This window comes from Ammospiza nelsoni, unplaced genomic scaffold, assembly GCF_027579445.1.
Source record: "Ammospiza nelsoni isolate bAmmNel1 unplaced genomic scaffold, bAmmNel1.pri scaffold_55, whole genome shotgun sequence".
Lineage (NCBI taxonomy): Eukaryota > Metazoa > Chordata > Aves > Passeriformes > Passerellidae > Ammospiza > Ammospiza nelsoni.
In genome coordinates this window covers 216,267-287,814 of record NW_026683193.1, presented here as the reverse complement: position 1 = coordinate 287,814, position 71,548 = coordinate 216,267, and the positions used below count along the sequence as shown (strand labels likewise).

The following is a 71,548-nucleotide window of genomic DNA, read 5'->3' as shown; positions in this document are numbered from 1 at the left end:
CAGGGAAGTTCACTACACAGACTCTGTTCCTGATTCCCATGAAATTTTGATGCATGCAACATGCAGGAATGCTTTTCCTGCAATTTCCCTGGCTCCAAGAGGGACCACGGGAGTGGCACGAAAAAGTGCGGAGGCCTTTTCATCCTAAACATCGGCAATTGCAGTTTTGATTCAAATTTTAATTAAAGGCTGAAGTGTTGCTGATACTGCGATAGAGTCAGGGTCTTTCTCTACATTGTTGTCATCAAGCCAATTCCCAGGAGACACTCGAGGGGCGCTTGGAGGCCAGCTGGGGGATCATTAAAGGGTCTGGAGGGGCGCTTAAGGGGCGGGGAGGCAGGTGCAGAGCACTTGGGGGTCCGAGGGGACACACAGGCAGCATTTGGGGGCAAGTAGGGGTCGGTGGAACTTCGGGACCCTGAGGGGCACTTGGGGGTTAGGAGAGGGAAACTGGGGGTACTTACGGGGTCCCGGGGCGCACTCACAGTTCAGGGGAGCACTCGGGGAGCAGCTGGGACGGTGCTTAGGGGACAGTCCCGGCCCTGACGGGCCTCCCGCGGGCCGCGGGGCATGACGGGAACCGCAGTCCCGGCTCTATCGGCGTCCTACGGGGCCCCGCGGTCTTTTGGGAGTTGTAGTCCAGGAAGTGAGTAAACTGGCGCGGAACCAGAGGCAAGTGGGAGGCGAGGGGGGGCACGAGGGATTTTTGGGGGCTCAGGGGGAGCTTCTGACCCCCCCCCCCCCTTCCCCCCCAGCGCCCTCAGGGGCGGAGAGCCACCAGAATCCCCCGGCGCCACGTCAGCCGTGTGAAGGTGAAGAAGACAGGTGAGCTCCACTCCCATGGGTTTGGGGGCTCCCTGCTCCGAAATGCCCAACGAAGCCCCAGGCACCCCTATAGACTTGCTGGTCCCCATAGACCTCCCAACGCCGTCCTGGGCCCCCCAAAACATCCCACAGACCCCCGGACCGTCAAAGATCTCCCAAAGCCCTACCTGGACCCCCAATTCCTTTCACAGATTTTCCTCAGCACTCCTAGAGTCTCCCCCAGAAATTCCACAGACCTCTTCTAGATGCCCTATAGATACCCAGTGTGCCCCTAACCACTCCCGATTTCCTGCACTCCCCATACATTTCCCCCAAATCCCTTCTGAAATAAATAACGCAGGAGATCTTTCTCCTTTTTAACGCCTTTATTAAAAATCAGCTTGGGTGGTGTGAGAGTCTGTCCGAAATATCCCTCATCTGCCTCACGATTGTCATTGGGGGACCACTGAAGAGAAGACCCCACTGTCTAGGATCTTTGGCTCTGAAGGAGAAAGTCTCATGTCAAAGGCCCTGAGACCTGAAAGCACAGTATTAGTTGTTTTCACAGGAGTGTTTGCTGTATTCTAAGAAGGGGGCACCCTGCCCCGTTTGCAACAATAGCAGCTTTGGAATCTGTCCCACCTCTCGGCCTGGCTGGACTTCTCCTGAGTTTCAGGTGGGCTCCCACAAAAGACCCTCACCTGTTTTACAACCACCGTGACAGACAGACTGGGATGTAAGAAGCCTCTCCATCAAGGACTGAGACATGAAACTCCTATGTGAAAATGCCCCTCTGCTCCTTCCAAGGACTGGGATTGAAACCCCCAGCCCGGGGGAGGTGTGTGGGGGAAGCAAGCTGACCAAAGCGAGATGTTTGCCTGCAGGTTGTGACCACTGGACCAAGAAAACAATGGCTCTCATTTACTGCTGAGAACATAGACTACCTGCTACATCTATTCCCTATTGTATCTGTTTCCCCACCCCTCACAATTTTCAATAATAAAAACCTCTGAGTTAGCTAGAGATTTTGAGATCTCCCCGGACATGGCCTGGTGAGCTTTCGATGGCTGGACCTTCGAAGGACAAAAGCAGCATCACGTTTCGGTAGTTATATCCATCTCCCCTCTTCTCCTCCTTTTCCTTATCTTCTCCTTTTTTCCCCAGTTCCCCCTTACCAACGCATTTCTGTTGTGGTTATTTTAATAAAACTGCATTTGTTGATTCTGTTACTGTAAATCCCCTGTGCCTTTGTTGGTTCTTTTTGCACCTTAAAATCATCGCATCACCCGTTCACTGGAACGGATCGCGACATAATTGGCGTCATGGACAGGATTCTGGTAGCCAAAGAGATTTGCAGGTTCTGTGTAGTCTGTAACAGGGGAGAGAGAGTCTACTCCAAAAGGGTGTGATTTGAATCTCTCGCAAACTGCACATGCCTAAAAGGCAAATCTCATGCTCAACTGAGCGCTCAGGCTCCGGAATTGGCACAAAAGATTTTTCGGTGCAAAACGGGGATAACTGTTACTGTTGTATTTGTGTGTATTTGGACTGTGTAGGAAGGAAGGGACAAACTTGAAGCAGCCACACAGAGCCTCCTAGACAGATTTTGTCCCTTCACCTACACAGGGGAGTGAGGGGCGACACAGCAAAGGCTGAGTGACTTTCCCCCTGATGTAGGTCCTGGTGCCCTCACAAAGGAATCATGTGTGTGCGTGTGTGCATGTGTATACACTGTCTGGGAAGGAAGAGACAAACTTGATGTAACCACACAGAGGCTCCCAGCAGATTCTGTCTCTTCAACTACCCAGGGAAACAAGCGGACACTAGTAAGGCTGTGTGATTTGTGTAACTTGAGTTTACAATTAACTCCCTGGTGTAGTTTTGGTCCCCTCACAAAATGACTAAAAACTTCAGTGCTAAAGCAAAAGCTGACTTTTACTCATTGCTTGCTAAACACAATGCAAAACCATCACCTGGTGGAGAAACTTGGGCAGAGAACAATTGGTTTAATTTGGAAAATGTCATTGATAGAATATGTTCTCTGCAACACGAATCAAAATTCAAACTGGGCACAAATAATAAAACAATCCTCTGCTCAGTTTTGGGAGCCTGCCTCACAGCAGCCATAGAAACTTGCTTTAAGCGGAAAAGTGAGGAAAATGCTATCATAGACTCCCTCCAAAACCTAGTTGAAGTTTTGCAAAAACAATTAGATGAAGAAAGAAATGTAAATAACTTGTTACAGGCTGCCCTGAGAGAGGAACATGTTAAAAATTCACATAATGGAGATTCCTCAAAGGAAACGGAGGAGAAAGAAACTCCTCACATTAATCAAAATTGCTCTCAAATAGAATGCAACCATATCTATAATGAAGATCTTGACCCGCACATAACCACTAAAGAAATTTCGGTACACTGCTACTGAATTAACAAAACTTGCAAAGCAGTATGGGCTTCTCCCTCAAAAATCTGAAACAGAACACATTTGTCAAGTGTCTCTCACTGGGGGAGATCAGATTCTTTTGTCAGAACAAGAAGTCGGTGGGTGCTGGGGACATGGGGTGTTCTTAACAACAGCAGACAGACACATCCCATGGTCCCTAAATCAGCACACAGCTCATTGGGCAGGGGGGCTTAACCCCCTAGAAAGGAGAGACCCTTTGGTTGGTACCCCCGACCAACTCCAGGAAAACATTCACAAAGCCACAAATGCCTGCAATTGATCCATGAAAAGAAATTAATTCCTGGTTTTGAGTCACCAATGAAATCACCTGTAAAGCCTGAAATTATGACCTCTTTAACTCAAGGGCTTCCAGGAACACTTAAGCCTACAGCAATTCTCCTTCAGAAAACCATAGTAGCTCTGTCTCCTATAGAAAGACCAGATAAACTTCTTAGTAACCAAAATGACCTTTTTGTTCCCTTTTATGACTTGCTGAGAAAAAGAACAAAATGTGATTTGACTTCTTCTCAGGAAGAAACATTGCAATTACTGATTTTTGAAGTGACAGCGCACCAAGCAGTCGACCCTATGCATGCTACAGATCCCTTTCAGGTGGAGTGGGGATTTGCCTCCTCACAGCTTTCAGTACACATTTGGCAGTGGGGTCCTGAGGGTCTGACAAGCCTGTTGGTTTTTATTCCTGTGGTTTCAAAGATGCTGAGAAAAGGCACACTACCTGGGAAGGAGGGTGTTTGTGGTTGGCTTGGCTCCCAGGGAGGTGGAGGAGAACTGGGCGATCCAAGAAACTGGGAGCTTGGGTAGCAGACCTCTGAAATTTGGGGGTGGGGATGTCTTACGAGAGGCTTCCCCTTACAGCCCAGCGGTGGCATCACAGCATCCAGAGGAGGAGGTCCCCAAGAGGGCCTGGGGGGGCTGCATGTCACGGGAGGTGGCAGTCTCACTAGGGACTTCCTGAGCTAGAAGTGTCTCCCCAACCCACAAATGCCCCCTCAGCCCCTCAAGTGGCTGCTGACCCACAACTGCCCAACTGCCCCCCCCCCCCCCCCGCCCTACAAGTGACCATCCCAGCCCACAAATCACCACCTGGCCCATTGGTGACCCCTCTGACCCACAAATGCCCCCCAGCCCCACAAAGGTGCCTCATGACCCTGAGTAGCCCCCAGCCTTTGAGTGACAACCTTGTGACGGTGTTCATAGGGGTCTCAGGTTGAGGAAGGGACAAGAATTTGACTCTATATATTCAGAAGGCTTGATTTATTATTTTATTATATATATTACATTAAAAGTATACTAAAAGAATAGAAGAAATGATTAAAGGATTTTCTCAGAAGGCTAGCTAAGAATAGAAAAAGAATGATAACAAAGATTTGTGTCTCAGACTCTCTGTACGAGCCAGCTAGGCTGTGATTGGCCATTAATCAGAAACAACAAACATGGGCAAATCAAAAATCTATCTGCTGCATTCCACAGCAGCAGACAATGAATGTTTACATTTTGTTCCTGAGTCCTCTCAGCTTCTCAGGAAGAAAAATCCTAAAGAAAGGATGTTATGAATAAGAAGCATGACTAGGCCAATATTCAAGCAGCAATCAATTTATTATTTAATATGGTAAAGTATGAGGAATACAGCGCTGGGTACAGTGGGGGAAGTTTTCCCTCCAACTGCACACTGATCGTTGAGGCTTACAGATATTTATAGGCGTACTCACAAGCTTTCTCAGCAGTTTCTATTCCAAATTTTTACTCATCAGCAATTTCTATTCCAAATGCTTATGTCACAATTCTATACACTATTGTGATTTAATTTTTCTCGGGATGTATCTCAAAAGGAGTATCCCCAGATGGTGATGGTCCAGTTTCCGAAAGAAGAAAGATGAATCCCATCTGGTGGAGTCCAGCTCCCCAGATGTGTGTCCACCTTTTAACTGCAGAGACTATTAATCTCATAACAGTGATGTCCAGCTTCCCTTTGGTCGAAACCATAAATCCTTGAGGTGACGTTCATCTTCCTTTCTCAAGCTGTTTTTGTCTGCTTCAATAAGGCGTGAGATAAGCATATTTCCTTTATATATATTCCAAAGCTATAGTTTCGAGAATACAAGTAATATTCTAAAATTATACTTCAAAAGGTTATTATTGCAGAGCTTTTTATGGATTAAATGCAAGCAAAAAGCAACATCCTTAACACCTTAATTCCAATGCTCCTAAATTAACCAGGGTTAATTGCAAACAAAAGATAGGTTCAAAGGCCTTTTTCCATGCTTTATTTTCCTCAGTTATTATTAGAATTCCCAACTGTTCCATTGTCGGTGTCCACACATTTCGCATTCACAAATACGCACGTCGCCTGTTTGTACCTGACACGAAACACAGCTTTGCATCTCACACCAGCACCTCCCATGCCCGCTTTTGTGAAATACAAAGCTGTGTTTTGTGTCAGGTACATACAGGCAGCATGTGTATTTGTGATTGTGATATCTGTGGAAACCGACCACGGGACAGTTATAAAGACGAATTCTAATAAATAACTGAGGAAGTAAAGCATGGAAGAAGGCCTTTGAACCTATCCTTTGATCGCAATTAACCATTATAAGTCTTAAGTTGATTTAGGAGCATTTGAATTCAAGCTTTAAGGATGTTGCTTTTTGACAGGAACTTTCTGCTTGTAGCTAAGCCCAAAAGAGTTTTGCAATAATAATCTTTTGTCCTGGGGTGATGTTATGATGCTTGTATCCCCATTCATCTGTTCTGTGCCTTTAAAACCAGCTCTGAAGAGTGAAAGTTTTGTTTGGGTTTCTCTTATCAGGGACACAGAGATGGGCAGTACATAGGGCTGTTTTCGCTTCTTGCTTTCGGCTTGCTGCTTTGCTTGCTCTCTTTCTGCTCTCGCTTCTGCTTCTGCTTATTAGCTAGCTCTAGCTAAACAGTCCAAATTCCTCCCTGGACTGTTTCTCCTCCCCTGTTTCTGTGACCATCTCGAACCTGCTCTGGACTGGGACCTGGGAACACCGAGGGTTTGCACCGTTTGGCTGCAGCAGCTGCCCCAGTGCCGGAGGGACTGAGAACAGAGCAACCACCCCCGAAAGAGACTTTCTGATTTTGCCATCTTTCTCAGAGCAGTGTCATCTGGTATTGTTCATTTTGTGTGCTGGAGGTGCTGTGTCTGTCAAATAAACAGGTTCTTTCCACCTCTCTCCCTCTCTCCAAGGAATTCTTCCCAAACCAGTTGGGGGGGGGGGGGGGGGGGCGTGTGCGTTTGCTTTTCTGAAGGGACCCTCCTTTGCAGATTCTTTAACAAATTTGCCCTAAACCAGCACAAAATATTGGCGCCCATCCTGGGGGCTCGAGAGAGTGGAAAAACCCTGTTTTGACTGCATTTTTGTTGCTATTACTCTGTGTTCATTTAAATCAGCTAATAGACATGCTTTTTGGATTCATAATGTCTATTGGGGTGAAGGTTTGCATACATTTCTGGTCCCTAGAGTTTTTTGAGATTTTAATACCTCTCTGGTCCCTAGGTTTATTTTCTTATCCAGAAATAGCTTTAGTATTGTCCCTAATATGTAGTTTTTACACCAGAGGGGCAGTGACCAGAATAGCTATCCTGCTGGGCTTGGTGGCAATGATGTGCAAGAAGTTTATAAACATGCTAGGGTCTGCTCCAGGTATGAAAGGTTCATGGCTATGGTTATGCATCCAGTTTGTTGGAGGAGGAGCAGGAGAGAATGAGGTTTTTCAGCCTCTGCTTTCCTTATTCTCCTGTGAATCAGTTGCATCACTAGTGAAGGATGTTCAGTTTCCCCTCAATGTTAAAGAAACCATCTTTCTGGTATTCAATCTGGTAACCTTCCTCTATACAGCCTGCTGCTTCTCTAGAATGAGGGCTGAGATTTCTAGACAGGCTGATGAGACCCCTGACTCAGGAGTAAACCCCGGTGTGGAAAATCCTAAGTGGTGTGGAAAATGGGAGGATATGGGCCAAATCCTGAAGGAATTCTCTGACCCTATAGTCTGGGATTTTCCCCATGAACAAATTCAGAACCCAGCTTGAGGTGGGCAAATATCTGAAAGAGAAGTACCAGGACGAGCCTAATGAGAGGAAGGTCATTGCAGTGAGCGGGGCCCTGGCATATGCTTATCGCACACGGCTAGATACTGTTGGGCAGCAGACAGAGGCAGGGGGGCAGGGAGATAAATCAGCAACTATCCCCGTGACTCAGGCTGCAGCTAACACTCTAGGCTCAAAGCCAGCAGCCAAACCAGATAGTGAACCTAAGCCAGCAGCTAAACACACATGGCTGTTGCTACCAGCACTAGAAGTGGGAAATGCATGGACAAGACCAATCAACCAGTGGATAATGATGCTGATGATGATGATGATGAAGGAGAAGGAACCTCAATGCCTCCTCACACAAAATCAGGAGTCAAAGCAGCAGGTGCAAGATCAGAAGCAAATATTGAGTCTTATTCCCTGAAGGACCTTCGTGGCTTACGGAAGGATTACGCACGATGACCCAATGAATCCATAATTAGTTGGCTGGTCCGTCTCTGGGATGCTGCAGGCGAGGCTACAATTCTGTATGGCACTGAAGCCAGGCATTTGGGATCCCTGTCACAGGACCCTGTCATCGACCAAGAAATGATGAGGGGGGCTAATCCACACAGCCTCTGGGCACGGGTCTTGGACAGTGTTGCACAAAGATACCTGTGTGCAGATAATCTCTATATGCAACAAACTCAGTGGAAGACCATAGAGCAAGGGATCCAATGCCTGAGAGAAATGGCAGTGGCAGATATTATCTTCTCAGATGATGTAACAACTAGGAACCCAGACTTAGGGCCATGCACGTCTGTGATGTGGCGAAAACTTGTACAGCTTGGGCCACATGAATATCCTTCTGCCTTAGCCATAATGAAGAGGGATGAGAGGGATGAGACTGTGCTTGACATGGCAAGGAAGCTCCGAGCATATGCAGATGCTGTGCAGGGCCAAACACATGCCAGAATCGCAGCGGTAGGAACACGTCTGCAGAATTTAGAGGATAAGATAGAGGAGAACCATAAGAAGCTTAGAGAGGAGATTAAAGAAGACCTTCTCCAAATTTCAGCAGTACAGATCCAAGGTTCTGGTATCCAAGGCAGACGTTTCCCAGATGGTGAGAGAAGGTACACCCCACGAGCTGAGCTGTGGTTTTACCTGCGTGATTGTGGGGAGAACATGAGAAGGTGGGATAGGAAACCTACTGCTGTTCTGGCACGACAGGTGCGTGAACTGAAGGAAGCCACCAGGAGGAAAGCAGCTCCAGATGCCCGTAGCCAAACTGCTAGGTATGATGATGATGACATGTCTAATCCCCTTGAAGGAACATCCAAAACATATGCCCAGGGAAAGAAGGATAACCAGGCTTACAGGGACCCTGCCTCTAGCCAGGTCTGTGTGGATTCATTGGCCTGGCACAACGGAACCACAAGAGTACAAAGCTTTGGTTGATACTGGTGCGCAATGCACATTAATCCCATCAAGACATGTGGGGACAGAGTCTGTTTCTATTGCTGGTGTGACAGGGGGATCCCAGGATTTCACTTTGGTGGAAGCTGATGTGAGCCTAACGGGAAATGAGTGGAAGAAGCATTCTATTGTGACTGGCCCAGAGGCCCCATGTATTTTGGGCATAGACTACCTTCGAAGTGGGTACCCCAAAAGGACTCAGAGAGGCATTTGGAATAGCTGCTGTAGAGACAGAGGGCATCCAGCAATTGAACACCTTGCCTGGGTTGTCTGAGAATCCATCTGCAGTAGGATGCCTGACGGGAGAAGAGCAACGAGTGCCAATTGCCACTTCCAGAGTGCATCGACAACAGTATAGAACCACTGGAGATGCTGTGATCCCCATCCATAAGATGATCCGAGAGCTGGAGAGCCAAGGGGTGGTCAGCAAGACCCACTCACCCTTCAACAGCCCCATTTGGCCTGCAAAAATCTGAAGGAGAATGGAGATTGACTGTGGACTACCGTGCATTGAATGAAGTGACTCCACCACTGAGTGCTGCCGTGCCAGACATATTAGAGCTCCAGTATGAGCTTGGGTCCAAGGCAGCAAAGTGGTACGCCACTATAGACATTGCCAATGCATTTTTCTCCATTCCTCTGGCAGCAGAATGCAGGCCTCAGTTTGCTTTCATATGGAGGGGCGTGCAGTACACCTGGAACCGACTGCCCCAGGGGTGGAAGCACAGCCCCACCATCTGCCATGGACTGATCCAGACTGCACTAGAAAGGGGTGAGGCTCCAGAACATCTGCATTACATGCATGACATCATTATGTGAGGGAACACAACTGCGGAAGTGTTTGAAGAAAGGGAAGGAAATCATCCAGATCCTCCTGGGAGCTGGTTTCGCCATTAAAAAGAGCAAAGTAAAGGGACCAGCTCATGAGATTCAATTCCTAGGAGTGAAGTGGCAAGATGGACGGCGTCAGATTCCTACAGATGTCATCAACAAGATCACAGCAATGTCTCCACCCACCAATAAGAAAGAGGCACAAGCTTTCTTGGGTGCCATAGGTTTTTGGAGGATGCATATTCCTGAGTACAGTCAGATCGTGAGCCCTCTTTACCTGGTCACCCGCAAGAAGAACAATTTCCAGTGGGGCCCTGAGCGGCAACAAGCCTTTGCACAGATCAAGCAGGAGATTGCTCATGCAGTAGACCTTGGCCCTGTCAGGACAGGACCAGAGGTAAAGAACATGCTCTACTCTGCAGCTGGATACAATGGCTTGTCCTGGAGCCTTTGGCAGAAGGTGCCTGGGGAGACTCAGGGTCGACCACTGGGATTTTGGAGTCGAAGCTACAGAGGGTCTGAAGCCAACTACACTCCAACAGAGAAGGAAATCTTGGCTGCCTATGAAGGAGTCCAGGCTGCCTCGGAGGTAATAGGCATTGAAGCACAACTCCTGGCACCCCGACTACCACTGCTGGGGTGGATGTTCAAAGGCAAGGTTCCTTCCACTCACCATGCCACCAGTGCTACATGGAGCAAGTGGATTGCTCTCATCACTCAGTGCGCCCGTATAGGTAAACTGAATCGCCCTGGGATTTTGGAGGTCATTACAAATTGGCCCAAAGGTGAGAATTTTGGTGTCACAAATGAAGAGGAACAAGAACCTGTGACACGGGCTGAAGAGGCTCCTCCCTGTAACCAACTGCCACCAGAGGAAACACGCTACATTCTTTTCACTGACGGTTCCTGTCGCATCGTAGGGATGAACCGGAAGTGGAAAGCAGCCGTATGGAGCCCCACATGACAGGTTGCACAAGCTACCGAAGGAGAAGGTGGATCAAGCCAACTTGCTGAACTCAAAGCTGTTCAACTGGCCCTAGACATTGCTGAGAAAGAGAAGTGGCCAAAGCTCTATCTCTACACTGATTCATGGATGGTAGCCAATGCTCTGTGGGGATGGCTGGAGAGGTGGAAAAAGGCTAACTGGCAACGTAGAGGGAAACCAATTTGGGCTGCTGATGAGTGGAAAGACATTGCTACCAGGGTAGGGAGGCTACTTGTGAAAGTCCACCATGTAGATGCCCATGTACCCAAGAGTAGGGCCAATGAGGAGCACCAAAACAATGAGCAGGTAGACCAAGCTGCAAAGATAGGGGTGTCCAAGATAGACTTAGATTGGGAACACAAGGGAGAGTTATTCCTTGCTCGATGTGCCATGATTCCTCAGGCCATCAGGGCAGAGGTGCCACCTCTAAGTGGGCACAAGACCAAGGGGTGGATCTAACCATGGACAGTATTTCTCAGGTTATCCATGACTGTGAGATGTGTGCTGCCATCAAGCAGGCCAAGCGAGTGAACCCCTCTGGTACGGTGGGCGGTGGTCCAAGTACAAGTATGGGGAGGCCTGGCAGATTGACTCCATCACACTGCCCCAGACACGCCAGGGCAAGTGCTACGTGCTGACCATGGTGGAAGCCACCACTGGATGGTTGGAAACCCACCCTGTGCCTCATGCTACAGCCCAGAACACCATCCTGGGCCTTGAAAAGCAAGTCCTGTGAAGACATGGTACCCCTGAGAGGATCGAGTCAGACAATGGGACTCATTTCAAGAACAGCCTTATCAACACCTGGGCTAGGGAACATGGCATTGAGTGGGTGTACAATATCCCCTACCATGCACCAGCTGCAGGAAAAGTGGAGAGGTACAATGGACTACTAAAAACCCAGTTGAAAGCTTTGGGTGGGGGATCTTTCAAAAATTGGGAGCAGCATTTAGCAAAGGCCACCTGGTTAGTTAACACCCGAGGTTCCACCAACCGAGCAGGTCCTGCCCAGTCTGAGTCCCTGAATGTAATAGGAGACAAAGTCCCAGTGGTACATATCAGAGGTTTGTTAGGGAAGACTGTGTAGATCAATTCTGCCTCGAGTACAGACAAACCCATTCATGGGGTTGTCTTTGCTCAGGGACCAGGTTGCACATGGTGGATAATGCAAAGAGATGGAACAGCATTATTACCGCATCTGAGTGGGCGCAGCTGGTGAGAGAGAGACGGTGAATCTTGTATCTTGATCAGAAGGCTTGATTTATTAATATATGATATATAATACATTATTACTATACTAAATAGAATATAGAGAGAGGTTTGCAGAGCTGCTAGCTAAGCTAAGAATAGATAGAAAAGAATCTACAACAAAGTTGTGTCCAGGGACTCAGTCCCCTAGCTTGCACTGATGATTGGCCCTTAATTATAAACATAGAAAATGAGCCAATCAAGGTGAATCCTATTGCATTCCACAGCAGCTGATAACAATTGTTTACCTTCCCTTCTGAGGCCTCTGCCTTCCAGAAGACACAGAAATCTGAAAGAAAGGATTTCTGTGGAGAAATGTCTGCGACATCTCACCTTTCTAAATTGTATAAAAATAAAAGAAAAATGCTGATGTGGAATGAACAGGAAATTCCTTCACCTATAAAATATAGAATACTAACAATTCACTAAAACAATCCTACAATATAAGAAAATTGCCAAAAACAATGCAAAGGAAATTGAAATCCATGCAGCTGAGTTTCAGGAACAGTCCAAGAGCCGAAGTTGTTTCCCTTGGAATATCTGAGAGTCCTTTTGGTCCTGAAACAGACTTCTGCAAAAGAGTTCCATCAATAGTTATCAAAAACCATTGACAGTCTTAATACAATTTTAAACAATTTAAAACAATTTGTACAATTTTGAAATGTCCTTTCTGGCCTTTCAGTGCTTCAGCGCTTCAGAGCTGCTGCCCAGTATTTTCAATCTTTTTTATTTAATTTTTAAATTTTTTTTTTTTTTTTGATTGAAAAGCAAAAGAAGCAGCCGCCGAGCAGAGCAGTGCCAGAGAAGGAAAGGCCCTGGGGGCCCTGGCCTATGCTGGACCAGGAACCCCAAAACTGGCTCACAAAGGGGGACCCGGACCGGTAGGACAAACCAGAATCCCCAAAAACATAAGGAGGCCAAGTGATGGCCCTGGCCCAGGAACCTCCTGAGCCAAACGGCCCAGGCCAAACCCATAAGGAAGGCTCTGCATTTCCGCAGGCCTGAACCCTGCTGCCAGCACAATGGCAGCACGGGTAGTGAGACGCTTCCTTTCCCCTAAACCACTGAGGCCTGCCAGCAGCAGGGAAATAGAAGCCTTCCCCAGCAATCCCATCTGGGGTCTGGAGATGTTTGTTTCCCACAGCAAACCAGCTATGGTCTCCTCCAACTGTGCTCTCTCCCTCTGCAATGCATCGGGTTTGTTTCTCAGCCGCCCCATGGCATCATCCCCATCCCCTCCGGGCTGGGGATCAGAGGCAGAACTCTCTGGATGCACCTGCCCCCCCATGCCACTAGGACGCAGGAGAGGCGGCGGCCTCCATGGGACAATCCCCGAAAAACCACCCCCCAAACCGCTGAGAATGCTGATCTTAAAAACAGGCAGCTGGACTGCCACAACAGTCAGCTGGCGGGCAGCCCCCGCTACACGGAAGGAGAGACCCCCCTCCAGGGCGGCTGCTGGGATGTCCGGTGGAAGCAGCGGGGGGGAAGCCGGAACTGGGGAGGGAACCGCGCTGAGAGTGGGATCCGCCGCGGGCTGCTCCGAGGGTCCCGCAGGTTCAGCGGCGTTTTCAGCCCCATCCTGAACAGGAACTGTCTCGGCTGGAGGAGGCGGGGACGCGCGGGAACACGCTGTTGCTGCGTCCCTTGGCTCTGAAAGTGGCGGCAGGCACGGCAGCAGCGGAGCTTGGAGAAGCGGCGGAGCGTCGCTGTTGCTTAGCAACAGGTCAATCGACGGAAGCGCTGTCTCTTCTGCCGTCTCCGACACAGGCTCTTGCGGGGGCAGGGAGGCCGGTGAAACTGCGGGCGGGACCTCCTGGAGAGGCGGAGACGGGATCTCCTGGAGTGACAGCTCTAGCAGGGGCGTGGAGGAAACCTCAAAGACCGGTGCCTCCCCCATGTCTGAAGGCGGAGTCTGAGAGGCCGGCGCTGGCTTGAGCGGCCACTCCCATCCCCCCAAAGAGAGAGAAGGGGGGGAAGGAGAAGGCTCCATCTGAGCATGCTCCGGAGCAAGAGTAAAAAAAACTTCTTCGCGACGCGAAGTTTCGCCCCCCCCCGCCGTGAAGCAGGGGGGGGAAAAAAACCCAAAGTCATCACCCACCGGCTCTTCTGCCAAGGGCGGTGGAAATGGAGCTTGGCCATAACAGTTAGAGATCCATGGAAAAAGAGCTGCTCTGCGTTTCAGAACTGGGAAAAGCTTTATAAATGCTGGGTAGATAGAAGGCAGGACACGTCCCTGGCTCCAGACGAACTGGGGAATGGAGTCCATGCACTCCCAGACAAAAGCATCTAAAGCATACAGAATATCAGCAAAGAACCCAAAAAGCTTTGCCCATCGAAAGAATTCATAGATATCTGTTTCTGACAAAAGGAAACCGTCTTCCCTGCACCAATATTTCCAGAGGGCTATTTTTTTCTCCTCTGAAGGGGAGAATTGAATCTCTTCTGGCAAGGCATGTGTCTGCCATACGAAAAGCCACAAGCTACGAAGGGCTGGTTCATCAGGGATAGAAAAGCCCACAGTACCTTTTGAAAGAGTCCAGCTTGCTCTGGCCAGCTCCACAGGTCTGCTGTTCTTTTCCATCATCTTTCCTGATCGTTTTCCAGAAGAAAGTTCTCTTTGTGGTCAGCCTTGGCTGTGAACTCTGTCCAAATCAGGATCTTCAGTTCTTCAGCTCCTGGCTTGAATCCACTTTTGTGGTCACTTCGAAGCAACCATCAAATGCTACACATACAGGATTTTTACCCAGTGCAGCAATTTTGCTCCTCTGGTCTTATCAGATTAATTTTTGCTCTTACACGAGGGGTCACCAGATATTACCGCATCTGAGTGGGCGCAGCTGGTGAGAGACGGTGAATCTTGTATCTTGATCAGAAGGCTTGATTTATTAATATATGATATATAATACATTATTACTATACTAAATAGAATATAGAGAGAGGTTTTGCAGAGCTGCTAGCTAAGCTAAGAATAGATAGAAAAGAATCTACAACAAAGTTGTGTTCAGGGACTCAGTCCCCTAGCTTGCACTGATGATTGGTCCTTAATTATAAACATAGAAAATGAGCCAATCAAGGTGAATCCTACTGCATTCCACAGCAGCTGATAACAATTGTTTACCTTCCCTTCTGAGGCCTCTGCCTTCCAGAAGACACAGAAATCTGAAAGAAAGGATTTCTGTGGAGAAATGTCTGCGACACAGCATGATGTGTACCTCAGGGAGATCTGATTGTGGAGTAAGAATGATATGCAATATCGCTGCTCATTGGATGTTACTCCCATTGTCTGTACATTAAACCATACAGACATGAGATAGAAGGAAATGTGTAAGTGTCGAAGGTCTGAGCAAGTGATAGATGGAGCTTTAAGTGAGTAAAGTAAAAGGGGGGAATCCTGCAGCTCTGTAATATAGGGCCTGGATTCAGTGGTCCAGTGTGGGGATGTGATGAAGGCATGATGGGTATTGCTTGTAAATTTTGGGGGAACAGATGGAAATTTTGTATGAATAATGCATGATGTGTTGTAGTATGTTGATGATATGGTGATAAGGGGTGGAATGTCCTGGGGTGACGTTATGATGCTTGTATCCCCATTCATCTGTTCTGTGCCTTTAAAACCGGCTCTGAAGAGTGAAAGTTTTGTTTGGGTTTCTCTTATCAGGGACACAGAGATGGGCAGTACATAGGGCTGTTTTTCGCTTCTTGCTTTCAGCTTGCTGCTTTGCTTGCTCTCTTTCTGCTCTCGCTTCTGCTCTGCTTTGGCCTCTGCTTATTAGCCAGCTCTAGCTAAACAGTCCAAATTCCTCCCTGGACTGTTTCTCCTCTCCTTTTCTTCGACCATCTTGAACCTGCTCCAGACTGGGACCTGGGAACACCGAGGATTTGCACCGTTTGGCTGCAGCAGCTGCCCCAGTGCCAGAGGGACTGAGAACAGAGCAACCACCCCCGAAAGAGACTTTCTGATTTTGCCATCTTTCTCAGAGCGGTGTCAGCTGGTATTGTTCATTTTGTGTGCTGGGGGGTGCTCTGCCTTAAATAGACAGGTTCTTTCCACTTCTCTCCGAGGAATTCTTCCCGAACCAGTTGGGGAGAGGGGCCGTGTGGGTTTGCTTTCTGGAGGGGCCCTCCTTTGCAGAATCTTTAACAAATTTGCCCTAATCCAGGACATATTATTTTATATAATTTTATATAAATTTTATATAAATATAAATTATATAATTTTAGAATATTGCTTATAGTAAGGATGTTTGAAACTATAGCTTTAGAATATATAAAAAGGAAACATGCTTATCTCACGCCTTAACAAAACAGTGAAAAGCAGCTTGAAAAAGGAAGATGAACATCAACTCAATGATTAATAGTGTCGATCAAGGGAAGCTGCACATCACTGTTATGAGATTTATCGTCCTTGCAGTTAAAAGGTGGACACACATCTGGAAACTGGAACCCCATCAGCTGGGATATTTTTTTCTTCTTTCAGAAGCCGGACCACCATTATCTGGGGATACTCCTTTTTAGGATACATCCTGAGAAAAACTAAATCACAACAGTGTATAGAATTGGGACATAAAAATTGGAAGTAGAAACTGCCGATGAGTAAAAATTGGAAATAGAAACTGCTGATGAGTAAAAATTGGGAATAGAAACTGCTGAGAAAGCTTATGAGTACCCCTATAAATAGCTGTAAGCCTCAACTATCAGTGTGCAGTTGGAGGGAAAACTTCCCCCACTGTACCCAGCACTGTATTGCTCATACTTTACCATATATATTAATAAATTGATTGTTGCTTGAATATTGACCTAGTTAAGCTTCTCATTTATAACACTTTGTACTAAAATGAGGTCATTAGTCCTTCAGGAGTGCACATTTCTTCTCTTGAATTGGGTTGGTGGTCCTGAATTGGGTCAGTGGTCCCAGGGAAGAAGACAGGAAGGTCTTGGTCAGGTCTCTGTGACCCTCTGGCACGATCCAAGGCCCCCTGCTTCCTGATGGATTGACACAGAGTCCAGGTGCTGGGCATTGTTCTACTGGTTTCAATATGTTCCTATAATGGTTCACTTGCTCCACTTCCTTCAACAAATGAGCTCATAATATAACAATTAGCTTTAGCTTAAGCATCTAATAATCATTAACATATTGTTGGTTTATCTAACTTCAATATGAACTGGTTCTAACTCTCACCTAAAATCCTAAATTTTTAAATCATGATTCACGGGTGCTGATGTTTGGCCCGGGCTCTCTCACTGCTCCTGGCTCCCGCAGGATCCCAGTGTGAGCGGGCCCCAAGCGCCCGGCGCCGCAGGGCCCCGAGCCCCAGCTCAGCCCAGGGTCAGTGTCCATGGCCAGCCCCTGCCATGGGCTCCAGCCACTGCCCGCCCCGGCACCACCTGCATCTCCCAGGGCAGCTGGCTCCAGCCACCACTGGAGGTTCTGCAACGAGGCGGAACATTCATCTCATGGAATCTTTGTTATCTCTGCTTGCAAATGCAAAACCAGCTGCTGCTGAGACAATGCTAGCTCTGAGTGAAGGCTTTCCACCTGTTAGAGATGCATATTATAATAATGGCTTTTGCCAATAAAAAACGGATTTTGTATGTGTAATGTTAAACTAACTTTGTTATACGGTTTTTCTTTCTGTTGTTAATTAAGCTTAGACATAGAAGTGAAATAGCCATGCTTGTGTTAAAATGCCTGCGTGGATGGGATAACATCCAATGAACATAGGATGAGGACACCTGCTACAGGTATGTCAAATATCAGCACTCACCGTATGAAGACAGTGTGGACCAAGACCCAAAAACTGGAGGTGATAAAAAAGGACTAAATCCACAACCAAGGAATCTGCATGCTCTAAAAAGGTGAACCCAAGGAGGAGCCATGCTAAATAACTCTTGGAACATGTAAACTAGTTTGGGGGAAAAGTTTACTATGCATAAGGATTTATGAATATGCAACAGGCTGATGTAATGGAAAAGGTATTTAAGGGGTATCCCCAAAGGTAACAGGGTGGTCTTGCCTGAGTGCCAAGGTGCACCCGGCCGTAATACCCTTTGCTCTATGGTCCCTGTCTCCTATTGTCCTTTATTACACTTTTTAAATTTTCACAGGAGAGTGAACTTGTTTTTCACACCACCCAAAATGCTGCATTCAGTTCTGACACACCATTAAGAAATCCCAGAGCAAACTGAAAGCTGACTACAGAATTTTGCAAAATCACATCCAAGAACATTTTGTCATAAAATCACAAATATTAACAGATACTGGGAAAGTCAACAACATTACAAAACAAGGTTCCAACAGCTGGGACTAGAAGAGTTCAGGCAATGCATTTGATTGGAATGAGCCCTCTCTTTCTGACATGTGAACAATGCCATTGAATTTCCCAAACCAGGGAAATGGGGAGCCCTGGCAGCAGCAGCTTCACACACAGCAATGACACAGAACAGGGCAGGGCAAGAGGCTGAAAAAAGGATAACTTCTACTTGCAATTAAGAACTCTTGTTTCAAGTTCTACTAAAGACACTCTTAATAGAGTCAAAAAGACTAAAAAATACAAGTAGTAACTGTAATATTAAGAGCAAAAGTATCCAAAATAGCAATAATAAGAATGAATAATGGTAATAAAACCCGACCATACTTATACTAGGATTGCATGGCCATGTTTTGGTAAGAGGGGGCTCTAGGAGCACCTTCTGTGAGAGGATGATGGAAGCAGCTGCTCCTCCATGTCCCACAGAGGAAATTCCAGGCAGCTCCAGGACAGACCAGCCGCTGGCCAAGGTTGGGCGCGTTAGAAATGGTGGTAACACCTTTGGGATAAGAGATTTATGAAAATAGGTTATCATGTAGTTGTAGCTGTGACCAGGGTGAGAACATGTGAGAGAGGAACAACTCTGCACACCCCAGGGCAGGGCAGGACAATGGGCAGGAGCTGCTCCAGGGGCTGGAGCTGATTGCCCTGAGATTCCCTGGGGCAGCCCCTGGGGAGGCAGCTGGGCCCCTGCAGCCCATGGAGGGCACAGAGAACAGAGATGCACCTGCAGCACCTGGAGGGGCCCGTGCTGGAGCAGGGGGTGCCTGAGCAGGGGCTGTGAACCCATGAGAAGCCTGTGCTGGAGCAGGGACCAGGCAGGGGCCTGCAAACCCATGGAGAGAGGAGCCCACGCTGGAGCAGGGTCCTTCCACGTGAGCCCATGGGAGAGTGAGGCATGCTGCAGCAGTTTGTGAAGAGCTGCTGTCCCTGAGATGAACTCACCTTGGAGAAGTTCATGGAGAAGTGTCTCCAGGAGGGACCCCATGGTGCAGCAGGGGAACGACTCCTCTCCTTGAGCAGCAGGAGAAACAACAGGAATGAACTGAGCAGAACCCCCATTGCCTGTCTGCCTGCACCACTGAGGGAGGAGGCAGAGCAGGGAGGGAGGGAGGGAGGGAGGGATGGGCAGAAGGTGTTTTTAAAGCTTTATTTTACTTCTCACTATCCTGCTCTGATTGATAGTAATAAATTCAATTAATGTCTCTAATTTTGATCTGTTTTGCCCATGATGGTATTTGCTGAGTGATCTGTCCCAGTCCTTAACTCAACCCATGAAGACTTCATTCTATTTTCTCTCTCCTCTCCATCTCTGGAGGGGAGTGAGAGAGCAGCTTTGGTGGGTGCCTGACATCCATCTCCACTCCTTGTGATGTCACAGGCCCATGAGTGTCCCAAGTGTGGGAAGAGCTTCTGCCAGAGCTCAGCCTTGACCCAACACCAATGGAGGCACCACTAAGGGCAGCCCTGTGAGTGCCCTGAGTGCGGGAAGAGCTCCATGCACTGCTCCAGCTCCATCCCCCATGGGACAGTCCACACTGGATGATCCCCAGTGACCCGAGGTGGGCAGAGCCCCAGTGATCCTTGGTGCTGGTGATCCATTTTGGGAAGACACCTGCCTGGGGGGCTCCAATTCATCCTGGCTCCCTGTACCCTTGATTGTCTTTTAATTTCTCTTTGTCCTTTCAAAAAACCCAAAAACTGGGTAAAAATAAAGATGTTGAACTAAGGCAAGGATGGGGACATGGGGGAATCTTGCAGGGGATGTGGGGGATGCTGGATTAGAGGGAGGTGAGGTTTCCTGGGAGGGACTTGGGGGTTGCTCGGGCCTTTGGACACCCCAGGCCCAGCAGCTCCAGCTGCACTGGGAGACCCCGGTGGAGGTTCTGGGCCAGCTGATCAAGGAGCCCCTGGCCCAGGACTGTCCCCATGTCCCCCTGTCTCAGTTTCCGGTGTCCCCTGTGCAGGATCCCTCTCTTCCTGTTTTCACCCCCCTCTCTCCCTCCCGTTCCCATGTCACCCTGTTCTGGGACACGTTGTGCACCCATCCCAGCGTGAATCCCACTCCTGGTCTCAATTCCTGTTACTGTCCCACATTCCCTGTCCTGTTCCTATTCCTGGTCCCAATGCTCCTCTGAGATTTCCATTCCCGTATTCCCTGTCCTGTTCCCATATTCCCATTCCTGGTCCCATTCCAGGTCCCTCTCCCATATTCCTGGTTCCTGTCCCCATTCATGTCCTTATCCCCAGTCCCATATTTCCTGTCCCTGTATCCATTCCCGATCCCAGTATTGGTCCCAGTCCCGTACTCCCGGTCCCATTCCTAAGGGCCGCCTCTCCCATGGGGCCCTGAGGGCTGCAGAGCTCGGGCTGGCTGTGCCACACGAACCGTTCAGCCCGGCTGCTGTCCTTGGCCAGCTGCAGAGAGCACAAGGCTTTGGGCATTTCTCAGAGGCCCCCAGCTGGCCGGAGCAGCCCCTCCTGCCAGCAGCCGCTGTGCCTCAGAGCCCTCCCTCACACTGGGGCCATGCAGGGGCCATGGGCCTGGAGGAGACTCCTGTTCTTGAGACAGGAGCGAGGCTGCAGCTCCCGCCTTTGGGCCCTGGGCCGCGGCAGCGCAGGGGAGGCCCAGCTGCAGAGCTCACAGCCCCTGCTGGGATTCACTGGGACACTTTGGAGCACCAATCCCCAGCCCATATTCTCTCTGTGGTTGCTCTTTCCATGTTCCCTGTCCCGTTCCCATATTCCCATCTCAGGTCCTATTCACAGTCCCTGTCCCCATCCCCGGTCCCTGTCCCCATTCCCATTCCCATCCCCGGTCCCTGTCCCCATTCCCGGTCCCTATCTCCATTCCCTGTCCCCATCAGCGGTCCCTGTCCCCATTCTCATTCCCCAGCCCCATTCCCGCTCCCTGTCCCCGTTCCCGCTCCCTGTCCCCTCGCACCGGACGCCGCCGCCATCGCTCCGGCTCCCCCGGCCCTCACATAACCGAGCAAACCGCGCGCTGCTCCCGCCCACCAATCCCAGCGCGCGATCGCTCCCGTATTTCCATAACCACTCCCTGCGGTTTGGCCCCGCCCACCGCCGGCTGCAGCCGCCTTCAGGCGCTGTTTGCTCCCAGTTCCCTCCCAGTGCTCCCAGTAAGAGCGGCCCTGGCAGGGAAAGCGCTCCCAATTCCTTCCCGCTGATCTCAGGATCGCTCTCGGTGCTCCCAGGATTGCTCCCAGTGCCGCGCGGGACGGGCCCGCTGTGAAACCCGCCCAGGGCAGAGCGCGGCTGCTTTTGGGGGTCTGCATTGCCCGGGCCGGGCTGGGAGCGGAGGAGGAGTAGGAGGAAGAGGAGGGACAGAGGAGGAGGAGGAGGAAGAGCAGCACCAACAGCCCGCGGTTTCCCCGCTCAGCCCGCCGCTCCCCCGGATCCGCCAGCATCGCCATCTCCGCCGGAAGCCGCAGGTGAGCGGGCTGGGGGAGCTCGCCCCCAATCCATCGGAGGGGTCTCCGGAATGTTTTTTTTGCGAGGCAGGGTATGTTTGGATCTTGCGGGACGCCAAACCTGGGCCGGAAATGCCCCTGCAGGGATCTTTGGGGGGGGTCCCACGTGGCGATCGCCCGGTACCGGCGGGCACAGCCGCAATCACGGATTTTGGGGATACGCGGGAGAGCCGGGGGGAACGCGGGAGCCCCGGAGCGGGGAGAGCGCAGAGGGGCGATCCCGGAGCCGGGGGACAAACCGGCTGCCTGGAGGGGTACGGGAGGCTGGGGATGAGCGGGCTCCGGACTCCCCGAGGCTGAAAGGGGCGCTGACTTCTCCAGCTGCACTTAGGCAGCGGGACCATCAAAGCCAATTCAGTAAGCCTTGTTTTTCCCCCCACACCAGGATTCGTTATTCCCAAACCTTGGCAGGACGAAAAAAGAGGAGGCCGTGAGGAAGAAGAAGATGGCCCGGGAGCCCCAGGCAGGTGAGGAGGAAGTCAGTGCCCCTTTCCCCCTCTCTCCTGCTCCATCTCCCAGCCCAGCACAGCCCCCGGCTGCAGGACAACCCTGCTGCCAAAGCTGTCCTGCTGGGGACGCACTGGGGGGATCTCCTTGTCCTTCCCTGTGGCACGGAGGCAAATCCCATCTTCTCCTTGTCCTTCCTCCCCCAGAGAAGGAGCTGAGGATGGAGAGCAGGAGGGACAAATCCCCACAGCAGAACCTCGTGGAAGAGGCTGTTTTGAGCAGCTCCAGAGCACAGGAATCCAATGGGGAGGAAAAGCCCCGGAGATCCCTCCTGAGGAGGGGCTGCAAACGCAGATCATGGGGATCCGAGGAGGAAAGACCCATCCTGGACCGGGGAGGTGGCTGGAGCTCGGAGCTGGGGGTCCATGAGCAGCTTCAGGATGGGGAGAAGCCCCAGAAGTGCCCAGAATGTCGGAAGAGCTTCAGCAAGAGATCCTACCTGATCTGCCACATGAAAATCCACACAGGGGAATAGCCCTACAAGTGTGATAAATGCAGGAAGATGTTTCAGACGAGTTCCTGTCTCCTCAGGCATCAGCGGAGTCACACAGATGGGAGGCCCCTCTGCTGCCCCCATTGTGCAAAGGGCTTCAAGGACAAGTTTGTCCTCGTCACCCACCTGCGCATCCACAGCGGGCAGAGGCTCTACGAGTGTCCTGAGTGTGGAAAGAGCTTTGCCCAGCACTCCACCCTGACTGCCCACCTGAGGACCCACACGGGGGAACGGCCCTACGAGTGTGCAGAGTGTGGGAAGAGCTTCAGGACGAGCTCTGAACTGACCGTCCACCAGAGAAGCCACACTGGGGAACGGCCTTGAGTGTGGGGAATGTGGGAACAGCTACCAGAGGAGGTGCCACCTGACCTGCCACATGGAAGTCCACACAGGGCTGGAACGGCCATACAAGTGTGGGCAGTGTGGGAAGAGCTTGAGGTGGAAGTCTGAACTGATTGTCCACCAGCAGCGCCACACCGGGGAACGGCCCTTCGAGTGTGATAAATGCAAGAAGAGATTTCAGAGCAGCTCCTCTCTCCTCCAGCACTATTGGTTTCATAGAGAGGAGAGGCCCTTCCAATGCCCTGACTGCGGGAAGGGCTTCACCCGCAACTGCGATCTCATCACCCACCGGCACATCCACACCGGGGAGAGGCCCTATGAGTGTTCTGAATGTGGGAAGAGCTTCAGTGTGAGCTCCAGCCTAATGGTGCACCAGAGGAGCCACACTGGGGAGAGGCCCTACGAGTGTGATAAATGCAAGAAGAGGTTTCAGACCAGCTCCCTTCTCGTTGTGCACCAGCACATTCACTCAGACAAGAAACCCTTCCACTGCCCTGACTGCGGGAAGGGCTTCAAGCACAATTCTGCTCTCATCAGCCACAGGCACATCTACACTGGGGAGAGACCCTACAAGTGTGGGCAGTGTGGGAAGAGCTTCTCCCATAGCTCTCAGTTGACCAGACACCAACGGAGCCAGCACTAAGGGCAGCCCCGTGAGTGCCCTGAGTGCAGGAAGAGCTTCCTGCACTGCTCCAGCTCCATCCCCCAAGGGAGGATCCGTGCTGAATGATCCCCAGTGAGCCATGGTGGGCAGAGCCCTGGTGATCCGTGGTGCCGGTGATCCATTTTGGGAAGACACTTGCCTGGGGGGCTCCACATGATCCTGGCTCCCTGTGGCCTGAAGTTTCTTTTCATTTCTCTTTGTCCTTTCCAAACACACAAAACCAGGGTAAAAAGAAAGACGTTGAACTAAGACAAGGTTGGAGATATTGGGGGAATCTTCTGGGGATGTGAGGGATGCTGGTTTCAAGGGAGTTGAGCGTTCTTGGGAGGGATTTGGGGGTTGTTCAGGGCTTTGGGCACCCCAGGGCTGGTGGCTATGGCTGCGCTGGGAGACCCTGGCGGAGGTCCAAGGCAGCTGATCAAGGACCCCCTGCCCTTGAACTGTCCCCATGTCCCCCTGTCCTGGTTCCTGGTGTCCCCTGTTCTGGATCCCCCTCTCCCTGCTGTGACTTCCCTTGCCCTGCACTGGTTCCCATTTGTGTTTGCTATGATTGACATTTAGTGAGGAAGAAAGAAGTCACCCATAGAAATTATCTTTTCTGAAAAGAGCTGATGAGAGCTTCTCTTTGCCTAGCAAAACCAATTGCTGCCTAGCTTTGAGAACAGGCATGTTTATAAGCCAATTAAAGCTGGATTCCCTTCTGTGACATTCACACAGTGGGCCATTGCTGAGCCCTACCTGCAGTTGCTGGGCTGTGCTGGCTCCGCCGCTGGATTTTTGGCAGCTTGGCGAAGATTCTGCCACTGTTGAACTTCGTCCTCACCCACCAGGCAGGGGAGTGAAAGCCATCGGTCCCTGGTGTGCTGCTGCTGTGTTCCAGCCTGGCTCCCCTGATCCCAGCCTCCCCTGCAGGCTGGCCCACGTCTCAGCTGAATTTCACCAGAAACTGCCGAGCAGAGGGAGGGGAAGCCATCAGCCCCTGGCATGCTGCTGTTCCAGCCCAGGCCCTCCTGAGATCCTGACACAGCCCCCTCAGGGCAGCCTGAAATAATGCACTGCGACTGCTCCAACCACTGCCTGGCAGGAATCACAGAACCAACAGCAAGAATGGTGCAATGCCTGGGTAACATCAACTCCTTCACTGCACAAATGAAACTTACAGACCTTCAATCCTCTCTCAAGTAAGAGAAAAAGATAGATGGACATATAGAAGACAACATAAAGACACCAAAGTCAGTAAAAAAGGATTCAAGTCCCAGATAGAGAAAAAATGAAGAAATGCATTAGTCTTAGGCTGAAATCCTCCTGTAAGGCTATAGAGAAGAATGCAATTGGTACATCAGATTCTTTTTCCCTATAACTCATTAAAATGCTTTAGAAGGATATAGGGTTTCAAGGGCCATCATGAACAGAGGCACCAATGCTAAAGTGAACAGCTGTTGAAGCAGCTGCAGTCCTGATGAGAAGCTTGAACAGAGAGAGACAAAAGTAATGAAGCCCCTTTGCTCCCAGGAAAGAAGAAGAAAACCTCTGGTCTAAGAGATGAAGATTATTTCAGATACAGAAAAAGAACCTTTGTTTTTTAACAGTTCAGCCTTAAAATTAGCTCCCTAGTAAGTTAACATAGCCCAAAAACACAGCTGTGGGAAGGCTGTGAAAGATGAGAAGGACTTCACGAATGCAAATTCCCAAGAGGCTGCTATTCATGTAGATTGAAGCCACAAGAACACTGTTTCTTGTAGAGAAATCTCCATAGCCAAGGCAAGAAAGACTCCTCTCCCTAAGAAAACTGATGAAAGATTATTTTAGGAGAAGTAAACTGACTGAGAATACCAAATTTGTCTCTGGACATTGTCAGTGGGAAAGATAAAATGTTGTGGGGAGAGGAGAAGTTTTCTAAAAGTTTTATGCTCGTTCTTACTAGTTTTTCTTTTAGTCCTGTTACTAAAGTTTTCATTATACCCTGTTAAAGTTTTCATTAAAACCTACTTTACCTTTCTTCTAATCCTGTCTCGCAACAAGAAATAAGTAAATAATTCTAGAGAGTACATGAGCATTTAGCCAACGCTGAATCCACAACACCGTGTCACCCCACTGTTGGTCCTGTCCCGGATCCCACTCCCTGTCTCATTCCCAGTCCCTGTCCCATATTCTCTGTCTGGTTGCTGTTCCCATATTCCCAGTCCTATATTTCCTGTCCTGTTTCTGTTCCCATATTTCCAGTCCCACTGCTATTTCCTGCATTTTTTATTTCTATGTTCCCTATCCTGTTCCCATATTCCCATTCCCAGTCCTGTTCTCATATTCTTATTTCCCATCCTGATCCCATCTTCCTAATTCCCATCTCATATTCTCTGTTTGCTATTTCCATATTCCCTGTCCTGTTCCCATATTCTGAATTATGATCCTCTTCCCGGTCTCTCTCCTGTGTTCCTGGTCCCTGTCGCCGTTCCCGGTCCTGTCCTGGTCCCATTCCTGAGGGCTGCAGAGCTCGGGCTGGCTGTGCCACACGAACCGTTCAGCCCGGCTGCTGTCCTTGGCCAGCTGCAGAGAGCACAAGGCTTTGGGCATTTCTCAGAGGCCCCCAGCTGGCCGGAGCAGCCCCTCCTGCCAGCAGCCGCTGTGCCTCAGAGCCCTCCCTCACACTGGGGCCATGCAGGGGCCATGGGCCTGGAGGAGACTCCTGTTCTTGAGACAGGAGCGAGGCTGCAGCTCCCGCCTTTGGGCCCTGGGCCGCAGCAGCACAGGGGAGGCCCAGCTGCAGAGCTCACAGCCCCTGCTGGGATTCACTGGGACACTTTGGAGCACCAATCCCCAGCCCATATTCTCCCTGCGGTTGCTGTTTCCATGTTCCCCCTCCCGTTCCCATATTCTCCCCCTTGGTCCTTGTCTCCGTTTGTGGACTCCGTCTCCATCTCTGGTCCCATTCCTGGTCCCTATCCCCTTCCCCGGTCCCGCTCCCTGTCCCCATTCCTGCTCCCTGTCCGCATTTCCAGTCCCATTCACGCTCCCTGTTCCCATTTCCATTCCCGCTCCCCATTCCCGCTCCCTGTCCCCATTCCCGCTCCCTGTCCCCTCTCACCGCACGCCGCCGCCATCGCTCCGGCCCCTCCCGGCCCTCACATAACCGAGCAAACCGCGCGCTGCTCCCGCCCACCAATCCCAGCGCGCGATCGCTCCTCTATTTGCATAACCACGCCTTCTATCGTGATTCCGCCCACCGCCGGCTGCAGCCGCCTTCAGGCGCTGTTTGCTCCCAGTTCCCTCTCAGTGCTCCCAGTAAGAGCAGGACTGGCAGGGAAAGGGCTCCCAATTCCTTCCCGCAGCTCTCAGGATCGCTCCCAGTGCCGCGCCTGGGGCGGTTGTTTCGGAACCCACCCAGGGCAGAGCGCGGCTGCTTCTGGGGGTCTGCATTGTCACAGCCTGGCACCACACTGCCAGTGCAATGGCAGAACAAGTGACCAAACGCTTCCTTCCCCCAAAATCACCAATGCATGCTGGCAGTGGGGGGACAGAAGCTGTCCCGAGAATCTCCATCTCGGGTGTGGGAATGTTTGTTCCCCACAGAAAACAAGAGATGATGGTTTTTCGCCATTCCCTCTGCCTCTGCAATGCAAATGCAAAAGGTGTTCCTCCCATCTGCCTCCCAGTACCACCCCCACCCCCTCTGGGATGGGGACTAAAGGCAGAACTTTCAGGACCCACCTCCCCCTTGCAGCTGGGGTGCACGAGGGACGGCAGGGAGATTCGCACCCTGCAAGGGGAAACAACCAACCAAACACCCCCCAACCCACCAAGAATGCTGAGCTTGAAAGAAGGCGGCCGGGACGCACCCGCACTCAGCTGTTGAGCCATGCCTCCTCCACGGAAGGAGAGGCCGGCCGCTGAATCTGCTGTTGCAAGGGCAAACGGCATGGGACGGTCTGAGCTCAATATGCCTCCAGTTCCAGGGCAGCCTCTGACGCAGACATGGAGGACGGAGTCCCCGAAGGAGGCAGAACTGCTGGGGTGGCTGGTGGGGGTGGCGAGGCCAGAGAGAGTGCAGTCACAGCAGGCGGGGGGGGATGACGGAGGCAGCACTGGGTCGCTGGTCTCAACTGCAACCTCCGGCATCGGGGTGAAAGCAGGGCCACCGCGAGCGGGGCTACGGGGACCCACATGGGGTCGGCTCTTGGTGCATCCACAGGCGGCGCAGCCTCGGAGACATGCTGGCGTCGACCGCCATTGTCACTGAGTGCATCGCCTAGCAACACTGGCGCAGCTGCGGTAAGCGGTGGAAGCAGTCCCTGATCGCTGTTGCCTTGCAACACCGGTGAAGCCGCGGGAAGCGGTGTTTCTGAGCTCGCAAGCCCAGGCGGGGCCGCTGCACTCAAAGGCTCTACAGGAGGGATGGCCGTGGGAGAGGCCACGTGGGGAAGTGCCCGCACCCGTGGGGAGGGTTGGGGAAGCCCCACAAACTCGGGAGGCGGGACCTCGGGCACCGATTCCACCCCCAGGTCTGAGCGATGCGGGGTCCAAGAGGCCGGACGGGGCGATGCCTGCAGAGCTTCCAGGGGCAGCTCAGCCCACTCAAACCCCCTCTGAGAGCAACGGAGGAGGGAAAAAGTAGCTCCATCTGAGCATGCTCCGAAAATGCAGGGGAAAATCTTCTTTGGCTGCGGGGAAGACTTCACCCCTCTGCTGCGAGCCAGGCAGGCTGGGAAGCAGCAGATCATCTCCCCCAAAAGGAACTTCTCCCGTGGGAATTCGGGGGAATAGGGCTTGCCTCCTGCAGTTAGCAATCCAGGGAAAGGCAGCCACTCTCTCTTTCAAAACCGGAAAGAGTGCCCTGAACATTGGATAAATGCGGGGGTACCCGAATCCAAGGTTCAAAATGGCTTGGAAAATGGGTTCCATGCATTCCCATACGAACATATCAAGGGCAAAGAGCACATTCGTGAAAAACCCAAAGAACTTTGCCCATCGAAAAAACTCATAGAAATGTCTCTCCAATGTCAGGGTCTGTCCTAGTAGACAGATGACCTGATGGTTCGTAGGAATGATCTCAGAGTGCAAAAACCAACACGGTACAAGAGGGCTTGCAGTGATAATCAAATCAAATGCAGTTTTATTGAAACAACCACAGCAAAAATGTGATAGAGGGATTAAGGGAGAGAAAAAGATAGAGAAAGAGGAGAGAGAGAGAGAGAGGGGATATAGCCACCAACGCAGAGACAAAGTCCTTTGGTGCAGTCCAGCCGAGGATCCGCCTGCTATGCTGGGGAGATCTCAAAGGCTCTAGCTAACTCAGAGGATTTTATTACTGAAAATTGTGAGGGGGGGGGGGGGGGAACAGATACAATAGGGAACAGATGTAACAGATAGTCCATGTTCTCAGCAGTAAGCAAGAGCCATTGTGTTCTCGGTCCAGTGGTCACAATCTGCAGGCAAACATCTTGCTTCAGTCAGCTTGCCTCCCCCACACACCTCCCCCGGGCTGGGGGTTTCAGTCCCAGTCCTTGGAAGGAGCAGAGGGGCCTTTGAGGAGTTTCATGTCTCAGTCCTTGGTGGAGAATCTTCTTACATCTCCGTCTGTCTGTCACGGTGGTTGTAAAACAGGTGAGGGTCTTCGGTGGGAGACAACCTGAAACTCAGGAGAAGTCCAGCCAGGCCGAGAGGTGGGACAGCTTCCAAGGCTGCTATTGTTGCAAACGGGGCACGGTGCCCTCTTCTTAGCATACAGCAAACACACCTGGGAAAACAATAGCTTAACACTGAACTTTCAGGTCTCAGGGCCCATGGTGTGTGACTTTTTTCCTTTAGAGCCAGATTCTAAAAAGGGGGGTCTTCTCTTCAGTGGTCTCCCAAGGACGATCGTGAGGCAGATGAGGGAAAATTTGGACAGACACTCACATGACCCCATGACTCACAATTGTCTTGAAGGGATCTTCATCAGCAGGGTGATCAGAGTATTGCTGATCAGTCTTGCCGTACGTTGGTAGAATATCCGGAAAAGCAGAGGCAGTATGTCAGAGAGACAGAAAAGAGAAAAGGAGGAAGAGAAAGGATAGGAAAAAGAAGGGGAAAAAAGGGAGACAATAAACAAACATAATTAATATTGATTATCATAACATTTTTTAGAAGTGTTTGATTAATAAAAACTAATTAATTTTCTTGTTATAACAATTTCAAAAACAATTAATTAATTAACAATATTATTTTTATAACAATTTCAAGAGATGGTTAAAACAAATCACAAATAATCTACAGCAAAAGTAATAAACAAATCATAATACAAGCATTAACTTTAAAATAATTTTCTAAAACAATTCAATAAAAATCAAAAGTAATTTCCACAAAATCATAAAAGAAAATCAGGATTACTCTGAAACACATATGCTTAATTCATAATTGCTTTGTGTCAAAGGTCTCGGGGATTTCCACGGTGCAGGGGACATCAGCCAAATTGTGTGCATTAACTATAGACATCAATCTTGTCAGCTGTTTCACCTTCTTCCAATTCATAACGACTAGGATTGCTGATAAAATGAAACCAAACAGAATTAAAATCAAAAGGATAACAATGGGATGACACACACTGTTCAAGACACTCGTAGCACTAGGAGACCACCTAAAAAGTGTATCCCACCACCTGTGCTCGCATCTTTCTCCACTCTTTCCATGACACGGTGTATCTGTCTTACATTGTGATGAACAGTCACCCGGGTCTCTTGTCCGCTTTCCTTCATCTTCTCCAGGATTTCAACCAAGTTCTGATGGAGCAGCAGTTGTCTTACCAGAGTGAGATTCATCTCAATAGGAGTAGACATCAGTTTGTGAATCAGTGTGTAGTTAGATTGCCACAGGTAGTGAGAAGTGACTGGAGCTTCAAAAGAAAAATCACATCCTGAAATCTTAGTAAAGTTACAAGCATAGAAATTTGAATGATCTTTTGTATCTACTATAACATTTTATATGAGCAAAAAATCACAAATAGTTCTAAAACATGCACATGTATTGCCTATGAATTGTTTCAAAAGCCTCATTAGGACAAATCTCAAAATGACAGATATTTTGCTCTATATCTAAACAAATGTCTTGAACTATGATTTCATTGCTTTCAGAGATGAACCATTGTTGTTCTCGGGCAATACAAGATTCCAAATCAACAGTTTGCCATTTCTTACCAATTTGACAGGCCCATTCTCTATGTTCAGAAAGATAGAGAATAGCGCCGTCATAATTCAGTTCTAATGCTAGAACAGGGAAAATCAAATGCTCTGAGGCATTTTGTATAGTTAAAAAAAAACTGTCGTTGTATTTAAAATTAAGTCACAGGTCAAAATTCACTAGGTTCCACCAGGATTGGAATTCTATTTCAAAGTCAGTGGCACTGTCTCAAATTATTTTCCGAATTTCAGTGAGAAAAGTGCCTTCTTCACCTTCTCTTATAATTGAAGCAAAAATTGACTGCACCCACAATTGTGCCTGGATACAGCTGAGAGCCAAAGAAACATTGTTTTGTGTAGCACCGAGTGCATCAATTACCAATTTGTGATCATTTACATTTACTTTCTCCCAATTTGGTAATATGCTTGATAGCAGCCACTGGTGTGTTCACAAAGCCAATAAGAATGACTGCAGTGGTTGCTGTAATTTGATCAAATCTTTAATTGTGACAGCCAATTTATTCAAGTTCAGTTATTTACATGTCATGTATACTATCATCACCTGGTGTTAACATAAAGGAGGGGAAAGCATTATTTCTGTTGTCCATCACTAGTGTTATCATGGTTTATTAGGTCTTCATGTCCCTTGGAGTTCTTCTGAAAAAGTAAACACAACAGACTCTGCCACGAAGAGGCAGAAAAAGTTAGAACAATGGAATTGTCAGAGAGGTTTTGAACAGCAGTGGTACTTCCCCTACAGCAGCGGGGGGTCCACCAAAAACAGGTTGTCCAGGGTAATGCCCTGGGTTCTTGAAATCATCATCTGGTCTCTGTAGTGAAGGAATTATGCTTGGAGCTGTTGGGCAAAAAGCAGTGATTTTGGAACACTCATTTACCCCCCATCCATACTGAGAGTTGTGAGAAATCCATTTAATCTTTTCACCTTCTGCCCAATCCTGCACACTTTTGACAGTAAAGTGAGAAACATTACCAGATTGAATTTCCTGTGGGTTTAGGAAAATCCCAAACCATCCCTGCATTGCTTTAACAGTATTATTTCCTGTAGTTCTTTTAAAAGCATCAGCCTGGAGCAACCCAAATATAAACATAGCATAGGACTTGGTGTTAATACAGACAAGAAAGTAATTCTGTCCCTCACTTTGGAAAATACTCCAAACAGTTAACAGTTCTCCAACCTGGGCATTGTCCTGTTCCTCTCTGTTAGCAGAAGCGGAGCAGAGAGGAGGGGTTGCTTTAGTCACAGAGGCAGGTTTATTTTGGCTGCTACCCAAGCTGCCAGTTTCTTGGATTGCCCAGTTCTCCTCCACCTACCTGGGTGCCAAGCCAACCACAAACACTCCCCCTTCCCAGGCAGTGTACCTTTTCTCAGCATCTTTGAAACCACAGGAATAAAAACCAACAGGCTTTTTCAGACCCTCCGGACCCTGCTGCCAAATGTGTACTGAAAGCTGTGAGGAGGCAAATCCCCACTCCACCTGAAAGGGGTCTGTAGGATGGATAGGGTCCAGTGCTTGGTGAGCTGTCACTTCAAGAATCAGCAATTGCAATGTTTCTTCCTGAGAAGAAGTCCAATCCCATTTTATTCTTTTTCTCAGCAAATCGTAAAGGGGAACAAAAAGGATCATTCTGGTTACTAAGAACTTTCTCTGGTCTTTCTATAGGAGACAGAGCTACTATGGTTTTCTGAAGGAGAATTGCTGTAGGTTTAAGTGTTCCTGGAAGCCCTTGAGTTAAAGAGGTCATAATTTCAGGCTTTACAGGTGATTGAATTGGAGATTCAAAACCAGGAATTAATTTCTTTTCATGGATTGTTTGCAGGCAGCCGTTTTTGTGAATGTTTTCCAGGAGTTGGTCGGGGGTACCGACCAAAGGGTCTCCTTTTTCCAAGGGGTTAAGCCCCCCTGCCCAATGAGCTGTGTGCTGATTTAGGGACCATGGGATGTGTCTGTCTGCTGTTGTTAGGAATGCCCCATGTCCCCAGCACCCACCGGCTTCTTGTTCTGACAAAAGAATCTGATCTCCCCCAGTGAGAGACACTTGACAAATGTGTTCGGTTTGAGATTTCTGGGGTAGAAGCCCGTACTGCTTTGCAAGTTTTGTTAATTCAGTAGCAGTGTACGGGATTTCTTTAGTGGTTTTGTGTGGGTTAAGATCTTCATTATTGATATAGTTGCATTCTGTTTTAATTAGAGGTTTCATGTTATTACAACAGTGTTTCCCGCAATTTTTCATCGGGGCTAATTCTGTTTGAGGGCAATTTTGATCGATGCGAGGAGTTTCTTTCTCCTCTGTTTCTTTTGAGGAATCTGGATTATGTGAATTTTTAACATGTTCCTCTCTCAGGGCAGCCCACAACAAGTTATTTACATTTCTTTCTTCATCCAATTGTTTTTGTAAAATTTCAACTAGGTTTTGGAGGGAGTCTATGATAGCATTTTCCTCACTTTTTCACTTAAAGAGAGTTTCTATGGCTGCTGTGAGACAGGCACCCAAGACTGAGCAGAGGGTGGTTTTATTTGTGCCCAGTTTGAATTTTGTTTCATGTTGCAAAGAAGATATTCTATCAATAACATTTTCTAAGTTAAACCAATTGCAGTTTGCCCATTCTTCTCCCCCTGGAGAGGGTGTGGCATTGTATTTAGCAAGCAGAGCATAAAATTCAGCTTTACCTTTTGCACTGAAGTTCTTAGTAATTTTGCGAGGGGACCAAAGCTACACCAGGGAGTTAACTTAAGTTACACAAATCACACAGCCTTTTCACTGTCCCCTTGCTTCCCTGGGTAGTGAAGAGACAGAATCAGTCTGGGAGGCTCTGTTTGGTTGCTTCCAATTTGTCTCTTCCTTCCCAGACAGGACAGACATGCACTCACATGAACACACGCACACAAATGTTTTCTTTGTGAGGGGAGCAGAACTTAGAACAGGGAAAAAGCCACTCAGCCCCTCACTCCCCTGTTTAGGTGAAGGGAAAATATCTGTATAAAAGGTACAGCTTAATTTCCTCAGGTCTGTCCCTTCCCTTTTAGACAGTCCAGGTACACAAATACAGCAGTAACAAGTTCAGATTCCACTCAAATACAACAGAAACAGGTTCAGGTTCATTCAAATATAACAGTAACAGGTTCAGTATCAATATTAATATCAGGATCAAGATCAGTATTAGTGTTGGTATCAGTGCCGGTATCAGATCAGCAACAATAATGACAGTGACAGTTACCCCTGTTTTGCACTGAGAGATCTTTTGTGCCAATTCCAGCGACAGAGCACTCAATTTAGCATGAGATTTGCCTGCAAATCCCTCTGTCTACTGGAATCCTGTCCGTGATGCCAATTTAATGTCAGGGTCCATCCTAGTAGACAGATGACCTGATGGTTCGTAGGAATGATCTCAGAGTGCAAAACACCAACACGGTACAAGGGGCTTTGCAGTGATAATCAAATCCAATGTGGTTTTATTGAAATAACCACAGCAAAAATGCGATAGAGGGATTAAGGGAGAGAAAAAGATAGAGAAAGAGGAGAGAGAGAGAGGGGATATAGCCACCAACGCAGAGACAAAGTCCATTAGTCCAGTCCAGCTGAGGGTCCGCCTGCTACGCTGGGGAGATCTCAAAGGCTCTAGCTAACTCAGAGGTTTTTATTACTGAAAATTGTGAGGGGGGGGGAAACAGATATAATAGGGAACAGATGTAACAGGTAGTCTATGTTCTCAGCAGTAAATGAGAGCCATTGTATTCTTGCTCCAGTGGTCACAATCTGCAGGCAAACATCTCGCTTTGGTCAGCTTGCCTCCCCCACACACCTCCCCTGGGCTGGGGGTTTCAGTCCCAGTCCTTGGAAGGAGCAGAGGGGCCTTTGAGGAGTTTCATGTCTCAGTCCTTGGTGGAGAATCTTCTTACATCTCCGTCTGTCTGTCACGGTGGTTGTAAAACAGGTGAGGGTCTTCGGTGGGAGACCACCCAAAACTCTGGGAAAGTCCAGCCAGGCCGAGAGGTGGGACAGCTTCCAGAGCTGCTATTGTTGCAAACGGGGCATGGTGCCCCTTCTTAGCATACAGTGAACACTCCTGTGAAAACAATAGCTTAACACTGAGCTTTCAGGTCTCAGGGCCTGTGGCATGTGACTTTTCTCCTTCAGAGCCAGAGATTCTAGACAGGGCGGGGTCTTGTCTTCAGTGGTCTCCCAAGGATCATGAGGCAGATGAGGGAAGATTTGGACAGATTCTCACACTGGCTCACAAGGCTCACAGTGCCTTTCTGTGACCCGAATATGGGGCTCTTCCTGTTTGCTCTGGGATGCAAAACCTTTTCACTGCTTCCATGTGACTGAACTCTCGAGGTCCCTGATGTGAAATGTTTTAACACAGCTCCTGCTACAGCAGACAAGTTTGGATTTACAACTGTGAGAGGAGAGCTTTTCTTTTAGAATTTAAAACCCTGCCAAGTAGGCTGGAAGGAAAGAAGAAAAGGATTCAAAATCCAGCAGAATGTACTTTATTTTATAAAATGGGGTTGGCCCTGCCCTTTCTCCTTTCATAACCTGAGAAAAGTGAGCAGAAACGTGTGTTTCCCTTGTAGATAAAGTGTCACTGCTGAAAGAGTTCAGCTACCAATGGAATCACCTGAGTGGCCAAGCCCTGCTGGATGTCACCGAGCATATCACAGGCATGGCCTCCCCTTCTGAGCCAAGAGCTCTTCCCAGGGAGCATTTACAGGGAATGCCTGTGAGCAGACAGCAGAGCAGCTCCTCCAAACCAGGAGGTGCTGAGCTTGTCCCTGCTGCCCCATAGCCAAGGCAGGTGGGTTTGGCAGGTTTTCCCTGGCTGCTGCAGAGCTGGGCAGCACCTGAGATGGGGGCAGCGCTCGGCCTGGGGCTGAGCTCTCACTGGGGCATCTCAGAACCACCTCCAGCAAAGGGAGGGCTAAAAATGCCCCAGCTGGCTCCTCTCTGGGGAGCTCAGGGACATCTGTGATCTTTGAGGGGAAATGGTGGCAAATGCTGTTTCAGGGCATCAGTTTGTTTTGTACTCACAGAATTCTTGTTTTTCTCTTGGAAAGTTTTGAGGCTGAACCGTGCAGAGCCTGGGGGTCACAGCTTAGGCCAGAACTCAACAGAGGTATCAGAGGCACAGGTTTAGTGCAAGGCAGCCTCTGGGGCACAGGGACAGAAGCAGAGTGCAGAGGCTCCCTGCCTGTGCTGTCAGAGGGGCCTTGGACTGAGCCTTTCAGGGTGTGCACAGTGTCTGCCTGTGTCAGCGCTGCCCAAAATGCTACAAATGCAGCTGATAATTGATTCCTCAGCGGAGCTTGCTGTGTCAGCAATAGCCAAGGAATGGAAAAAGGATAATCTCAATATATAGCAGAGAAGATGATTGATAGCCTTGCTTCAACTGGGGCTAAATCCACTGCTAATTATTCCAACATCTTTGAATGCAAGGTTTAATACACTTTGTGTCTTCATTAGGAATCTCAAAAGGGCATGTTCAGCAATTGGGAATGTCAAAGGCCTTTTAAAGAGCATTTAAATAAAGTAGGTCTCCAGCTGTTGCCTTCTATACCAAGGCAGGTGACCTGGTTCTGAGGTACAGCTCGACAGCCCACTCTCCAGGGCCGTTCGGGCCAATGACACACGCAGACACCAATGTGGTGGACGGTCAAAAGGCGTTTATTACTTCTTCTCATGGGGTCTTATAGTCTTGGGGGTCTCTACGTCAAAAGGGGTTTGTCCTTCTTACCTATGGTTAGTAGGGAATGGAAAAGTACTGGGTAAGGAGTGGAAAGTTACTGGATTCAGTGGGGCAACATTCCTACTGTTAGTGGGGCCACATTCCTATGTTAATTTCTTATCTATGAGTAACTGAGGGTCTTATCTATGGGGAACAGAGGGTCCTGCCTTTCCGTGACATCGCGGCAATCTTCCGCAGCGCCTCTCCCTGACTACCACATCTCCCCCCCCTTTTCACAAATTAATGAGGTAGTCATGTACATAGGCACTGAAATGAGGTATAAGGTTGTAACTTAACAAGGGAAAGGGGTTTTGGGAAACCTGAGTAAGCTTTTGCCAGACAAGTTTAGAAAATCTCGTGACTGGCAGTGTTCCTTGGTTGAATTCCCTGGTTGAATTCACAGCGATTGTTGTCGCCCTATGAACAGGATGTTGGTCCGTTCCAGGCGGCTCTGAACGAATGAGACCAGCTTGTTCAGCAGGCATGGTCCGAAGGTGACTGTTAGAAACAGCATCGCCAATGGACCTATCAAGGCAGAAATCAGAGTGGTTAGCCAAGGTGATTGATTGAACCAGGACTCGTACCAGCTCTGTTGGGCCTCCCTGTCTTTCTGTCTCTGAGCCAGTCTGTTCCGGAGTTCTGCCATGGAGTCTCTCACGACTCCCGTGTGGTCTGCATAGAAACCCTTTCAAGGCGGCACACAGGCCCCCTTGCTGCATGAACAGGAGGTCCAGTCCTCGCCTGTTCTGCAAGACCTCTTCTGAGAGTGAGGAGACCGACTTCTCTAGATAGGAGATGGATTTCTCGATCCTCTGCAGGTCCTCGTCGATCGTTGCCTGCAGCTGGGACAGTCCTTGGTGCTGGGTCGCTAGGGCTGAGACACCCGTGGCCGTTCCTGCTGCTCCCAGGCTGAGCAGCATTGCGATAGTTATACCTGTCATTATTTCTCTTTTGTGGATCCGGCTGGGTCCCTCAAGAAGATGGTACATCTCTTCGTCTGAGTGGTACAAAACCCTAGGAACAATCAGAACTTGAACACAGAAGTCGTTAGAGTCATTGAATTTGGGAAGGAACACACAGGGACTCACTCCGAATCGCTGGCAAACCCACATCCCCGATGCGGATGGGATTGCCCACTTATTGTTTTTTCTGTTAGGCTTGACAATTTTGGTGCAGACGTTGCCTTTCCGCCTAGCTAGGGTTGCATTGCCAAAGCATCTGCCTTGGCCTGTGACTTGACTCAGGGTGATTCCCTTGCGAGGGGTATCCCATCTGCACTGGTGAGGGGCGTCGGCTGAGGAATAACTGAAGGGAGTGTTTAAAGTGACTCCTTCGTAAAAGGGGGGTTTGACATTGTAACAAAGCCAGCAGGATTCGGTTAGGTTAGGGTTGGATTCGTTCAGGGATACAAAGGTAGCTTCTAACATACGAAGGATTGGGTCTGCGTCTGACTCGGTTAAGCGGCTCATCTGAAAGGTTTCCGCTTGACCGGTCGGGACATTGCTGACCCCTGTGGGTAAGGTTTTGGGGTAGGTTATGTTTCTCCCTTTCGGCACACTTTTAATCACTTTGTTGGGTCTGACTGCTCGGGGTGCTGACGGTTGGAGCCTGATAATTTGCACGTTCACCCTCTCTTTTGACCCTTGAAGGACCACTGTCCACGTTCTGCCCGTGGCCCAGCTGGTGATCTGGCTGCAAAACCGTCATGTTGTAATCAGTGCACGCCCGAAAGTTAGGGATTTTATGTTGGTTTCGATGGGGGTTTTCGCGAAAAGAAGAAGGGTATTTTGCAGCCGATGGGTGCCCAGGTGAACTGTAAGAATTTGTCTGGCTCTTGTGGATCCCACCCAGGCCCCGACGGTCTGGCATCTGTAACTATGGTTTCGCAGCCCCAGTGCCCACAATATCCCCACCCTGGGTAATTGCAGTAGCTTTTCCCAGGGTTTGAAGCTGGGCACCAGTAGGATAGGTACGAGTGTGTGATGTGTGGGGAATAGGGGTTTACCCTTGGCTGTCCTGGAAACTGGTTGGTGATGCGGAGCACGAAGGATGGGGTGTTTGGTGTGGTGATTTCTCTGAGTGCTTCGCCACTACTAAGGTGTCGCATGACCCACCTGAATGGCCGATGGGGGTAGTGGTCTGGGCTGGCTTGCCCTCTGGCGACGAGCCCCAACAGCAAAATCACACAGAAACACCCTTGGTGCTTGGGTCTCACCCGTGCGGGTCTCTCGGGTGCTGCCTGGGAAAGCTGTGCCGGCTGGAGACAGCTCGCTGAGTTGCTGCCCTTCCCCGGAAGCCTGGGCTAACGCGGTCGTCCTGCCATTCCTGCTTAACTACAATCCGCCCCGCCCCATGAAAATGCATGCAGTTTATTTGCGTAATATCAAAAGTGAGCAGATCGTTATTGCTAGAAAGGTTGTCCTCGAGAGTGGGTACTACAGCTGAGTTGATCCCTATTTCTGAAATCGCTTTGGCTTCTTTTGGGTTAACTGGGGTATATGCCCTTTGTTGGCTCCCCCACGCTCTGGCAACCCCCCCCGGGAAAGCGTGCATGGAGGCTGCCGGTGCCCGGTCCCCACAGGCTGCTTTTATTTTTCCCCAATCGGTGAGTTTGTGTTGCGATTGCCTCCCGATATTGTTTTAAAGCTTTATTCGGTTTCGCTCGAAACCGCACCAATTCTGCTCTCTCGGTTTCCGAGTCCCAGCCGGACTTGGTCGGCTCTTCCGAGCTGTCTGAGCAGCTGTTACTTGACTTTGAGCCGGAAGCTGACTGCCGGTACACTTCCGGCGCTCCGTGCCGTTTTGTTCGGCTTCGACTTCGCTCCTCCCTTTGGGGGCGGTGCTGCTTCCTCCCCCTGGGGTCCCCCCGCCTCCTGCCAGGGGAGGTCCTTACCCTATAAGGACCTAATTTGAATAGAGCGCTCTGATTGGTTTTGCACTCTACCGCGGTGGCCGCCCCGTCTCCCCGCTTGCCCGCGCATGCATTGTTAAGCAGGCTGACTCCGTTTCCGCCCCCCGCCTCCTCCCTTCCGCCCTCGCCATGTGGTTCGGCGCCATTTTTAAACGCACATGGCGGGGACGAGTTTTTACCGATCCCGGCGGGGTCCGACAATCCGGCCTCGTTCCACGCCTCCTCCGCGAGTCCCTGCCAGAAGCATCGCGCGCGCTGCTCTGCTTCTTGCGCCGGACCGGCGGCCGGCGGGGAAGAGACGGATAGAGAAACCGCGGCTTTTTCGGACGGTTCCGCGGGGGGGCTAGGACCTGGCGGGCTCCGCGGGAAGGTCGGGGGGTCCCCTGGGGGTTCCGGGGGGTCTCCTGGGGGCTCCGGGGGGTCTGGACTCGGGCTCGGGAAGGGGTGGAACGCGCCCAGCCCCCGCATATTCCCGCCTTCAATCCGATCGCTCTCAGAGGCGGTCTGCGTCGCGGCCCCCACCCCCAGCTTTGGTGTAGCTAATAAACGTATACGCGCGGCTTCCCGCGTCTCCTGTTCTTCTAACGTCTTGCGTAGGGCCTCTTCTACTTTCCCCCACGCTTTGAGGTTTTTACCGCTGCCTGCGGACTTAGAGTCCTCTGCTGAGGCAGCAGTGCACTTCTCCCGCGCTTCCGAATATAATATATTTACCGGACGTTCGATCGTCCCCAGCTCTAGGAGCCTTGCAATAGCAAGATTAGAATTCCTGAGCTCACCTTTAATTCCCCATCGCTCATGAGCCTGACTTACGACCTTCGCTGTGGATTCCATGGTCCACGCTGGTCCGGGGGGCGTCCCCCCCCGCTGCGGTCAGACCTGCTGCCGCAGCCGCCGTCCTCGTTCCAGGAGTGTCCCCGTTCGCCGGGCGCAAGCCGCTGTCCCGGGTTTCGGCACCAGAATGTTGCCTTCTATACCAAGGCAGGCGACCTGGTTCTGAGGTACAGTTCGACAGCCCACTCTCCAGGGCCGTTCGGGCCAATGACACACGCAGACACCAATGTGGTGGACGGTCAAAAGGCGTTTATTACTTCTTCTCATGGGGTCTTATAGTCTTGGGGGTCTCTACGTCAAAAGGGGTTTGTCCTTCTTACCTATGGTTAGTAGGGAATGGAAAAGTACTGGGTAAGGAGTGGAAAGTTACTGGATTCAGTGGGGCAACATTCCTACTGTTAGTGGGGCCACATTCCTATGTTAATTTCTTATCTATGAGTAACTGAGGGTCTTATCTATGGGGAACAGAGGGTCCTGCCTTTCCGTGACATCGCGGCAATCTTCCGCAGCGCCTCTCCCTGACTACCACATCCAGCAATAGGGACTTTAGTTTAGCAGTTTTTATCTCTTTTTCAAATAAAGGAATTAACCATGAATTAGGACTACTTCAGAAAAAGCAGGTGTTCCCTCTGAGATTTAGTAGGAACAGACAGCTTTTCCTTACATTCAGTAGTTACCGATGTCTTTAATTACATTTAAACTCAAATGAATTCCCATTTTAAAATGGGTACCATAACCCTTTCCTGCTTAGCAGAATTGGTTTTGGGTACTTGCAGGAGCTCTTTCAATGTTGATGTCTGCTGGTGGATTAACAGCATAGAGAAAATCAAGTCTTTTCCGCCACAGAATACTAAATTGCTGCTAAAAAACATTTTGTCCGATCAGAAAATAAGAATGGTCTCCAGAGCATTTTAGGTTTTGTTCTCTCAGCCAAATCTGCCATGCAAGAAGCCTGTTGTTAGTAAACATTTGTCTGTGTTTGATATAGTTCAGTTCAGAAAATGGGCAGAGAGATTGCAGAGACAGTATGAGAAAACATTCGTGTTTTGGTTACATTTCAGTCTCCTGTGAAGCATTTTTCTTTCTCTACACCCCTATTTGAGTGGATATTATAAGAAAAAATGCCATTAACATTGGGAGGGCAAATGGCATTAAAATGTGGAGATGCTCAAATGCCACAGGAATGGGGTCTGGGTAATTGTCTAAGACACTCTGAGGTTTGAAACAGCTCTTTGTAGGAAGCCCCAAAAGCATTCTGCCAAAGACACCAGCTGGCCACTGATGTTTCTCATCCAGCTGTCAGGCAGCAGCCATCTCTGGTGGGCTGGAGTTTTGAGGTGTGTTCTAATCCTGCCCTTTGCTGTGAGCCACTGAGCACAGGGCAGAATCAGATTAGACATTTGGTACTTGACATCAGTTATAAAAATGGAATCATCCCTTTTATTAGAAATCTCTCAATTTCCTCTCTATGGTGCATTTCCAAATCTTCAGTGTGGGTTTAGACAACTTCTTAATGGAAATCAAAGGCAGTTGGACATTTCATTCATTGTTCATGCAGAGATTGTGAAATAATTTAGTAAAGGTAGGAAGTCTGCCACAGGGACAAGGCTCTGGTTGGAGCAATTAGTGCTGAGGGGTTGGTGGTTCTGTTTCCAGGATGCTCAGCTGCTTTGCCCGTTTCTGGACCAAGGGGCTCTGGGTGCTGTTTTGCTGCTCTTGGCCAGAGAGGCTGGCAAGAAGCAGAAGCAGAGGCAGATCCTTGTTTGCAGTGAGGCTGGTGGGTAAGGAGCTGTGTCTCTGTCCCGGCAGTGCTTGTGCACGGGGTTCATGCCAGGAGCCCTGAAGTCGCCCAGCGCGACGCCCTGCCCGTGCTCTGGTCCTACCTGGAGAACAAGGCGCTGCCTGTGCGGAGCGCCAACGTCCGCACCGTGGCCACCAAGATGGCCTCTGCCCTCTGCAAGGTGATGGGCACCCAGCTGAAGAAATGTGCTGCCAGCAAGCCTCCACATGTGCGGGAAAACCTCTCCAAAATGCTGGGCTGGTGAAGGCGAGATGTTCTCCAGAAAGCTGAGGAAGCGCTGAGTTGGACACCTCTGGATTTGCCTTTTGAGCTGTGCCAAAAATGACAGAATCCTAACGAAGGGTGTGCATGTGCCCCTGCTCTCTCCATTGCCCTTCCTAGTCATGGCATGGGGTCTGAAGCAGCTCCAGACTGAGGACAAGGTGAAGGCAATCATGGCTCAGCCTCACACAGAGGTGAGGGGGGAGCTGGGCCAATCTCTGCTGGCAGGAAGGGTCTTGTGGCAGCCCAGAGAGGCTGTGCACATTGCCAGGGAACAGCTGTGCCCTGCACGTGCCCCTGCAATGAGCTGTGCTGCTGCCAGTGCCCCTGGAGCTGTGGGGCTGCTGAGCTGTGGGGCAGGCAGAGGAGCAGGAGGGTGCATGTGCAGCTGAACCATTCCTGGAGAGCACAGGGCTCTGGGCTCCCTGCTGTCCCAGGGCAGCCCAGAGGCCAGGCTGTGCCTGTGCCAGCTCTGGGCAAGTGGCTCAGGGTTTGCCCTGGCCTGCCTCAGTGTCTGCCAGCAGGAGCATGTTTCCCTGTGCAGCTGTTTAGAAGTTTGCAGGAAATGTGTCCCAGGAAATATGGAGGTTCAGCTGCTTTAGGTTTGCATGGTGGCCTCTTTTTACTTTGTGTCTCCATTTTGCAGATCTGGCTGGTTACAGTCTTACTGAGAAGTTTTCTCTGGTCAGGAAGAATCTGCCGCCTGTATGAAGAGTGTTTGAAGAACAGGATTGATGCAATAGGCTTCATAGTTAGAGCTGTACGTATGTTTTGATCTTTAGATGTAATTTGAATTATTGTGTTTTGATTGTGTCTTTAAGTTTTGATGGCATACTTTTGATTGTATATATTTCATTTTGATGATGGAAAAAAAAGTAAATTAAAAAAAATAAATAAATAAACCAAGAGAAGAATATGTGACCAGGACCTGCTAGCCTAGAGATTATAGGAGTGCAGCTCACTCAATGTGCCAGTGTCCCACCACATCCTTTCATCATTGGGCCTCTCCTCTTCCTCTTTGGCCACCTTTTCTTTGTGTCATTTGTGCTGCTCTTTGTTACTTGGCATTACAACAGGGCCACACATTGACATGTTTGGGGGAAAATGGATCCAAAAGAATCTGTCTAGTCAAAGGTTTTCTACCTAGGTGTGTTCTGTGCTCACCAAAGGCCTGAGCAAAGAAACCAAGAGAAGTGTGCCCAAATCCCAAAGCTTTGCTCCTTTGCAATCTCCCACAGATCTGGCTCACAGGTGTCTTCAATCACAATTCCATAGGTAAGAAGAGGTCATGGATTTCACTGGGAAAAGATGCACTGCTTTGGCAAAGTCACCTGTATGTATATTTACCTGGGACAGCACTCCAGCTGTGTTGTTTGCACCTTGTTTGCAGAAGGATGAGTGCCCTGGGAGGCCAATGACAAGTGACAAGGGCTCCTCAAATCTGCACTGCAGCCTGGGTGCCATTCAGCCCAGAGCTAGGGGATCATTTGTTCCCATGGACCAGTGCTTGCCAATGTAGTGAATTCCTGCACAGCTGGAAGAAGCAATTCTGGATTCAGCTCCAGCTCTTGGTGGGCTGCATGATCATTGACAATGCTGCCCTTCCAGAAATTATTCTGCAGTTTCCTTTCATAGTCATTTGAAGCTTTTAAATTTCACATTTCAATTTGCTTTGCCTTAAGGAAAAAACACTTCTGGGCCCAGTGCAAACTGTACCCTTTTGACAGCAAAGTCCTCATGGTTGCCAGCTTCTGATGTTACACAATGTCACCTGGCTGCCTGTGTTTGCTTAGCTCTGGGTCTAGTCCCGGCCCAGTAAAGCCCAGGCAGGGTGGCACATTGCAGGGAAAATTGGTCCATGAGCTTCTGGGGTTGCCATCAGCAGCAGAGTGAATGTGCCCTTTGGGGATTTCTCTGGAGACAAAATTAGGGACCTGCTCCATGCCACAATATTCTCTTAGATCTTTCTAAAATATCCTAGAAAAGGCTGTGAAACTTCACACCTCCTTGCACACCCACTGTTTGAAGAGGGGCATTTTTGTCCATCCTCAAAGTCATTGCTCTTGCACACCAGAAACACGAACATCCACCAACAGGAATGATGCATGGTCCTGCTGCTGCTGATGCTGCAGAGCACTGGGCAGTGCAGGCCTGGGTGTTACCCATATGAGCACTTAATTTCCATTTCATGCTCCTTCAAGCTCTCCAGATCTCAGGGCTTTTTGTTTCAAAGCAGCCACTGCACCATCTCTAGGGAAGAACAGGATATGGGAAACAGCGACTGCCAGCCTTGCAGGGGTGTAGGGGAAAACCTGAAGTGTCTGCATCAAAAGATGAATGGGAAGAGTGTAATTGCCAAAGCAAACGCTTCGTTAGGATAGCAGGAGCAGTTCTTTACTGCATGCTTGCATGAAGATCATTTGGGATCTCCTTTTTGTATCATGCAGAAAAGGAGCTCTTAATAATACCACGCTACTTAAACCACATTGGGATGCAGCTCTGTAGTGGTTCACAATGAAGCAGACTGCCTGCTGTGTCACTGCCAGCCCTGGTGAGCTTGCAAGGGACTGTAATGTATCCCATGCCTGTTTTGCCTCCAAGCAAAGTTTGGTTTTCCTTATTAGTGTGGAGTAAATACAAGAGTAATAAAATGGACAATTAAACTGGCCACTTTGGAGGATATGCTCATGCCTTCGCATGTCAGTCCTGTACCTCATGCACCCAAGGCTTGTTAGTCATCAAGAAATATTTTAACAAAAAAACCTCAGCTCTCATGTTACATCTGAATAAAACTGCATCAGATCATCAAGAATTCTGCTGTCAGAGAGCAGAATTCAAGAGCCTTCCGACACTCGCAGCTGTCCCGGATTGCTGCAGCCATTGTGAAAAGCTGCTGCAGACAGAGTGTTTGGAGTTGGTTTGGGCCTTTATGAAAGATCTGTGGAGCAGTGTGCAGGGCTCTCCTGGCAGGAAACTGTTTGTCCAAGCCCAGGGACACGGTGCCGGCAGGAGCGGAGCGGCCCCGCTCCCAGCCCGAGAGTCTGTGGGCTGAGCCACGCCGGGGAGACAAGGCAGCGAGGGGCTCCAGCCCAGCTGCTTCACTGCCCTGCCCGCTCCATGGAGCTCTGCCGTGGGAGAAAGCCGACGCCGGATGAGTCCCCGAGCTTCCATCAGCTGCCTGAACTGCTCCGTGACAGCTCCTGTTCTTCCGAGAGAGACCCCGGCGCCTTCTTGGAACGCGTGTCATGGGGGCATTCTGTTTGATAATAAACTGCTGGGGGTTTTCCACTTTCATCTATCAGTAATAATTTCCTATTGCTGGAAAGGGGTTGTTGGAACACTTTAGAGGAGACAACTTATTGCACAATATCCTGTTTGAAGTTGTCTCAAACTGTGTGAGACAGATGGCTTCACACAGGAGCATCCCCAAGGCTCCTGAGGGGAAGGCACAGAGGAAGACAAACCCAGTATTTCTGAGGGAAACTCCTTGACACAAACCCAACCTGAGTTGTCAAACAGCAGACCTGATGTTTCGAGACATGGGCCACAGGGGAAACCTTTCAGTGTGTTTGGTCCAGGCTGGGCTATGCTCAAGGCAAAGGTGTGTCAGCGTGTTGGATAATACTCTTTTCTTGACCTAGAGATGGGGACACTGAGAGGTGTTTTAAAAACTTTTATTCCATTTTCAGTCTCATGAGAAGGGTGAGACAATACAGATGTTATAATTCACGCCACCACAATCAGAAGCCAACTACTTCCTAATTATAATACATTATAAGCGTTTCTTGCTCTATCAGCCTTTTGCCATGCCACGTTGTGAATGCCTTAAAACCAATTATTAAAACTGCCCCTCGTGGGTCCCACTACAATGCATCTTTCATAGCTCTGTTTTTCCAAAATCTTATTTGCAAGGCCATCTTTTGAAACTTTTTTCCAGCTTCATTTCTCTCTCAACAATATCTGTCCTATTCCATGGCATTTTTAAGTTACCATTTCTTGTCTCAAGGTTTATATACAGATTCATACGCTGTGGGCATTCTACTAGGCCCTAAAAGCTATCTACAAACCCATTTCCCACATCAGTGCACTTGGCTCCTTCTCTCCTCATTGTGCTGGGCAAGCACAGGAGCCCAGAGCTCCTGCAGAACCCATTGCAGCACTCAGTGGGAGCAAACTTGTGTCCAGTCCTCACCCGGAGCTGTGGTGCCTGGCATTCCACCACTCTGGAATGAGGAACTGTTCCTGCTCTTTCAGAAGGAGCTAAGGAGGTTTGGCCTTCAGATCAATTGTCTGCAGGATCCTGCAGTGCCTGGTGCTGCTCCCTTGCCAGCGGCACCCCAGGCCAGGGGGACACATCTGGGCTGCTGTGTCTGGCTCTGGGGCTCCCTGTTCTGGGCAGTGAGGAGGAGCTGCAGAGGCTCTGCAGGACTGACAGGATGGGCTTTGGGGCTGGCACGAGAAGCTGAGGGACCTGGGCTGCTGGAGCTTCTGAGGAGGAGGCCCAGGGCTCATCCTGCAACTCCTCCAAGGGTGGTTTCAGAGAATCCCAGAATCAGCAAGGGTGGAACAGGCCATGGAGATCATCAAGTCCACCCTGTGCCCTGACACTGTCCTGTCTCCCCTGGGCCTCCTCTCCTCCAGGATAAACAACCCCAGCAGCTCCCTCAGCCACTCCTCAAAGCTCTTGTGCTCCAGACCCCTCCCCAGCCTTGTTGCCCTTCTCTGGACACGCTCCAGCCCCTCCATGTCCTTCCTGAATTGGGGGGCCCAGAAGTGGACACAGCACTCGAGGTGCTGCCCAACCAGTGCTGAGCACAGGCGAAGAATCCCTGCCCTGCTCCTGCTGGCCACACCATTCCTGAGCCAGGCCAGGAGCCACTGGCCTCCTTGGCCACCTGGGCACACTGCTGGCTCCTGTCCAGCCTGCTGTCCATCAGTGCCCCCAGGTCCCTTTCTGCCTGGCTGCTCTCCAGCCCCTCTGGCAGCTTGCTAAAGGAGGGAGGCAGGGAGGGAACGGGTCCAGATCCAGTCCTTCCTGAAATGTGGTGTTTGCTGGCACTGCCAGTTCCCACATCTTGGTATTTCCCTATTCTGGTACAGCCCAAGTGCAGCAATTTGCTGGCAAAGAAAGCCAAAACCAAGCAAAGACCTGGTACCTACAGCAACCCAATCTCGGGTTTGCTGACACCGCCAGTACCCAGATCGGGAATGGTTCAGATGCCTGCACAGCCTAATTCCAGCAGTTTGCTGGCATAGAAAATAAGCATCTGGAAATTTCTCAGTGCCAGCAAAACCTAAATGCAGCAATTTTCTGGCAAAGAAAGCCAGATCCCAGCAGCTTCCCTGTGCTGCCACCAGCACCACCCAGATCTGGTGTTTGCTGCACAAGCGCCCCGATCTTGAAATTTCCCAGTGCTGGCACAGCCCAAGTCCAGCAATTTGCTGGCACAGAAAGCCAAAATCCGGCAATTTCCTGATGCCAATACAGGTGCCCAGACCTGGTGTTTGCTGCCACTGCCAGTGCTCAGATCTGGATATTTCCCTGTTCTGGCAGAGCCATGTCCAGCCATTTTCTGGTAAAGAAAGCCAAAATGTGGCAATTCCTTGCTACCGTCATTGGCAATGCCAAGATCTGGTGTTTGCTGGCACAACCAGTGCCCAGATGCGGGAATTTCCCGGTGCCAGCACAGCCCAAGTCTAGTAATTTCTGGCAAAGAAAGCCAAAACCTTGCAAATACCTGGTACCTACAGCAACCCAGTCTTGTGTTTGCTGACACCACAAGTGCCCAGATCCAGAATTTTTCAGGTTCCTGCACAGCATAATTCCAGCAATATGCTGGCACTGAAAGTTAGCATTTGGCAATTTCCTGGTGCTGGCACATTCCCCACCCAGATCTGGTGTGCACTGGCACTGCCAGTGCCCACATCTGGCAATTTCCCTCTTCTGGCACCACCCATGTCCAGAATTTGCTGGCAAAGAAAGCTAAAACCTGTCAATTTCCCCTTGCCAGCACTGCACAATCTGGAGTTTGCTGGCCACAGGATCCCAAGAAATAAGGAAGGAAAGAAGGAAGACAAAGAGGAAGGCATCCAGATACAGTCCTGCCTGGAGCCTGGAGCCTGAAATGGGCTGTTTGCTGCCACTGCCAGTGCCCAGATCTGGAAATTTCCCTATTCTGGCACAGCCCAAGTGCAGCAATTTGCTGGCACAGAAATCCAAAACCTGTGGCAGCTTCCTCTTACTGGCTCTGGCACCACCCACATCTTGTGTTTCATGTAACTAGAACCAAGATTTGGAAATTTCTCAATGCCAGCAGAGCACAAATCCAGCAGATTTCTATCACTGGCAACGACATCACCTAGATCTGGTGTTTGCTGGCAACGCAAGTGCCCAGATCTGAAAACTTCCTAGTGCTGGCACAGCCCAAGTCCAGCGATTTGCTGGCACAGAAAGCCAAAATTTGGAAATCTGCAGGTTCTGGCTCCAGCACCATCCAGCTCTGGTGTTAGCTGAGACCGCTGTGGAGAGATTTATTAATAATTGGTTAGCTGAGAAAGGCTACGCTGAAATAATGCCGCTGGTTAAGCTGAAAGAGAAAAGCCAGCAGTCAGCAAGCTAAAAGGAAAGGTCAGCAGTGACTTTGCTGCAACATGAGGAAAGGGAGTAGAGATATTCCTGAATATATCCTGAGAATATGTGAAAAGTATCAAAAGTAGAACCATAGGAATGTAGAAGTAGGCGTAGATGCTGATATGTAAGCTGACCAATCCTGAGCTCAACTTTTGCAATATGTATGAAGCTTATTATTAACTGTATTTAACCCGCCGTACTGATCAATAAAATTAGGCCTATGATGATCAACGGATGTCTGGGTCTCCTTCCGTCGACAAATGGTGGAGAATGCGGGCATAACCGAATCTCTGCCCTTTTTCTCGATTAAAAGAAAAAGGGATTACGCCACGGTCGGGAAGTTGGGTTTGGGTCCCGGCAGCAGGGACGGTGCCGGAATTTGAAGCACCCTTAAGGTTCACAACGGTAGACTTAAGCCAATACGTGCCGCAAGAGCCTAGAGAGCTGCAACAGCGCTGATTAAAACAGCATATGATTTATTTACCGCCTATTTAGAGCGGCGTGGGATAAAGGAGATAGATTTAAAAAAAGAGTTACCAGGGTTATTAGCCTATGGCCATGCTAAGGGTATTTTTTCTAACCCTCATACAGTTCATGAGCTAGCAGAGTGGAAGAAGTTTGGGGAAATATTGTGAGATACAGTGTTGGACGATGATAAGTCAGCAAAGAAATTCGAGAAGTTATGGCGGGTGGTGTATAACACGTTACTGCAGCAGGTCTCTGAGAGAAAGGCAGCAGAAAGGGCAACAGAAGCTCATAGGAGGAATATAGGGTATAGTCATGAGGATGATCCCCTGGCACCTTCTGTAACTAAGATACTTATGCCTAAGGGTCCCCAGGAAAGTAGTGTAGAAGATTTTCCTATAGGCGCAGTGGAACCGTCTGCACCTTTCCTGTCTGAGGGGGAGGGCGAGTCGGATAGTAGGAGTAAGAGCAAACCAGCTTTGCCTCCGCTACCGGCTTCGGGCAGGTCAGATAGTGGGGGTGTGAGCAAGCCAGCTTTGCCTCCGCTACCGGCTTCGGGCGGGTCGGACGGTGAGAGTGGGAGCAAGCCAGCTTCGCCTCCGCCGTCAGCCTTGCCTCTGCTGCTTCCCCTCAATGAGCCGGCTCCAGTTACAGCTCCAGCGGGGGGGCTGATTGCCCCCCGCGGGCCGTCTCAGCTTGAGCCGGCTCCGGTTTCACTGTCAGCTCCTGCGGGGGGGCTGCTTCCCCTGCTTCCCCCGCGCGAGCCAGCCTCTGCTTCACTGCCTTCCCCGTGCGAAAACTCAGTGCCTGCACCGAAGCGCCAGCAGCATAGCACCCTTAAAGAGTCAGATCCCATCCCAAGGGCACACCGTGATCCATGGGAAGAGATAGCTAAACAGAAGAGAGAAGCTTAAGCTGCTTTGGTGAAAGAAGTAATGCAAATGAGAGATGGTGAAGCAGTAGAAATAGCTTCTAGTCTTGCATGCCCAGTTACATACACACCACACTATGATGCACAGAAGAACCTTACGCATAATATAGCAGAATATACTCCCTTAGATTGGAAGCTGTTAACTCAGCTACGTTCTACGGTTAGTCAGTTTGGAGTAAAAAGTAAACCTGTTAAGCAAATGCTAAATTATCTTTTTAATACTCAAGTTTTATGTCCTAATGATTTAAGAAGAATAGCTCGATTGATATTTACTCAGCATCAGCAGTTACTATTTAACGCCCATTGGCAAGCGTTGGTGAACAAATCAGTTGCTGTACAACGAGCCCAGAGAGACCCACTACAAGAAGTGACAGTAGAAGAGCTGATAGGCTTAGGGACATATTTACGTACAGAGGCACAGATGATATCAAGACCAGATAAACTTAGAGAAGCTATGAAGTTAGTGCGTGCTGCAATAGATATAGTTAAAGAGCCAGGAGAGTTACCGGCTTATATAAGTATTAAGCAAAGAAGAGAAGAATCATTTGAAAATTTTATTGATAGAGCAGCTACTGCCATAGATCGAGCCGGTGTCGCAGACTACATGAAGGGGGCGCTATTGAAGCAGTGTGCCTTGCAAAATAGCAATCCAGCAACCCAGAGAGTGTTAGCTACTTTAAAAGCAAATTAGACTATTGAAAAAGCATTAGAGCGAATAGCATTAATGCCAACAGCTTCACAAGCATTTATAGTAGAAGCCTTAAAGGAATTAAGATTAGAGTTACAAAAGCAAGCAGAATCTGCTCAAAATCAAGTGTTAGCTGCTCTTGCTCCTCTCCGAAATGGCTCCACGCAAAGAAGTTTGAAGCCATTCCTTAAGTGTTACCGATGCGACAATGAGAGACACACACGCCAAACCTGCCGAGCGACTGGTGTATAGTGTCAACGCTGCCAATCCAGCTCCCACAACACTACAGCTTGTAAGCGCCAGTCGAGAAACCATCAGCGGAGCGCGCATCTCGGGGGCCGCGCCCAGACACAAGTTGCCACCGTGACATCGAGAACACCAGCAGCTGCTGTGACATCGCTGCCACCTCCTGTCTGCAACCTGCAACAACAGGGAGCCTCAGCTTAGACTTATCAGCAGCAGTAGACGTCACACTAATGACGAATCGGCCTGAGAAGATACCCACTGGAATAAAAAGCCCTCTTATATTAAATAGACAAACATGTAGAACATTATTGCTGGGACGTTCTTCTATAACTATGTTGAGATTATTTGTTTTGCCTGGTGTTATCGATGCAGACTTTACTGAAGAAATACAAATCATGGCTTACACCCTTTATCCTCCGATTAAAATTACAAAAAGACAACGCATTGCACAATTAATACCACTGTCACAAATGACATCAAGAATACAATCATTTACTGGACAAACACGAGATGAAAAAAGTTTTAGCTCTACTAGTGTTACACTTTTAACTGTAGATTTACAAAATAGACCAAAGCAAAAAGTTAGAATTACTTATGAGCATCAAAGCATTACCCTTTATAGATTATTAGATACAAGAGCAGATACTAGCATCATTTCTCCAGAAGCATAGCCACAACACTGACCTCTATTTCCCTCATCAAACATGCTCACAGGAGTAAGAAGATTTACACTGGCAAGCAAGTCGCCGTCTTTGTCTGTGTGTATTAAGAATCAACAAATATCTGCTGTGTTTTCAATTGTTCAACTACCTCCTACAGTTTCTTGTTTAATTAGAAGAGACATTTTAACACAATTAGGAGTAGTGTTAACTAATCAACACCCTTTGGGGTAATTGCCATTGCTTGGACTTTCCCCATTCCACTCACTTAGAAAACAGATACACCGGTAGTAGTTAAGCAATGGCCATTAAAAAGAGAGAGTCTTATGCATGCCCATGAATTGATACAAGAGCAATATACAAAAGAGCACCTACGACTATCTACAAGCCCTTGGAATACACCTATTTTTGTAATCAAAAAGAAATCAGAGAAATATCGTTTGATACACGATTTGAAAGCTGTGAATGACCAAATAGAACCAATGAGAGCTTTACAGCCTAGTCTTCCAAATCCAGCTATGATTCCAGAACACTGGCCACTTTTAATTATTGACCTAAAGGATTGTTTTTTCACTATTATCCTACATCCTCATGACATGAAAAAATTTGCTTTCACTTTACCAGCAATAAATCGTAGAGAACTAGATAAAAGATTTGAATAGATGTCTCTTCTGCAGGGCATGCGCAACTCTCCCACTTTATGTCAGCTTTATGTTGATGCTGCTTTACAGCCACTACGTCGCAAATAGCCAGCAACTATAATATATCATTACATAGACGATATTTTGTTTGCACAGCAACAGCCATTCTCCTCTTTACAGATTGAAACCATTAAAAATACTCTTGCTGCATATTCACTTGTTATTGCTACAGAGAAAATTCAAGCTACAAAGCCCTAGAAATATTTAAGATAGACTCTGATAGATCAAATAGTAATACCACAAAAATTAGAATTACAATTAGACATTAAAACTTTACATGATGCACAGAAGTTGCTGAGAGACTTACAGTAGCTGAAGCCTATTGTGAGAATACCAAATCATTTACTAGAAGCCCTACGGCCTTTGTTGAGAGGCGTGGACCCTACTACTCCTGTACACCTGACAAAAGAACATCATCTTGCCTTGCAGCAAATTAGTAACTGTGTACAGCAAGGGTATGTGTCTCGTCGACAACTCGACCACCCCATTGACCTTACTATCTAGAATAGCCCTTGCCACTTGCTTGGTGCCCTCTCTCAGTTGCAGAAGAAAACGGGGGAGATACGGGTGTTGGAATGGTTATCACCACCACTACAGCATAAGAAAACAATATCTTCAAAAATTGAACAATTGGCTGCATTAATCAAAAAGGGGCGTCTCAGAATTCTTGAAGTGGATGGTAGAGAACCTGCTACTATTAGATTGCCTATGGAAAAAGAAACCTTGGACTGGTACTTGATTAATTCAAAGAATTTACAAGAAGCATTATTGATGTCACCTGCTAAAGTAGAGACTAGTAAATTAGTGCCTAGAATTTTGCAATAGATGACAGAATGGAACTAGATCACTCGACCTTTGAGAGAAGAACGCCCCATAGAAGGAGCTATTACAGCTTTTACAGATGCAGGAAAGAAATCAAGGCGTGCTGCTGTTACCTGGCAAGAAAAGGGACAATGGAAGCATCAACTCCTCACAGCAGACCCTGCAGATAGCTTACAAACTTTGGAATTGTTAGCAGTAGTATGGGCGGTATCCAACTTACAGGAGCCTTTAAATGTGGTCACAGACTCTATGTATGTTGCAGGAGTAGCCAAACGAATAGAGGAAGCAGCAATTAAAGAAGTGAATAATAAACGATTGTATGAGTTACTGATACAGTTAAGGAAGGCTTTACGAGAAAGAAATGCAGCATATTTTGTGATTCATATTAGGAGTCATAAGTGGTCTGAAGGTTTAGGAGAAGGGAATGAACGTGCAGATAAATTGGTTACCCTACCCATTGATAATTCTTGTCCTATTGACAAGCACACATTGGCCAGAGAAGCACATAGTAGATATCATCAAAATGCAAGAGGATTAGCAAAACACTTTGAGCTGAGTTTGTCAGAAGCCAAGGCCATTGTCAGAGCATGTCCAACATGTAGTTATCATAATGGTGGGATAGGTCTAGGCATCGGGGTAAATCCTCGAGGTTTAGAAATAAATGAGAAATGGCAAATGGATGTTACACACATAGCCAGATTTGGTAAAGTCAAGCATGTGCACGTCACCATAGATACATATAGTCATTACATATGGGCTACGGCTCAGGCAGGAGAGAAAGCTACACATGTTATCAGACACCTGTTAAGTTGTTTCGCTGTTATAGGAGTTCCAAAGAGTATTAAAACCGATAATGGTCCAGCTTATGTAAGTGCTAGGGTTCGGAAATTTTTGAATCAGTGGTCTGTTAAGCACGTGACAAGTATTCCACACTCTCCTACTGGACAGGCAATAGTGGAAAGAGCAAACAGTACCCTTAAGCAGTATATTGAAAAACATCAAGATTTGGCAGATCCACAAGCATGTTTAGCTAAAGTTTTGTATGTGATTAACCATTTATGCATTTTTGGGGAAGATGATACCCCCCCTGCAATGAAACATCATCCGAGGTCAGGTCAAGAAAATACTAAGGAAACAGAGGTCTGGGTTAAGTATAAGAACCCGAGTACAGGATTATGGGAAAAACCTGCAAAAGTATTATATTGGGGTCGGGGGTATCTTTGTGTTTCCTCACCTACAGGCCTTTGTGAGTGCCTGCTAAGTGGACTAAACCTGTTTTTGATGCAGCCTCTGGTGGATCGCCTTACGGAGGAGGACAGGGAGCGACTGGGGAAGAAACTGCTTCTAGTCCTACAACCACTACTGTTTCAATTGAAGGGGTACTCGGAAGCGGTAGACAGAGCACTGACACGTCACTATCGGACAGCCCAGGAGCTGATTGGTTTTATTAACTCATTATCAACTTTTCATTTAACGAATCCAGCGAAACTACATTGTCTTGACTGTTACAATCCACATTGTGCTGCCTGGATAGCTCTACGTTGTGGGGGTTGTGAAAGAACTTTTTAGATAGAACAATCACTATTGTGGGATTTGTGGTGTCATACTTGTGAACAAGAGCACACGTGGAGTAAAAGTTGGCAAGATGAATTAAGGAGACAAACAGGGCAAAATGCATATATAGCTTTAAATCTTTATGAGTCTCCTGAACAGAAAATTCTTGCTTATTATCGATGGGAACTACAATGTATTGTGAATAGAATTAAGGTTCAAAGTAAATCACGTATAGTTTCTATAAAGTGTAGGAAATTAGTGCCTTTAACACAGCATTCAATTGTAGGACCCTTCAAAGGGGATCCTGATAGAGCATTAGATTGCTGCATTGACAAGTTGCAAAAATTGAGTTTGCAAGTGGCAAGACCAGTGAAATCAGGAGCAGCAAGATTAAAGACAGATAAGAAAAAGAAGGCAAAAGGGGAAGGGTCTCATTTGAATAAGGGTATCAGTGATTGCTAATTAATTTTCTATGATTAGAACACTTTTACAGTTGTGGGACCCTCGGGAAGATATAGTTGTTGAGGAGGATAACGAACAAGAACTACGATTATGAAATAAGATACGTCTTGTGTTAAAGAGAGACCTTGAGCTGTTAGCCTCATACAGTAAAAAGGCAGAAGAGGCTTTGCGATCACCGCCATTGAATTGGTTGCTTTGGATTGAAGAACCACAATTTCATACTGGTCCTTACTTATATTCACTTCCTTGTTATGTTTGCAAAAGGGATAATGATAAATGCTATGCATGGGTAGCTTTGCATTGTGCAGATTGTAATCAGGTTTATTGGTATTCACAGAGGTCAGTAGATTATTTATGGTGTAAACCTTGTTCTGGAAAGTGGATTCGAAATTATTTCTAGGTTAGAGCTCTTGAACAAAGTACTGGCCTGCCAGGACGGACAGGATTACAGCTTTTTGAGAGTGCAGAACAAGTGATTATAGCATATCTTAGGTGGAAGTTGCAGGAAAACCTTAGAATATTTGAAATTAATAAAGCCTCACGCATCATAGCAGCTCGCTGTAAAGCTGATTTGCCTTCAAACTTATCTCATGCTATACCTGTGAGCAAGGATGCTGATTTAGAATTAGATCAGTATATTCAAAAATTAACTCAGCCTTACAATAGACAATCTAACAAACCAGGGAAAAAACAGCGAAGAAAGGAAAAACAACGCAAGCAGAAGGAAGAAAGGGAGAAACAAAGCAAGCAGAAAGAAAAATGAGGTTTGTTCTTGTTATACTGCTCAATGCTGTAGCAAGTGAAGCAGTAGGAATAACACACTTTAGTCAACCAAGAGAAAATTTATGGGTGACACTTGCTAATCAAACTAACCAATCATCACTTTGTCTTAGTCTTGGAAGAGTCACTAACCCATTTCGAACATGCCTGGTGGGACTTCCGGTGTGGTCTCCTGGAGAATTTTGCAGTTTGATAAACAACCAAACCTTATGTATGTCTAACATGTCAAACATCACATTGCCAGTGCAACAAGGGTATACTGCAGGTCAGAGTGATGGCTATCGTCAATGCTTACTAATCCAATCACTTAACACCTCTTTGCATTCTCCTCCTGAGGAATTGGATCTTTTTGGAAGTACAAATGCCAGCGTATCTAACACTACAGCTGGTGGATAGTTTAGCTTCAGACTTTTGGGTGCTCAGAATTTAAACCAACCTAAAGAAACATGGGCCACCCTAGATTCATCCCTGAATGTGAGTGAATTCTCTCCACAGCATTACAATCAGTGTAACGGCACAAATATCACAGCACCAATGAAATTACCCACAGGAATATTTTTGATTTGTAGAGACAGGGCGTGGAATGGCATACCAGCTAAACCACAGGGTGGACCCTGTTATTTGGGAAAATTGTCACTGTTTCACCCTAATGTGTCCTTGCTAATGCAGCTGAGTCAAAATTCAAACAGGAAAAAACGTAGCATACATGATTTAGACTGCAGCAAGATAGGAGATCCACGGTTTTGGGGCACATTCAAACAGGTAGTAGTTTCAACTATCATGCCAGGAGGATCTGCCAATAAAGCCATGAATTTAACAAAACAATTAAGATGCTAGGCAAAAGATGAGTTGAACAAGACATCACAAATTCTAGACATGTTAACTGCAGATGTGCAAAGTGTTAACCATGCTGTTTTGCAGAATAGAGCTGCTGTAGATTTTTTGCTCTTAGCACAAAGGCATGGATGTGAAGAGTTTGAGGGAATGTGTTGCATGAATCTGTCTGATCATTCAGTGTCCGTTCACTCTAAGATAAAAGAATTGCAACAGAGACTTCACAAACTTAAGGAAGAAGACGGTTTAGGAATTGACGAATGGCTTAAAAGCTTAGGACTTGGACCGTAGCTGAAGAACCTTGTGATCTATGCTATAGGCCTGCTAGGTGTAATCTTACTGTTTTTGCTTATTTTGCCTTGTATCTTTAACTGTATTCAAAACATGGTCAGCCGTACAATAGCAAAAACATGGCAAACTAATCTCCTTGCGCAAGAAGAAAACGGGGGAAATGTGGAGAGATTTATTAATAATTGGTTAGCTGAGAAAGGCCACGCTGAAATAATGCCGCTGGTTAAGCTGAAAGAGAAAAGCCAGCAGTCAGCAAGCTAAAAGGAAAGGTCAGCAGTGACCTTGCTGCAACATGAGGAAAGGGAGTAGAGATATTCCTGAATATATCCTGAGAATATGTGAAAAGTATCAAAAGTAGAACCATAGGAATGTAAAAGTAAGCGTAGATGCTGATATGTAAGCTGACCAATCCTGAGCTCAACTTTTGCAATATGTATGAAGCTTATTATTAACTGTATTTAACCCGCCGTACTGATCAATAAAATTAGGCCTATGATGATCAACGGATGTCTGGGTCTCCTTCCGTCGACAGACCGCCAGTGCTCAGACTTGGAAACTTCCTGATGCCTTCACAGCCCATGTCTAGCAATTGTTTTTTAGCTAGCTGGGGCAGGGAAGTTCCTTGGACTGTGACTTTCTTTTTTCTTGGAACTGTTTAAACCTGCTCTGGACTGAAAACCCAGAAAAACACCGGCAGCAGCTCACACCTGTGGCCCACCGAGGTCTGGGACACTGCATTCCAGCACCAGAGGGACTTAGAAGAGACCGAGGCAGCCAACTACAACCCACAAAAAGGACTTTCTGAATTTGCCATCTCTTCAGCATTGTCAGAGGTTTGATTTAATATTATTCATTTTTCATGCTTGTGATTACTTTACTTGTTAAACAAACTGGGGTTTTTCACTTTTCTCAAGGGAAGTCTTTTCCTGAACTAGTCGGGGAGGGGACGCTTGAACTTGCTTTCTAGATGGACCCCTTTTGGAGATTTCCTCCCAAAATTTGCCCTAAACCAGAACAGTCACAATGAAAACTTCACATGTGGCATAATTCCCTGATGGAAAATCTTGCAACAGAAACTTGACCTCGTTCTCCATGAGAGGTTCTTGGGGAGAGCAGACAGGAGAAGATTCCTGGAAAACTGAAACAGCTTTCCAGAAGTAAAATGAAAACGAAAGAAACAATCTAAGATGTTTTCCCTTATCTATTTCTATGCTCCCCTTTTTCATGTTGCATCCCAGTAATTCCAGATGCATCTCATCTCTAAGATCGATGACGTAGTGATTTTTAGACACTCTAAAATACCATGAGCCACACACAGTTTTCCTTCCCCTGTTTTTACTGGAAAGCAACACTGGAGGTGAAAGTGCAGTGCTGGGCTCAGGTAGGAATCCTACCCCAAGGGAAGGTGGCCCGACAGTGTTTGCCCCTCAGCAAGGACAACGCCCAGCAGCGAGCGAGGGGATCGCTGTGCCAGTGTGCAGGAGTCAGGGCTCTGCATCCGGGCTCAGGGCTGCAAAGTTCCCGTGTTTGGGCAGACGGAGGGGCTGTCCCCGGGGCGCGCGGGGCTCGAACGTGGGGCTCGTGGGGCGAGCGGGGAACGGACACGGGGACGAACGGCCCCGGTGCCTCAGTTGCAGCAGCGGCAGCGGCGGCAGCAGCAGCGGCGACAGCAGCAGCAGCAAACAGATAGTTTTAAACACTCTTTCTATTTCTCTTTTTCTTTCTCTTCTTCTTTCTCTCTCTCTCCCTTTCCCTCTGTCGGGCACCCTTCTCTCGGGGTCCCTTGCCCGGCGTCCCTCTCCTCTCCCCGCCTCCCTCCCCCCTGCAGGGCCGGGCCATGCCCCCGGCCCGCCCCCGGCCCCGGGCTTGGCTGCCCCGTGCCCGGCCCCGGCCGTCCCGCCGCGGTCTCGCCTCCGCCCGGCTCTGGCCGTGCTGGCGGTGGCGCTGCTGGGCGGGCATCAGTGCCTGGGGCGGGGGCGGCATCGCCGCCCTTCGGCTCCGCCTGGCCCGAGCCCGGCCCCGGACCCGACCTCGGCCCCGCCCCCGGCCACAGCCCCGGCCCCGGCCCCGGCCCCGGCCCCGGCTCCTCCCGGGGCCCGCGGAGCACACACGCGGCGCGGCCGCTCCCGCCGCCTCCGCTGCGGCTTCCCCGGCCCGAGCTCCGCCGCTCGGCACCGCGGCCGCCGGCCCCGAGCCTCCCGTGCCGCGTTCCCGGGAGCGAACGCCTGGGCATGGCCGGCCCGGGGCGGGTGAGGGGCGCTCGGGGGCCGTGGCTGGCCCCGGGCCGAGCGCTGACCGCCGCGTCCCGCCCGCAGGGACAGCGCAGGAGGCCCTGCAGGAGCGGTACCGGCTGGGATCGCTGCTGGGGCGCGGCGGCTTCGGCAGAGTCTTCGCGGCCACGCGGCTCTCGGACGGCGCCCCGGTGAGCGGCGGGGCCGGCGGCGGGCGCAGGAGGAGGGGATGGAGGAGGAGGAGGGCGGAGGGCGGAGGGCGGAGGATGGGGCTCGCAGTGCGGGCAGCGAGCTCACCCCGCTGCTCCCCTTGGCTTGCAGGTGGCCATCAAAAGGGTGCCACGGAACCGCGTCCGGCACTGGGGCGAGCTGGTGAGTGAGCGGGGCCAGCAGCCGGGGCTGCCGGCCGGGGATGAGCCGGGGCCCGGCACGGTGGGAGCCGCCAGGACGCCCCGAGGGAGAGCGGGCGTGGGGCCAGCGCAGGGCGCAGAGCATCCCGGGCTGGCTGAGGGCTTCCCCAGGCCCGGCACGGCATCGGCCCCACTGACGGCGTCGTGCTCCTTCCGCAGCCCGACGGCACCAGCGCACCCCTGGAGGTCGTGCTGCTGGCCAAGGTGTCCACTGGCTTCCCCGGTGTGGTCCAGCTGCTGGAGTGGCTCGAGCTCCCCAACTGCATCGTGATGGTGCTGGAGCGGCCAGAGCAGTGTCAGGACCTGCAGCGTTTCATTCGGGCACGGCAGTTCCTGCCCGAGGAGGTGGCGCGGGAGCTGTTCCGCCAGGTGCTGGAGGCCGTTCGGCACTGCACCAGCTGCGGGGTCCTGCACAGGGACATCAAGCCAGAGAACATCCTGGTTGACCTGGACACCGGGCAGGCCAAACTGATTGACTTTGGCTGTGGCACCTACCTGCAGGACACAGTCTACACTCACTTTGCAGGTGAGCCTACTCAGGGCTGTGCTCCCGCTGCTGACGTCTCATGGCCCAACATCTCCCAGCCCAAGCTGGCTGTGGCAGCGGGGATTCTCCCTTTTGCTGCCAGTCAGGGCACTGAATCTTCAGCTGAGTTGCTTTAGAGCAGGGCTGGGTGGGCAGCCATCTTCCAGCCCTGCTGGCAGCCTTTGCCAGCCACTCTGCCCAGGACTGGGACTGGGCTGGGGCAGCCAGCCCGACCAAACCCCCCGTGGGTGGGGGTAGCAGAGAGGGAGGGCGGAACCTGTGCCCCAGCCACTTTGGTGTGCAGATGAGAGGAAGGGCTTGGACTGGTCCACTCGCCCTGTTTGCCTTGACTTCATAATATTTTTGGGGCAATGCAGGCAGGGAGGATAAGGGCAGGTTTTTTCCCCAGCATGGAGTGGGTTTTTCCTTTGCATGTCATGGTCGGGCCTAGCCAGGGCTGCCCTCTTCCAGCACCAGAGGCTTCTTTTCCAACCCTAACTTTGTGCACAAGTCCCAGGTGCTGGCAAGAGGGCAGTGGTCACCCTGTGTGCCCCTGATGCAGCCCCTGCAGGCGCAGGGATGCTGGGGCCAGGCTCTGGGAGCAGCAGCATCCCCCTGATGAACTCCATCTGTATTCCATAGGAACACTGTCGTACAGCCCCCCGGAATGGAACAACTTTGGCTGGTACCATGCGAGGCAGCAACGGTCTGGTCCCTGGGCATCCTGCTGCACCAGATGGTCTGCTGGGAGCACCCTTTCAGGAGGGGCCAGAACCTCAGCTGGGGCCAGCTCCCGCTGCCACAAAGGCTCTCTCAAGGTGGATCCTCATCTCTGGGCACAGGGGGAGTCCCAGTGCTGGGAGCCAGCAGCGGGATCGTGGGCATCCCGCTCTGGCAGCTGCTGAGGAGGTGGCACATGTTCTGCTCTCCTCCAAAACAGGGAATTGATGGGAAGGTTTAGGCCCAGCTCTGAGCACATCCAGCATGGCCTGGGCATGGGAATAGTGGGGCAAAGCAGACAGGAGCCTTCTCTGGCTGACCGTCAGTTTCTGCTTTTTCTCCCCAGAGTGCAAAGACCTGATCAGGTGGTGTTTATCCGTGAACTCCTTGGACAGACCCACACTGGAAGACCTGTTCTGTGATCCTTGGATGTGGGATATTCCTCTGCCATAGAAGAAGGGAGAGAGCCACAGGCACACTTTGATCCAGAGCCCTGGTAAGTTCCTACTCCACATGTGCCTTGGCAGTCAGAAGCAAAGGAACCCAGAGCTTTTTGCGCTGCCTGTGTCACTGCACCGGGGTCATGGGATGGGAACACGCAGCCCTGGTGCTGGAGCTGAGCTGCTCTGCCCAGCACTGGTGGCCGCCTTCCCAGCTGGTTTTGCTTGTCCTGGTTTCCTGACAGCTGGGGCCCTGGGCAGAGCCCTGAGAGCCTGGTCTGCCCCCAGGGAAGGAGAAGGAGCCCCTGGAGAAGCTGTACTGGGTGGGGATGCTGCTGCTGCTGCTGCTGCTGGAGACAGCGAGGGTGACATCAGTAATGACAAGCTCTTCCTCAGCCTGGCCACGGGAGGCTGAAGGTGATGCACTTTGATTATGGCACCTTCTTCAAAGCCAAACTCCACAGGGAATTTGCAGGTGAGTCCCCACCCAGGGAAATTCTGCCAGATTTGGGCATTGCCCAGCATGGCGGGGAACCAAAGGCTCCCCCTTTGCTGGGGCCGATGCAGCTCATTCTTCAGTGGCTGCCCAGCTGCTTTTGGCAGGGCTGGGGCATGGGCTGGGGTGGGTACGAAATGGGAGTGGGCTCCTGGCCCTGCCAACAGCCCCCAGCACCCACCGTGCCCCGGGCTGGGGCTGGGGCAGCCAGCCCGACACAAACAAACCCCATGGTGGGAGCAGAGGTGGGACTCCAGAACCTGTGCAGAGCTGCTTTGCTGTGCAGGCAAGGAAGGGCTTGGGCTGCTCCACTTCCCTTGTTTGCTTCGGGGTCACCGTGATTTTGGGGGACAGTGCAGGGGCGAAGAGAGAAAGTGTGGGTTTTTCACAGCCATGGCTGGGTTTTTCCCTACCATGTAGGGGTTGGGCCTTCCTCAAGGGCCTGACAGAGATAAGAGTTTTTACCGTTTTTCTTTTTTTCCCTTTTTGTCTCTAAACTCTTTTCAATAATGTGTTGTTTGTTTTTCCAGAGGAAGCATTCAAGGTGGTCCAGTGTGGATGGGGAAGCGCTTGGGAGCAGCTGTGGCATGGATGGGCCGTGCCCTTGGAGAAGGCTGAGGCCATGGTTTTGGAGCAGCTTTTCTTGCAGCCGTGGCTGGTGTGAGGTGGGTCCCTGTGTGCTTGGCAGGGTGGGATCAGAGTTTTTGGGAGCTGGCAGCGAGCACAGGAGCATCCTGCTCTGGGCAGCTGCTGAGGGCTGGATGTGCCCTGGCTGGCTGCAGGCTGGGCACATGTGCTGCCCTCCTGCTCTGCTGCCAAAGGCAGCAGGGATGGGCAGCTCTGGGCACAGCTCTGGGCACAGCCAGCATGGCCTGGGCACCGCAGGCCTTGGCACAAGGGGACGGGAGCCCTCAGCTGACGGGCGGTTTCTGCTTTCTCTCCTTGCAGCCGGGCTCTGCGGGTGCTGAGGTTGCTCTGGGCTCTGCCAGGGCTCTGCTGGGCTCAGCCCTGGGCCCAGCTGGGCTGGCTCTGCCCTCACATTGCTCTGACAGCTCTGCATCAGACGAGCCCGTTGTCAGCACAGTGCCTGAGCTTTCTGCTTTGGCAGGTGAGTGAGACTCTGATGCAGGCCCAGAGATGGCAGCTGGGGACACACATCCAACTGGCAAGGACCCAAACTCTCCACAGTCCCAGCTGAACGCCTGGATCTGCACAGGGTGTTTTGTCTGTCCCATTCTTCCTTCTTTATTGGCTGGAATTGTGCAATTGCACTTTGTTCCTCCTCTAGAAGTGCCACGAGTGGGCCAAAGCTGGCAAGTGGGCCGTGCTCCTGAGGCAGTGCAGTCTGGAGCTGGTGGATGGAGAATTGCCCTTCTGCACTTCCAAACCAGAGCAAAAAGCCGTAAGTGGGACTTAGTGACTCTAAGAAACTCCTGGCAGTTTCAAAGGGAATGTGCAGCTCATTCGCAGGGTGAGAAGGAAGATCATCTTCTAAAGGATTTGGGCTTTGACAGAGTATCCATTCCCAGTCCTGCTTGGAGCTGGAAGGGCACAAAGCAATTTCCTCTTGCTTCGAGCACAATTTCAAATACCAGTGTTGGGAACAAAGCCCAAAATCTTTTAAGAGGCTGCTGAGGTCAGTAAGATGGATCCATGCCATCAGCACATTTACAATGTAAAGAACTGAGTTCTCTTTTGAAAAAGATCATTTACCTCTTAATGCAAAGAATGTATCTTTGCATTTATGTTTTGGTTTTTTCACTAACATTGTGTTATGTTTTTTCGCTAACACTTGGATTTTATTCTTATCTTTTACAATTTACCTATTTTTTTCCTTTTTCCTTTTTTTTCCCTCTAAATAGAAAACATGTCCTATCAAAGGAATGTCCTTTGCTCCCGGTTCCCATGTGGAGCAGCTCCCTTCCTGCTGGCTGAGCTGCTCAGGCAGAGCCCAGCAGCTCCTGGCCCTGCAGGGCTGAGGCCTTTCCTCGTTGCTGGGCACAGACTGATGGAGCAGCACTGCTGAACACGGGCACACAGAGGGACCAGCAGCAGCTGCCTTTGGCCACCTGAGGCTCCCAGGCCCAAACTCTGAGCAGCCAGGGCTGGAAGAGACTGGCAGGATCTGATCCGTGACTCTGGGCCAGGGCTGCACAAATGACCCCACAGCAGCAGCAGCAGCAGCAGCAGCACATGGAGCTGACTTTGAGCACAGCCCCTGCTCCTCTTCCCTCCCGTGTGCAGCGGTGTCACAGCAGCCTGAGGCACCTGGGAGCCCCCAGTGCCAGCAGGGACTGGAGATGGCAGCCCTGGGCTCCTGGAGGCTGTGCAAGGAACGGAGCTGGGCACTCCCTGTGCATGGGGAGCTTCCAGATGGAAAAGGCTGCTGTGCCCAGGCAGTTGCAAGGGCACAGAAAGGAGGCTCTGGAGCACTGGATCTGTGCCAGTGCCACAGTCCTGGGCAGCAGCCAGCGAGCTCTGGGGGAACAGAGGGCACAGCAAGAGGGACAGAAGCAGGCAAGGGCAGAGACTGGAGAGAGCCAGGCCTGGGAGCAGGAGCAGCTGCTCCATTGCACTCTTGGAGAAAGCTCTTGGCTGGTTCAAAGCAGTGAAAGGCGTGAAGGGCAGAGAGGAGGCCACAGCAAACAATGCTCCTGTTTGCACAGCCTCCCCTCTCCGTGTCCCAGAAGGAATTGCATGGACTGTGTTCTTCTCTCTGAGCCGTCTCGTTCAGCATGAGCAGCTCAGCACCAGGAGCTGAAGGAGCTGAAGCCTCAGGCCACAGGAGCTGGGCAAAAGGGAACTTTTGGAGCAAAGGAATGCTGCTAAAATAGCCCCAGCTGAATGCAGTGGATATAATCATGGAATCACAGAATCCTTTCTGTTGGAAAAGCCCTCTGAGCTCACCCAGTGCAGCCGCTCACCCAGCAGTGCCAAGCCCAACACTAAACCACGTCCCTGAAGTGCCAAGGCCTGGACACCAGCCCTGAGTGAGGCCTGGACAGCAGGCCCTGAGCCAAAGGTGGCCTCTGGATGAACCTTCCAAGCAAAGGTTATCTTTGTATCTGCTCCTAAATGAAATGTGCATGGTTTTTAGCACTGAGATAGATGTAGCCACTCATTAGTGAGACATGTATTGACGTTTGTGTATTTAGAAGCCAGACAAGGCCATGAAATCTGACATCTGGCCTTGTTTGGGGCTGTATGGTCAAAGTCAGCTCCCTTGGTTCCTCCTTGAGCCCTGGCCAGGCTTTGGGAGGGACCCAAGAGGAGGATGAAAGCAGATGTTGCCACACTAGCAGTGCTGTCAGTTTGTTCATTCAGCACTGTCAGAGCTGGGCCCTCTCCCAGAGGGGCTGGAGCCTCACCTGGGGCTGGAGGCACCTGCAGGAATTCCCAGTGCCCAGGAGTGGCTCTGCAGCCCTTGGCTGTGACAGCTTCCCCAGCTGCTGTGTGGGTCTGGGGGATGGTAAAGCCTGAGGGTAAATGCTGCTGGATCTTTCTTAATCACTGCTGCCATCTTTGGTGGGGATAGTTGGGTGCATTGCTGAGCTGCTCCTTTTGTGATTCTTTGCTGCTCTGAACTGCAGGAAATGACACTGATTCCTTCAGTTGGAGTCTGTGTCTTTGGTGCTGACTTTGGCCACTGGTAAAACAAAACTGGCACAGTCTGGTCAGATGCCAACAAAATGTCACTTGTTCAGTGTCAGTGTGAGGAATCAGTCCCATCAGAAATACCCAGCTGGGAAGCCCTTCCGTGGAGTTCCCTGGCTCTGGAGTGGGCTGAGGTTGGAGCCCCGTGGGAGCAGTGGGGCAGTCGGGTAAAAGAAGCTGCACCCCTGGATGGCTTCAAATGCACCCAAAAATTGCATATGGAATAGGAAAGAGTACATAGGAAACAGCACCATCAGAAGAAACAATTATGGTTGGAATGCTCCCACATGGAGCAAGAGAAGAAGGTTTTAGTCTTGAGCTCAGATGCATTTGTGCAAGTGAAATATCTATATACATAATAATTATTATGTATTTATAGTATAATAAGACTTCAATATATCTTTATATATATTTATTTATGTCTGTATCTATCTATATTTCTATATCACTATCTATGTATAAAATTATATAATAATGTGAAATAGTGCTGACAATACTAATTTGGTAGCTTTGGCTGCTCAGGGATGTTACACTAAATACTCTACAGAACAGGATTCGCCAGGACCCTAATGTCAGTGGTCAACTTTTTGAGATTGTATACAATGAAAAAGGGAGAAAGGGAGGAAATTGGCTATTTTTGCAGGGTTTGCTGATACTGTGATGCAGAGTGCTTTGTCTGTTCCTGTGAAAAATACAGTGATTTTGCCTGCAGGGTTTTTCATGTACCAGATTATGCACAAGCTGCAGGATTGGTTGCATGGGTGAAGGGGTTGTTAAAAGAGCAGTTGGAAAAATGAGGAGATGGGAACCTTTGCCCATGGAGAACCCATCTCCCAGATGTGCTCCATGCCCTTCACAATGGCCCACAGTGGAAATGGAAACGCCCTGGCTGTGCAAGGCTGCCCCCAATTTGCAAATCCAACCCTGGGCAGTGAGACTTGGGCTGCCTGGGAAATTGTTCTGGCTGTGATGGCCCCTGGCAGGGCCAGCCCAGAGGCTGCAGGGCTGGGCCTTCATGCATTGGAATTCATTAGGAAAAATTCAAAGCAAATGAGAGCTATCAATCCTGAAACAGGAATTCAGATTCCTTCAGGACACTTTGATTTGGTAACTGCTCCCTTGGAGCTTGGCCTTGCAAAGTGTTCCTGTCATGGCAGGAGGAAATTATGCAGAATATCAAGGAGAAATTACAGTAATTCTGTAAACAATAACAAACAAGATTGGATTGTTCAACCCCATGACAGGGTAGCACAATTACTGATTTTGCAATTTTAAGAACGATTGTGAAAACAGGAGATCCACCTCCAGTCACCACCGTTTGTGGAGATAAAGGGTTTGGGGGCTGCAGCCCTGATAATGGAGCCAGAGTGTGGGTCCAGAGGCCAAAAGGACCTCCCGAGGCAGCTGAAGGAGCAGCTCCTAGGAAAGACAACTCTGAGTCCTGAACCCTGGGCAGGAACAATGGGAATGTGTCCCTGCAGCCAAGGATTCTGTGTGAGAACAAGTAGATCTGCCAGGATATGGTTTTACACATCCTGCCAGACCAGATCTCCCTGTTTGCCCCAAAGGCCCCTGTGGAAAATGCTCTGATCCACCCGGCTCCATGGGAAAGCTGCTGTGACACTGAGGGACTTGCACAGGAATTCCATCCAGGAGCCTGGGTGCCCCTCAGGGACTGGGACCCGGCCCCTTCCAGCCAGAGGGGAAAGGGCCCCCCAAGCCTTGTTAGCCACAGACAGTGTGGTAAAGCTGAACAGCAAAGGGCCTGGGGGCATTATTCTGGAATTAAAAAGGTGCCAGCTCCAGGCACAACAGAATTCTTGTTCCTAACTCGAATGAGATTGAAAAAATAAGAATGAAGAACAGTGTCACTAAAGTACTACTGATGTCTGTAAGGTGTACGTTTATAATCAGCCAGAATCTTTGTCTGCCACAAACACCTCTGGGGTTTCACCAAGGGATTGGTCATCAAAATGTAATGATGGGTTTTGATGTATTGCTGAGCTTCTTTTGTAATTCTTTGCTAATGATGATGAGCTTTGCTGAGCATATCCTTTTGTAAATCTCTGCAGCTGTGCATGATATAAATGACACAATTCCTTCAGTTGGTGTCTGTGTCTTTGGTAGTGACCCTGCCCACTGGTGAAACAGGGCCCCCTCTTGCCTAAGTGTTCCTTGGGAAGTCAAAAGCCCTCCCTCCAAAATTCCCCCCTTCCTCCCTGTTCCCCCCTTCACACCCTGAGCATGATGTGCTGTGGTCTGGGCTATGCCCGGGCTCAGTTGGGGTCCCCTGTCCTGGCTGTGTCCCTGCCCAGCTCCCCCACAGCCCCAGCCCCTCCCCAGCGTGGCTGGACGAGGGGCAGGACAGGCCTTGGCTGTGCTGCAGCTCAGCAAGAACAAAACCATCTCTGTGTGCTCAGCCCTGTGCTCAGCACCCGGCCCAGCAGGGTCTCAGTGCCAGGGGCTGTGCCCTCAGTCCCTGCCGGGGGTTTCCATGGCAACTGCCAGGCCAGGTGACCCAGGTGTCCCCCCAGTGCCGGTTGCCATGGAAACAGTGCCCAGCCCTGCCCCTTTCTGTCTGGCTGACCTGGCCTTTGGCCCTGGCAGTGCCGGTGGCTGCTGGTTCCTGGTGCCAGAGCGGCCAGTGCGGCACAGGGCAGGTGGCCATGGCACAGCCCCCAGCAAAGGGATCCCCTCTGGCTCTGGGCACTGACACCAGCCCTGAGCAAGGGCCCAGGGCAGCTTCCCATGGCCATCAACCATCACAACGGCTCCGGGCATTGGTTGCCATGGCACCAAACCAAGGACCGGTCCCCGTGGCCATTGCCATGGCACCTGGTGGCACCAAGGAGTGTCACTGCAATTGTACCTGGAACAGCCCTGGCACTGCTTTGTCCTGCGGGTTGCCATGGCAGCTGAGGACAGACACAGCTGGGGCTCTGCAAGGGCCCTGGGGCAGACGGGAAGGAGCAGCAGAGCAGGGGCTGATCCATCCCCAGTGCGCTGCACAGCCCAGGGCAGCGTCCCAGAGCATCCTCATGGAGCTGCCAACAACATCCCCCTCTGCAGCCCTGGCCTCTCCCCAGCTCACACAGGTGCCCCATCCTTGCAGGCACAGACACGGCAGCACTGGCTCAGCAGCCCCTGTTTGCATTGCACAGAGCAGGGGGAGCACCACCATGCTGTTGGTGTGGGGACATGAACCTGAGGGAGCACAAATGCCATCAGCCTCTGGGGCCAGCAAGGGCTGGGGGACACCAGGGAAACCACTCAGCTTTGTCCTGGCCTCTGCAGTCAGCCAGAAAGTTTGTTCCCATCAGCTGGGAGTTTCCTGTCCCACTGCAGACGCTGTTGCTCAGAGCCAGTGCTGCCTGGCAGCCACCTCCAAACTGCCCTGAGCATTTCCTTGGCTTCACCTTTGCTTTCTTTACTCTTCCTGATACAAATTTCTTCTAATTCCCCACCCCAGGGGACCCAGAACTAGACACAGCACTCGAGGTGCTGCCCAACCAGTGCCCAGCACAGGGAAAGAATCCCTGCCCTGCTCCTGCTGGCCACACCATTCCTGATCCAGGCCAGGAGCCATTGGCCTTCTTGCCCACCTGGGCACACTGCTGGCTCATGTCCAGCCTGCTGTCCATCAGTCCCTGCAGGTCCTTTCCTGCCTGGCTGCTGTCCAATCACTCTGTCCCCAGCCTGTAGTGCTGCAGGGGTTGTTGTGGCCAAATTGCAGGACCCGGCACTTGGACTTGTTAAACCTCACCTTGTTGGATTTGGGCCCTGGATCCAGCCTGTCCAGGGCCCTGTGCAGAGCCCTCCTACTTCCATCCTCTATCAGATCCAAACTCACACCCAGTTTGGTGTCATCTGCAGATTTGCTGATATTGGACACAATCCCCTCATCCAGACCATTCCATGCAGACATTGGAATCCACGCTGGCTGGCTCTGTGGGTGCCCTGTGATGGCACTCAGGGTGATCTGTTCCATAACCTTGCCAGGCACCCAGGTCAGGCAGACAGGCCTGGAGTTCCCCAGCTCCTCCTTCCAGCCCTTCTTGGGGATGGGCTCACACTGGCACCTCCAGTGCTCTGGGACCTCCCTGCTGAGCCAGGACTGATGGTAAATGATGGAGAGCAGCCTGGGGAGCTCATCCACCAGCTCCCTCATCCCCCTGGGATGGATCCCATCTGATCCCACACACCTGTGAGCATCTGAGTGGCTCAGCAGGTCACCAACTGCTTCCTCCTGGATTCCAGTGGCTGTTCTGCTCCATGTGCCCATCTACCAGCTCAGCAGAGCACTTGTCCTGAGGACAGCCTGCCCTAATATCGAAAATTGAGAGAAACAAGATGTTAAGTAGCTCTGCCTTCTCCTTATCTTTAGTTACTATATTCCCCACTGCATCCAATAAAGAGTAGAGGTTTTCCTTACCCCATGTTTTGCTATTAATTTAATTGTGGAAACATTGTCTATTTTTTTTCACAGAAGTGGTCAGGTTAAACTCTAATTGAGCTTTCACCTCTTGACTTTTTTTCTGCACGACTTCACAACATCCATAAACATTTCCTAAGCTGCTTGACCTTCTGTCCAAAGTTGATGCTCCTCTTGTTTCCCTTGAGTTCCCACAAAATCTCCATGGCCAGCCAGGCCAGTAATTTTCCGCACTAGCTCATCTTTTGCCACATTGAGACAGGCTGCTCCTTCCCCCTTAAGATTACTTCCTTGAAATGTGTCCATCCTTCATGGACCCCTTTGTTTTTAAGGGATGTTTTCCTTAAAAAAAATCAGGACCTGATTTGGTACTCCCAAAATCATCATCCTAAACAGGCCAAAGTCTGCTCTTCCTAATTCCATTGTAGAAGTTTTGTTGCTGCCCCTGCTTCTTTTCCAGAACATTGAAAACTTAATTATTTCATGGTCACTGTGCCCCAGGCAACCTCCAAGCCCCACATCTGCCACCAGCCCTTCTCTGTTTGTGAACAGCAGCAGACAGAACTTTCCTTGGCAGTGGGAGTGTTACCAAAAATTCAGTAAAATAGAGAACTCCTTTACACCAATGCAGCATTAAAAAGCAGCATTATTTATTCAGGAGGATGCACGGGAGACAGCTCCTCCCAAAGCCCTGCAGGCTGAGTAAAGGAAATTTTCTGTTTATATTCTGTATATTGCACACATATTCATTGATTGTCCCAGACTAAACATAAATATGATAATGGTTTCCCTAAAATCATTCACCTATTTCCCCTCCCCTTCACCCATGTGTTGTTCTGTCTTGGGGTCTCTCTGGTGGTCCCTGGTAGTCATGGACCCCAATGTTCCAGAGGGCCTGGCTGAGCTGGCAGGACACTGAGGCTGCTGAACTTCCAGTTCCCCTTCTCACACAATGGGCACTGTGTGGCTTCCATAAGCCTGGGGTTTTGGAGAACAAGGTCCAGGTGTCAGCTCGCCTGGTGGAGACAATTTATCATCTGGTAACATGAGGTCACAGAGTGGGCTTTGACATCACAGAGCGGGTTATGTGAGGTGTTTGAGCAGCTATGACATCATATACTGCCCCTGTGATATCACAGAGCCAGCTGTGACATCAGAGGGCAGATGTCTGACATCACAGAGCAGACTGTGACATCACAGAGTTGGCTGTGACCAGCTGTGACCAGCC

General features: G+C 49.9%; 1 pseudogene; it reads left to right on the top strand.

Moving 5' to 3' along the window:
• Positions 1-40,283: 40,283 nt before the first annotated feature.
• LOC132087212 (serine/threonine-protein kinase pim-2-like) lies at positions 40,284-61,751 on the top strand (annotated as a pseudogene).
• The last annotated feature ends 9,797 nt before the right edge of the window (positions 61,752-71,548 follow it).